Source organism: Talpa europaea, assembly GCF_964194135.1.
Source record: "Talpa europaea genome assembly, chromosome: 5".
NCBI classification, from domain to species: domain Eukaryota; kingdom Metazoa; phylum Chordata; class Mammalia; order Eulipotyphla; family Talpidae; genus Talpa; species Talpa europaea.
This window is the reverse complement of record NC_140071.1, coordinates 89,726,070-89,798,158: the sequence shown is the minus strand read 5'-3', so window position 1 is coordinate 89,798,158 and position 72,089 is coordinate 89,726,070. Positions and strand designations below refer to the sequence as shown.

The 72,089-nt window shown below is 38.9% G+C and overlaps 1 protein-coding gene across 1 annotated transcript; it reads left to right on the top strand.

Moving 5' to 3' along the window:
• Nucleotides 1–16,982: 16,982 nt before the first annotated feature.
• On the top strand, nt 16,983–53,110 carry DSPP (dentin sialophosphoprotein; the record flags this gene model as incomplete). Its single annotated transcript, XM_084232966.1, has 4 exons — nt 16,983–17,063; nt 48,257–48,391; nt 49,655–50,641; nt 51,122–53,110. 4 exons carry the CDS (start codon nt 16,983–16,985, stop codon nt 53,108–53,110), a joined length of 3,192 nt encoding a protein of 1,063 aa, XP_084089092.1.
• Nucleotides 53,111–72,089: the final 18,979 nt, after the last annotated feature.

Below are 72,089 nucleotides of genomic sequence, written 5' to 3'. Positions count from 1 at the left end.
ATAACCCTTTTCATCTTATAAAACTGAAACTTTATAAAACAGTAACACTTTTCATTCCCTTCCACCCCTTGAAGCCCTGATAACTACCATTTTACTTTCTGCCTCTTTGCTGCTGACTACTCTGAGCACCTCATGTGAATGACACAGTATTTGTCTTTTGTGATGGACTTGTTTCACTCAGCATAATATTCTCTAGGTTCATCCCTGCTGTAGTGTATGTCAGAGGTTCCACTTTTGTTAAAACAGAATAGTATTCTGTGAAATATATACCACATTTTGCTTACTATGCATTCACTAATGGACATTTGGGTTGCTTCCATGCTTTCTATTATTGTAACAATATTGCTGTAAACATGGACATGCCTACATTTCTTCGAAACCTTGTTTTTAATTCTTTTGGATATATATCCATAATTGAAGTTGTTGGATCATATGATAATTCTATTTTAAAAATTTGGGGGACTGGTCATAATGATTTCCATAGATGTTCTACTATTTTACGTCCCCAAACAGAGCCTGGAAAATTTCCAATGTTCCCACATCGTCACCAAAAGCAGCACACCAACCATATCCTTTCTCTTCCTATCTCAGACTTTATTCAATGTCATAGTAGAATAACATATTAACTTGTATTTTTCTTTGGCATTATTACTTTTCTTTTTTAATCTAGTTTTATACAAACATGTACTTTTCCCTCTACTAGGTAATATTTTAAAACAGGGACTATTTTTTTACACAATCTTGATATCCTATAGTGGCAAATACTCAACAAATACTTTTTGAATGACTTTGTGTCTATCTTGATTGTTTCATCCACCAGATCACCCCTCCCCCAGTCTCCAAAAGTTTCAAATCTACTGGTGTGCTACTTGAAGAGGATCAAGAGAGGAAGCAAATAGGAAGAGTGATATGCAAGGAATGACCAGGTCTCTCATGCATTTGCTTAAAACCCTCCAAAAACTTTAGCTCAAATTTGAGTTCTTAAAGTATTTCTAAACTTTGATCATTGAAGATTTAATACAATGTCTACTGACCCTTGTTTTATTTATTTATTTTAAAAAGATTTATTTATTTATGCATACAAGAACTGAGGTACAGGCCAAAGGTGTGGGGGGTGAGAAGATTCACCAGGGACAGGGTGGGGAACAGAACAGGCAGACTGACCAAAACACACTGCTGAGGGGAGCAGCAGGCGAGTCAGGAGAGGTCTGCTGCGCCATGTGGGTAGGTAGCTCCCTGCCCGGGGATCGAACTTGTGCTGCAGTGGCTGTGGAAAGCTTCAAAGGTTGCTTTTTAACCCCTTGCGCCATTAGGAAGGCCCTGACCCTTGTTTTATGATGCTGTTAAATATCATGCCAATTAAAAATAATTGGTCTGACATTTTGGAAGGACTAAACGAGTAATGCCACGGTTACCTGACAAAGAAAAAAAATTCGATGTCTCATTTGCCTGCTGTGGTCCTGTGCACAAGCTTGCAAGTGGCCACAAGGGGGGAGTATGGACCAATGTCATCTCGTGCAGATGCTCATAAACCATGAGTCATTTTTGCTCTAGCTGAATGCATTCTCAAAAAGTCAGCTGAAGAATCAAGCTGATTGTCAGAGAATGATTGTTGGTTTGCCTTTTATGTGTTCTGCGAGAATGTTACCTTCAGCTCTTGCTGTGGTGTGGCAATTATACTATAATCCTCCCTGGAAGAAATATTTATGGAGGAGGACCTGAGGATATGCAATCCTTCTGCCTTAATTATTTTGCATTTGCAATAAACCAGAATCCTGACAAAACTGTTTTTGGATCACCTTGTTTTGTCCCTTAGAGAATGGTTTGTATTGAATTTGTGATTTTGTATGATTTTATCAGCCAATATTGAAGGATACCTTAGGGAGCAGCTGCTTACAATCTATTATTATAGCAACATAAGGATGGTGTCCACAAATTCACACAATGTTCTGTTTTACGGACCCATGGGAAAAATCTTGCTCAAAGTTACAAAATGCAGGATAAGCTGTGTTTTTTCAGGAAAACTTGTTTTCTTTTACTTATTGACTTTGTACATATTTTAACTTCCCATGCTTCTTTCTTTTAATTGCTGGGAGGCTTCGGTTAGTTAACAAATACTTATGGAGTGCCTACTATATGTCAGGCACTGCTGCTGCTGGAGACATATCAGGGAGAATAAGAGCATTTTTGTCCTCATGAAGCTTCTAGTTGAATGAAAGAGACAGATACTCATTAATCACTGAGATGATTGTGCAAACTACAACCTGAAAACTGCTATGAAGGAAGGGAATTGTCATTGTGCAAGAATACATGAGAGGAAGGGCAGTCTGGAAAGTGGCAGCAGAGTGGCGATGCCAGGCCCCCCTCCTACACATATTCACAACTAAATTGCAACAGAGTAAGGTCAATTACCCCTGAAGATGAGTGAACAACTACCGCATATATCATGAGCAACTGTCCAAGAGAAAGGTGAAGGAAAAAATGCAATTAAACTGTGTTCACAGTGATATTGGGGCAGTACAACACCAGAGAGGGAGGGTGACTTCTGCACAGACCCCCCCTGCTACTTTTGACACAGGGGCACTCATCAGAGACCTTGGAGGCCCAGCACCATGCTGGAGAAGGGGGTGCACAGAGTTGTTGTGCAAGACAGTAGTGGGTGTACTGCTAGAGAACTAGAGGAGGGAAGAGCAGGATGATAAATACTGGCTTAAGCTTGAGGATCCCAAACCGATGGTAGAGCCAGATCCCAGCACCTGTGTCTCTTTATAAAAGAGGTGATTATTTGCTGTTTGTGGCAGTGATATTCCAAACATCTCTCTTGCTTCCACCCAGGGCCAAAACCAAGACAACAACTGAATGCTGTCACTAAAGCACAGCCTATCATCTCTTCTACAAATGGTGCTGGGAAAATTGGAAGGTCCAATGTAAAGGAATGAATTTGATCACTCTCCAACTCCATGAACAAGAATAAATTTAAAATGGATTAAAGCCATAGATGTAAAATCTGCAACAATAAAATATATACATGAAAACATTGGTGATATGTTTTATGACATCAAAAAGATGGCTTTGGAAAACAGACCTCTTTGGCAAGGGAAATAAAAGCAAAAAATAACAATTGGGATTACTTCAAATTGCAAGGATTTTACACAGCAGTGGAAAATATTAGTAGATTAAAAAGACATTGCACTAGACGGGAGAAGATATTTATACATTACACAACCAAAAAGAGGTTAATATCCAAGATACATAATTTTTTAAACAATTTAACAATAAACAGCCCAATTAATAAATCTTCAGCAGATCTGAACAGACAATTCACCAAAGGATATCCAGAAGGCCAACGGATAGTGAACAGATAGTGTGAAAAAATTCGTCATCACATAGAAAGGGAGATGCAGGTAAAGACCGCAATGAGATGCCATCTCACGGCCTTGAAAATGGAACATATTCAACCACTGTGGAAAGCTGTCTGGAGGTTCCTCAGTATACTAAAATGGAGCTACCATATGACCCGCAATTCCACTGCTAGGGATCTACCCAAAGGACACAACATCGATCCAAAGGAACACCTGTACACCCATGTTTATTGCAGCACTATTTACTATAGGCAAAACCTGGAAACAACCCAAATGCCCAAAAATAGATGACTGCATCAAGAGGATGTGGCACATATACACAATGGAATATTATTCAGCAACCAAAAAAGATAAACTCATGCCATTCCCAGCAATGTGGATGGAACTAGAAGGAATTATGCTCAGTGAAATAAGCCAGAAGGAAAAAGAAAAATATTGCATTGTTTCACTTATCGCAGGAATATAGGGGAACCAAATAAGACATCAGTGTAAAAAAAAATAATAACAGTACAAAGCACAACAAAGCAAAAACAGACAATTATAAATCAAAGGCATACTGCAGGGGAGGAGGAGGGAGAGGGATCTGAAGGAGGGAGGGAGGAGCACAGGGGACTGAGGTGATGGTGCACGGGTACATTAGTGAAGGAAACTCTATGGGGACTACACCTGAGGGGGTGGGGGAAGCAAATATTGTTTAAAAATGAACAAGGATGTAAAAAAATTTTAAAAAAAGACCAAAAAAAAAAAAAACCCACCAAAATCAACTTTTAGAAAGTTTGGAAATTCAAAGTCATAAAAAACACTGAAGTTTGTTCATTGAAAAATTGAAACAAAACAATAAAATGGTCAAATCTTGGTTAAAAAAAAGAAAATGGGACATATTAAAAAGACTCCAACAACAAGTGCTAGCAAGGATGCTATAAACCTGCTGATGGGAATATGAACTGGAGAAGTCATTTTAGAAAATGATCTGGATTTACCTTAAAAAACAAAAATGGAGGGCCTCCATGGTGGTCTCCATGGAGGGCCTCCATGGTGGCGCAGCTTCAAGCACAGCACCATGAAGGTCTCCGCAGCCTCTGCAGCACGAGTTCGATGCCTGGTGGGCCAGGGAGCTACCCACATGGCGCAGCAGACCTCTCCTGTCTCACCTGTTGCTCCCCTTAGCAGTGTATTTCAGTCAGTCTGCCTGTTCTGTTCCCCACTCTGTCTCTCTCACACCCCACATCTCTGGCCTGCATCCCAGCTCTTGTATGCATAAATAAATAACTCTTAAAAAAAAAATCCCAAAAACAAAAATGGAAATACCACATGATCCAGCAATCTTTCTCTTGGGTATCTGTCCAAAGAACATGACACCATCAACTCAAAAATTACATGCTCTATAATGTTTATTTCAGCATTATTTACTATAGCTCATATATTCACATAAAAGATTACCGATCAACCATAAAGGAAGACAAATGTTGCCACTTACAGTAAAATGGAAAGAGTTCGAGGGACTTCCATATAGTTAAGATAAGTCAGAACAACAAAGACAAATATCAGATATTTACACAGTGGACAATTTGACTAAGCAAAATATTTATAAAAACTAGTAGACAATAATAGTCAAATTGAGGTTTCTGAAGTTAAGAGGATGGGGGAGAGGGAGAAAGGACCAAAGGGGCATAAGGTATCCGGTAAGGAAAAAACCCATGAAATTATTTCCCTGATTTGCAGTGGTGTGAACCTATACCTCTGAAACATATACTGAGCTGTAAATAGTGTTACCTCAATTACATTAAAAAAAAATTATTCTCTTAAAAAAAAAATAAAGAAAGGAGGACTGGACTAAACTTTAAGATGTGTCTTTGTACTCAAGGATGAGTAGGAGTTTTCTAAGTGACAGGGAAAGGGACAGCATTGTACATTCTGGCAACTCCTTCCAACTCATTTGCTCTGATGGCATCTGGAAGTTTACCTTACCTTTCCTTAGCAACACTTCGGGATCTAAAGTTTCAGAATTTTTTTTTTTTTTGGAAGATAGGCTTACTAGCAATTTAGCCTTTCTTCTAGCTCTGTAAAATATTACAATCAGTTACCTCTAAAAAACACTTCATTAATAAATAGGCCAAGTGAATAAGAAGGCAGTATTTTATAGTTGCTTTTAAAAATTATAAACCTTCATTCTGTAGCTTTATTGAGGTTAAAATGTACTGATAAAAGAGTCCCAGAGGAAGCTCTGTGGTGAGACATTCTTGCCTTCATCTGTTGTTGTTTGCACTATTGAGCTGAACCAAGGCCTTTAATGGGAACAATAACAAAAACATCAATGCCTCTTCCTTTCCTTGGTCAGGAAAAGGTCTTTTTGGAGCCCTTACTCATTGTAGTAAAACATGTTTAATTTAGGGCCTCCCTGGTGGTGCAGGCAGTTGAGCGCTGCCCTGTGAAGCTGTCCACAGCCTCTGCAGCGTGGGTTCGATCCCCACCTGCAGGCGAGAATCAGACGTGGTGAAGCAGACCTCTCCTGTCTCACCCACTGTTCCCCTCAGCAGTGTATTTCGTAGTCTGCCTGTTCTGTTCCCCGCTCTGTCTCTGGTGAATCTTCTCACACTCCCATGCATCTGGCCTGTACCCTGGTTCTTGTATTAATAAATAAATCTTAAAAAAAACAAAAAAAAAGTTTCATTTAACAGACAGGAGGGAAAGGAAGGAAGAAAAAACATGAATTGGAGATAGTAGTTAAGAGTGCTTACACCTCATGTGACTTTTCCAGAAAGACCCTTCCTGAGCTTCAAAACATCCCCAAAACATTCCTGCCACAGGTCTCAGAGCTGGCCGCCTTTCTATCTGGAATCCCTTCCTCTGTGTAACCATCACTGTGACTTGCTTACCTCTTCTAGTTTGTAACTGACTGTTACCTCTTCAGTGAAGAGGTAAATAGATAAACAGATCTACCATCTTACATAAAGTTGGTGACACTGCCTGCCCTCCAACTCCTGGTTCCTTTCACCCTATCTGAGGGGTTGCAAACTATGACCACCAGTTCCTATAAATAAAGCTTTACTGGACTCAGTCATACTCAATTTTTTATGTCTTGATTATGCTGCATATAGTGCCAGACTTGAGAGACAGCATGGGCTACAAATTAGCCCTTCAGGAAAACTTGTCAACCCGACTCGATTCTATTTTTCCCTATTTCATTTATAATCTTCCAATCTAATTTATAACCATATAAACTGAATATAAATTATATCTCTATACTCACTTTAAATATATACTTTTGTTTTAAATACACAGTTACTTTTTTTAAATCTCAGAAGGCAACTGTTTTTCTTTGTTCAGAAATACATTGTAAGAGTTTAGGACAGTGATGACTAAGTCTTCAATAACAATTGAAAGAATGAATGAATACAAGTGTTCCACAAAGATTGGACAGTGAGTTAGGATCATTATCACATTTCCACAAATTTTCCAGCGGGGAGAATATTCACACCATCATAGATTCTCACCCTGACATGGAGAAAGTTGTGAATATCACAAGCTTCTCAATTACTGCAGGAGGCTATGCTTTTACAAGTTTGCTCTGAGCCCTACCTACCTTCTTACCTCCACAGAACACCTACACAATCCCAAAATATCCAATGGAGGAAAAGGCTTTTTTATAAAAGTAAATATCTTTTGCCACTCGAAGACATTTGGTTTTCTTGGGGCCGTGCTATTTTCATGTTCAGACAGAGGCAGGTCTATTTTTACACCACAGCCAGACAAGACTTAACTATTGAGCCAAATGGGCAGGTGCATTTTCAAACTATATCTTTATTTCACAAAGAAGGAGAGGAAGCTTACTTTTGACCAAGGAAATAAAAGATTCAGACTTCTGGTTTCTTTAGCAATTGATAAAAATGTTCATGTGTGTTACATGTCTTCATCACATCAACACATTCCAATTTCTATAAAAATGTATCTTGTCTTTGCACACTATCCACATAGCCATTGCAAAGCGTTAAGGTTGGATCACATCTAACCAGAATTCTGAAATTTCCTTTTTATTTCTGATGAACTTTTAAAACTTCTGTCAGAGTTTTCAAAAGTACTGATATATCAACCTCATTTGTTTATAGATAGTTTTTCTTTTTTTTAAAGATTTATTTATTTTTACACAAGAGCTAGGGTACAGGCCAGAGGCGCGCGAGGGTGAGAGGATTCACCAGAGACAGAGCGGGGAACAGAACAGGCTGAGGGGATCGAAATACACTGCTTAGGGGAGCTGCGGGTGACAGGAGAGATCTGCCGCGGCATGTGGGAATCTCCCTGGCCGGCTGGGAATCGAACCTGCACTGCGGAGACTGCGGACAGCTTCACAGCGCTGCGCTCAACCTGCTGTGCCACCGGGAAGGCCCTAAAGATAGTTTTTGAGGGTGAGCATCAGCTAGGTAAGGGTTGTAACTGGATTATCTCATGACAGACTCTTCTGTTGGTGATTTTGTTTTTAGCAAAGTCTGAGGACATTTTTTATTGTCAAGACTGGGAAACTGCTGCCATCATCTCAGTGCTACTTAGCTAGAGATGTTCTAAACATTCTGCAATGCCCAGCCCCCACAAACCTCTGAACAAAGACTTATTCTGTCCAAAATATCTGTAGTGACAGCACAAGAAACCCTGTCCTATAGCATAGTTAACATTTCCCCTTTTTCTTTCTAAGTTATTTACTGTTTCTTGTCTTGGTGATGTCATCCCATGTAGCCCAGGGTTAATAATGGTTGCCATTTCCTCCTTCACTAGGGGGGAAAATGTACCATCAGTCACCAGAAACTGTTCCAGCACTAAAGACGCCTAAGGAAGTGAGTTTCACTATTTAAGAGAAAATAGCTCCAGATTTCGTAGTCATATTGGTTCAGGGCAACTTTTTTTTTAAAAGTTTGATTGATTTTGGGCCTCCCCAGTGGCGCAGCGGTTGAGCGCTGGGTTGCGAAGCTGCCCGCAGCCTCTGTGGCGCCGGTTCGATCCCCGGCTGCTTCCCGGCCACCGGAGGAGGGTCCCACATGGCGCGCAGACCTCTCCTGCCGCCCGCTGCTCCCCTCAGCAGTGCACTTCGGTCCTTCTGCCTGTTCTGCTCCCCGCTCTGGCTCTGGTGAATTCTCTCACCCTCCCGCACTTCTGACTGTACCCAGTGCATGTATAAACAAAACAAACAAACAAACAAACAAATAAATAAAACATGCCTTTAAAAAAAAAAAAAAGTTTGATTGATTTTGTGAAATTTAAAATCCCTGTGTCAGTTGTCCCTTTTGGGGATAATATAGAGAAGGTGAAAAAGTCCATGTAAAAAATCCACAGCCAGGCCTACCTGGTGGCGCGAGGGGTTAAGATGCAACCTACGAAGCTATCTGCAGCCACTGCAGCACGAGTTCAATCCATGGCCAGGGAGCTACCCACAAGGCACAGCAGACCTCTCCTGACTCTCCCACTGCTCCCCTTAGCAGTGTATTTCAGTCCATCTGCCTGTTATGTTCCCCACTCTGTCTCTGGTGAATCCTCTCACACCTCCCCCCCACATCTCTGGCCTGTATCCCAGTTCTTGTATGCATAAATAAATAAATCTTTAAAAAAAACAGAAATAAATAAAAAATCCACAGCCGAACTTTTTGCTCTCTTGGTCTTCCTGGGCTGTGTCATTACGGCGTCTCCCCTCCCTGTCCTTGTCTCTGGCCTCTGGCTCCTTTTCCTGAAGGATATTTTTCTCCAACAACTTGTTCTGTCCCCCTAGATTTATTGTGTATTGCAACAAGTACATTTTGTTACTTGAGTATTCCCTTTGGGTCTCACCCTTTATCCAAGTAGCTATTGGCATATTCTCTAAACAAAATACAAAATGAGCTTAGATGAGTAAGATGTTCTTTGTCTTAATATATTTCCTCTTAAAGTTTAATAATTTTATTATTTTAGTGATTATATAATTATATACCACCCAAACCAGAAACCAGAAACCAGAGGAAAAAAATCACTTCACTTAAATATTAATTTGGGGTTAAAATAAAAAAAAAAATATGATTTAACCAGACGTCTAAAACACCTAAATCCCCAAAATGTTGTTGGGAGAAACTGTTTCTTTTTTCAATTTATAGAACTCTGAACTTCCTGAGGATAGGGCTGAGATGATGGTAGAGTCTGCAACATAAATGAAGGACCCCTCTGGCAAGCGTGATGGCTTGGGCCATCCTATCTTTAACATACAGAATGTCTTCTCTCAAGTTCGTGCAAACTAAAATATGTGTTAAAATGGCATTCTGTCCATTTTTTACAAAAGTCTAATAGATTTTTTAAGGAGAAGTTAATGATCAGGGTCTAGCATAAAACTCTTCCATTCAGAAAGCTGGAAATATTTTGGATGGAGAAGATTGAGTTGGATCCGTCTTTGGTCATTCCCCTTATGTCACTTCTTAGGTTTTTATATATTTTTCTAAAAGAGGAGAAACATTCTGTTTACATTAATTAAATGCAAAATAAAAAGCAATTTACCTCCATTTGCACCTAATTTAACATTGAAAGCCCTTGCAGTTTTTTTTTTTTTTTTTTTTAAAACCGGGTAAAGACAGCAGTGGCTGCCACCTTTTCTTACCTCTTCCCTTCTCCATTCTTCTCTCTCCCTCACTCTTTATGCTCCTTGCTGGCCTCCTTGCTGCTCCTCAAACTCTTCACACACTCTAGGCTGGAGCCTTTGTATTTGCTCTTTCTTGAGCCTGGAATGTTTTTTTGAAGTTTATCCACTTGGCTCACTCTCCTGACCTCAAGACTTTGCCCCAGTTTCTCCTCAGAGAGACCTCTTCTGACCATACTATTTAATATGCAAACCACACCTTTGCCTTCTCCCCTTGGCTTCCCTGATCCTTTATTTCCCCTGCCTTTCAATGTCTCTCCTTCTGTCTAACACAATACTAATGCTCTTCTGACGAACTAAATAATTTACTCACTTATAATACATTGTATTTATTTTTTTTCAACCTCTGCCAAGTATAATCTTCTTGAGGGAAAGAATTGTTATGTGTTTTTATTTATTTATTTATGCATACAAGAACTGGGGTACAGGCCAGAGGTGTGGGGGCGGGGAGAGAGAGGATTCACCAGAGACAGAGTGGGGAGTAGAACAGGAGGATTTATTGAAACACACTGCTGAGGGTGTAACAGGGTGGTCCCCAGGAAAGGGGGAGGTTCCCTGCCCCACCCAAGGGAGGGTGGAGCTGAGCAGGAAGAGGAGAAGCTGCAGAAAAGACTGAGGAAGGAAGGAAGCAGGACGGAGCCAGGAGACCTGGAGGAGGCGCATGGAGCCTAGAGACACGTGAAGAAACTGCGCTTGTCTTTTGGTCGTGGACTGGGTGACACAGATGTGGGTGAGACCCGTGGGGAGGTGACAATGGCAGCTTTTATCTTGATTTTGATTTTGCTCTTTTCCTTCCGGGCTTGTCTGGTTGTTTCTGACCCTTTTCTGTGGGTCCCCACTGGAAGATGCTTTAGACTTGTGGCAGGCTTTGGGGCCTTGTTCTGGGCCGATCCCATATGGATGGAGTTTTACCCACGAGGGGATGGGTAACTTTGGGTGCTTCATTTAGAAACTAGACTCTGCCTTACCTGTATTGTTTCCTAGTTTTATTAAAGTTCCTTCCCATTAAAGTGTCATATGTTTTGTGTTGATGCGGCAGATGGCAGAACCCATTTAGAATAGGCAGGTTTGCGGGGTTTGGGCTGCCCCTCTCCCTGTCCTATAACAGATTTGGTGCCCCACGTTGGGCGCCAAGCTGTTATAGAGCAACCCCGATATTAAAACGGGTTCCTGGCTGTGGGTCCTCACCCGCGCGCTTTAAAGGGACTTATGAATACTGTACTACACACCCACACAAAAGGTTAATAAAAGGTTTATTTACAAGAGAAAAGGAAATAAGGAAAATGTACAACTCAGGGAAAAAATAGGGAAATAAAGTCTTTAATGCGTCCTACCCGATCCGATGACCTGGAAACCCAAAGTCTCTCTCAGAGCTGGCTGGACGCTGCGAGCTGGCGGAGAGCCAAAATGGGGGATCCCCAAAGCACACGTGTCTGCATTTTGTATCCACCTGGCTGCTTAACCCCACCCTCAGGTCCCAGCCACCTTCCCTTTGGTGATGATGGGATTTGGAGTTCCCAGTGTCTTTGACTTTGACCTAGGTTGGGGGTGGAGTCCACAAAGCCTATATGGAATAAGCTTTGGGACATCCTTTTTCCCCTAACAAGGGGAACAGCAGGCAAGACAGGAGAGGTCTTGTGGAGAGTGCCACATGGGTTAGCTCCTTGGCTGGGGACCGAACTTATGCCAGAGTAGCTGGAATAACTTGATAGCACTGAGACCTTAATCCCTGCACCACCAGGGAGCACCTGGAATTGTTACGTGTTTTATTTTTTAATGTATCTCTCAAGTGCCTGGTTCATAGTCGTCACTCCATGCATAGTTGATGAATATGTGAGTGGATTGGTTAAGTGTAGGCAAGGATAGAAAACTGTAGTTAGGGTAGGAACGTTAGATGAGAAATTTGTGACAGTCAAGATGGTGGCTTGAAGACACCACAAAACAAGGACAGAAGGACGGCAAAATAGAAATGGGGAGAGACAGTGACTTGTATTATAATTTACAGTTGTTTGTAGGGTTGTCCTTGCTGAGGTGTGGGAAAAATGCTTGGATAGAGCTGCTTATTGGTGACTATTTCCAATGAGTTTAGTAGTGTGTGTGAGACAAAGGAGAAATGAGAGCAGATTTTGCAATGATACAGTTAAGAAACTCCTGTTCACTAACTAACTTCTTATCCTTTTCATCTCCATACACTCAATCTTCATGCTCATACCTGGTTTTGTTTTTGTAGTCAGGCAAAGACGACAAACTCAAGATATCTCTGGGTATAGTTTTAAATATCATTCAGGGCCACAGTAAGACAAAACAACTTCATTTTTACCAGACAGAAGATGAAGATGACTCATCAGACAAAACAAATGTAGTTCCATAAACCCACCTGCTCACTCTTGGGAAACTGTTTTAACTTGATATTCCAGTGTGCTCTGACTGAATTAGAAGGAAGGATGGAAAAGTTATGAAAAGATGATAAAGTCATGTTAGCTTAAGCTTTTCCCCCTCATATACAGATGCTATTAGTGAATGCAATACTGAACATGAGTTCTGTGTTCGTTTGGAGGATAAGAATCAGGCTGCCAGGCTTTAAATTTTGGCTTCATTACTTAATTGCCATGTGCTAGAGGAAAGTCATCTGATCTTTTTAATTTTCAGTTTTCCCATCTGTAAATAGTACCATTGTTGGGGGGGGGGTGGAGTCCACAAAGCCTGTATGGAATTAAGGGGGAAAAGGATGTCCTAAAGCTAATTCCATATAGGCTTTGTGGACTCCACCTCCTCTAACACCAAGAGATTATTATGAGGATAAAATGAGATAATATACATATGAAATAGCTACCACAATGCCTTAATAAAGGGTATTTCTTAGGCATGTTCTCCAAAGTAGGCAGTTAGACTGCTATGTATTGCAAGTCTGACTTTACCATGACTTGCTATTCAGCCTGGAGCAAGACGCTTCACATTGATTCAGCTTCTTCATTTAAAAAGTGGCATTTTTTTTTTTTTTTTTTACTGCAATGGATTGTTATTATGATCCAATAAAATAGTTTAGGCAAATGACTTAGGAAAGGCCTGACCTATAGTGAGTGTGCAATAAAAGGCCATGTCTATTTCTCTCATCTACTATAACAATTACTTCTACTGCTATTCTATAACTGCTGCTGCTATATCACTTGGCAATGTGAGAAGATAAAAAAAAACACAAAGTCTACTTTCAAAGAGACTTCAGTGTTTGATAGCACTTAAAAAAAAAAAAACATTTAAAGAAAAGAGTCCCCCTATCCCTCTATACTGATTTGTTTATCACTGAAGTGAAATTGCTTATTAATAGAAATTGGTGAATGCTGTGAAGATACTAAAGTAAGGTGAAGACTGGGTGGGGGAGAATACATATCAGATTCCCAAATTAGAAGCAGTCATGGAGCTCCTTGGGCTGTTTAAATAACATCTTTGAGTGCCAAAGTTCCCATTCATTCCAATTGTGCTTGGTCTTATGACATTGAAAATAATGGAAGGGGTAAGGCGCTGGTTATGATTGAGGAGAGACTGACAATTGTCCATCAATACCCACTCTATCTTTTTCTCTTAATATTAAACTCCTGGGTATCAGCAGGCACTGCTGGAGATGTTTCCCCACAACCACTTGCAGCTAAACGTGCCTTGTGACAAAGTTATTGACAATAGAACAGCAACCCAAGTGATGTACACCACTTCCAGGTCACATGCTTATAAGAAATGGGTAATACACACTTTATCTCCTTTTTTCCTTCTTACAACTTGGGACATATTTATGAATGGAGGGTGCTGGAACAGCTATTTAGACCCAGAGATGGAAGGTTTATAACTAGGATGGCAGAGCTATCTTTCCATCCTTGGATGGTCTATCTCTGGACTTTTACATATGAGATAACAAAACACTTTTCTTGTATAAGAAACCAGACTTTGGGATCCTTAAGCCAAAACAAATACAGCCTAATTAACTCAATAAATATGGTACTTTATTCAACCACAATCACAAAGGAAGATAATTTCAAACAGTTTGTATGTAATGAAGACATATCAGAAAAAAAATTCATTAGTTTTGAAGTAGGTCAATTAATTAATTTATTTTTAAAGATTTATTTATGATTACAAGAACTGGAGTAGAGGCCAGAGGTGTGGGAGGTGAGAGGATCCACCAGAGACAGAGCAGGGAACAGAATGCGCAGATAGACCGAGTACACTGCTGAGGGGAGCAGCAGGGGAGTCAGGAGAGGTCTGCTGAACCATGTGGGTAGCTCTCTGGCCAGGGATTGAACTCGTGCTGGAGAAGCTGCGGACAACTTCAAGCGCTGTGCTCAACCCCTTGTGCCAACAGGAATGCCCCGAAGTAGGTCAATTTAAAGTCAAGAGACAACATTGATTTGAACTTTAAAGCATTTTCCAAATGATCTTTTTTCTCATACTTCCTTGAGCCATAATGGAGTCACTGCTCTGGTGATCAGAAGTCATTCACAGGTGTATTTCCAATGTTATTACTTACGAGAGTTCTTTTGCGTTTGTGGATAGATATTATTTTGTATGATTAAGATTCAAACTGATACCACTGCGATTACCCACAATGCCTACATTATGAGGGTAATGCAAGGAGGGGAGAGAATGCCAAGCTATTTTAATCAGAATAAATCAACTTTTATCTGTTTATCCCTCAGGGAAAATTTCTTGTGAAGTATGAGTCCCTGGGATAAAGATTGAAAACCACCTCTAATAGGTTATAGAAATTTCTTGAGACAATAAAATCAAATCATGAACAATAATTGGGGTTTTAATCAAGAAAAGTAGATATACTTTGGAAAATAATTTGATTACTATTTATTGTAACAAAGAGTTATAGTTTTCAAGGGAAGTAATTACAAATAGTCACATATTTTAGACATGGTATCAGAATAGGTCTGTTTGTCATTAAATTACATGTGCTGATGTTAATCACAGCTAATACACACATTGCATTGCAGGGAAATAAAATTGTTGGTGGATTCTTCCTAGCAGTCATTTAAAACTAGCAGTTAGCTGGTAGAGCAGTGATTTTTTTCAACCAGAGATCCAGTTAGGCAAGACAAGAAGTTATAAAATTTAGTTAAGCCTAAGACAGGTGTTTGTGTTTGTCTCAGATACTGATATTGTTAGGGGGAAGTGATGTCCTGAGTTAATCCCATACAGGCTTTGTGGACTCCACCCCCACTCCAGACTAAAGCCATCAAGACTCTGGGAAAGACAAATCCCATCACCACCAAGAGAGGGTGGCTGGGACCTGAGGGTGGAGTTGGGCAGCCAGGTTGGATATAAAAAACCAAACACGTGGGCCTTGGGCTCGCTCTCTGGCTCGCGATCCCTCGCCTCCTGGCTTCACCGCTCCTGGCTGGTGGCCAGCTCTCAGAGCGCCATTTTGGGATTCCTAATCGGCGGATCGGGTAGGACTCATTTAAAACTTTGTCTCCCACTTTTCTCCCAGAGCTGTACATTTCCTCATTTCCCCTTCCCTTGTAAATAAACCTTTTATTAACCTTTCACGTGTGCCTGCAGTAAAGCATTGATAAGTCCTTTTAAGCACGCGGGTGAGGACCCACAGTCAGGCACCCCGTTTTGTATCGGGGTTGCTCTACAACAATATTACAACTGGATTAACCCTTAGGGTCTTGCTTGCAATCATAAGGATAGATCAACAATAACCATCAAGAAACTTGAAAAAAAAAACATATATTACTATAAGACCTGGAAATTACACAGCACACCTGGGTCACAATGATGCCGGCGTGTGTAACAACTGCTGCCGCTTTACCACGAGTTCTTGTCTCGCGAAACTGTAGAAAGGAATTCACAGACTTTTTGGAGTAAGTAAGCAGAGAGAGACAAATTTCGTCTTTGAAAGAAGAGTTTTATTTAGGAAGAAAAGAGACAAAGAAGAAAGACTCCCAGGTATAAGGTACCTGGGAGGGGCCGAGATGAGCCGGTATTGGATATTACTTTTGGAATATATACTTTCTCTCTCTCATTATGTTAATATTTCAGTCTCTCTTCCTGATTGGCTAGCTCCCAGAGGGTATTAAGTGGGGGAAGTTCACATTCCTTATTTAACAGTTTTTTTTCCCCCATTTGTTATGCTTATCACTTTATTTTATCACCTGAAGAAAACCAGGATCATCCTTAACAATATTGTCCTAGTCCTAGAATGTTTGTTTTTCCCAGTGGAATTGGTTACATTCCCTTGATTGTCCTTATCTCTGAAGCCTTCCTAAATTCTTCAGAGGTCACCTCCTGCACTGTCCCTAAAACTGCCTAATAACCCTAGCTTGCCCTGTTTCAACAATGAAGTCACAGGTAGAGAGAGAAGGGGTTTGAAGTCCTTTTATTGGGGGCAGAGGGTGGAATTTTTAGGATTTCTTGGGCTTACTTTTTACTGGTGCATTTCAAATTCTAAGGCTAGGAATTCAAAGCACAGGAAGAAAGACAAAAGAAGGAAAATGGAAAGAGACAAATCAATCCCAACTCACCCGTTACCAACATCAACCAGAATTTGTAAAACAAATGAGTCTCAATAGCAGGAGGAGGCCTGGCTCTTTGCTAGTTCTGGGTCTGGCCACATGTTTGGATTAGCTATCTCAGAGGGGGGTGATCCTTTGATATGGAAGCTTCAGCCTCAACCTTTGTTCAGGCACTTGCATTACAAAAAGGAAAGTTTACAGTACAACAGCATTTGTTGTCAATATAAACTGCATCTCTAAATAATCAAGAAATTTTGATTTACTTCCAAGAGATTTTGCCCCCATTCAGCTATTTTGAATGGCAGAACAGTTTGAAAGGGTCATAAGCCCTCTTGTGCAGAATGTTTCTTGCAGCAATGTTAAACGGAAAGCTTTCCTGGTAGGACATCAACATATGACCCTTCTTTCTCCATGCCCAGTGTATCTACCCAGGAGCTCAATAAGTCTCTTCTTCCGGTTACCATGACCGATAACTGCTGCAGTACTCAGACAGGGCCTCTGAGTAATTACAGAGTCGGCCTTGTGGTTGTCTTCCAGGAAATGGCAAGTACCACTTGTCCTAGTGTATCCCAGAAAACTTTACTCGGGGACAACAGGAAACAAATACCATGTAAGGACATCCTGCGGCACCACTGCCTTACTATGGACAACTGGAGGGGAGACAGGTTGGCTTTAATCACCTCTATTTCTTCTTCCTAAATCAATTTGAGGTCTATTATTGAAAAATGTCGTGCACATACAGTGAACTCCAAAAGGACCTATATGAAATTTCACATTGGAATTTTGTGCACTTGCTTTGACCTTCTATTTGCTGTTGCTCTGAGAATGCTCTTGCAGCTAGCACTTTTAGCACTCTTATCTTACTGCCAAGTCTCCTGGAAAGTTGTTCAAAGGATTTCTGTTTCATCATTTATTTGAAAGAAAAGTAGCATTATTAGCCTGTGACTAAAAATAGGTTTTAAAAATAAATTTAATCCTCAGTTCCCAGGATTAAACTTATCACTTACAGAAATTTAATTCCTCTCTGAACTGTTGAAGTTGGATGTACAATGTGAAATTGGAGCAGAAGGAGAGGAAGTGTGTTGTTTGGGGGGAATCTAGTTAGACGGGAGCTTCTCAGGTGTCCCCATGATCTATTGTTCTTGGCTACTTGACCCATATTCCCACGGCACAAGAAATTTTATAGGATTATATAATATGAAAGGAGACCATGGCAGGAAAAGTTTGGAATGCCATGGAATATTATGTGATCATTAAAAATAATGAATTTGGTCTAATCCACATGATTTTCAGGAGTGTCCACAAATTACTGCTGAATAAGGAAAGCAAGATGCAGTGAGTGTGATGTTAGATGGTGCACTCAGCATTGGTCTCTCTTGCTTGCAGGTTGTACATTTGGCAGGAGTAATTCCTAAATCATGTAGTTGATGAGGAGCCTATGTTGGGCACATGCATAGCTCCTCTCTATGGCAAAGCCACTTCATCTACTTGTCCATTGTGCTAGTGTTATAGGGCAACCCCAATGTGATATGGGTTGGCCTGACTGTGGGTCCTCACTCACATGCTTAAAAGGGACTTAAGCGACTGAACTGTAGGTACACACAAATAGGGTAATAAAGGGTTTATTTCTAAAAAGGGGAAATGAATAAATGAATAACTCAGGGAGAAAGAGAGGGAGATAAATTAGTGAATGTGTCCTACCAGTTCCACTGAGCTGGAACCCCAATAGCATGCTGAAAGCTGGTGAAAAACCAAGAATTCCAAGGCCCATATGTCTGGTTATATACCAAACCTGGCTGCTTAACTCCACCCTCAGTTCCCAGTATCCTCCCTTTGGTGGTGATGACATTATGGGATTTGTAGTCCTTGGTGTCTTGGATCTCTTTGGTCTGGGGTGGGGGTGGGGCCCATAAAACTTATTTGTGGATTTTGTTCAGGACATCCTTTCCCCCAACACTAGCAGAGGGTGACTGATGGCATAGAATGACTACTATCAACTGGCTGAGTAATTTTTATCTAGCTGGTCCTTTGGTGCCCCTTCCATGTTGGCACTCTTGGGTGGGTGTTGTGTGTTACGAAACCCTTCATACTTCATGCTTATTTTCTAATGTCAATTACATGCCTGTTTCCAAGACTTCATTTCCCCCTTCTATTCCAATCTTTCTCTCAGGCCCGTATAGTAATAGAACAAAGTTACCCTAATTTATATCTACCTGGAATCTCAGAATATGACTTTATTTGGAAAGTGTCTTTATAGATTATAATTAGTTAAAAATCTTTTTTTTAAAGATTCATTTATTTATGCATATAAGAACTGGGGTACAGGCCAGAGGTGTGGGGGGATGAGAGGATTCACCAGAGGCAGAGGGGGGAACAGAACAGGCAGATCGACTGAAAACACTGCTGAGGGGAGCAGCGGGTGAGACAGGAGAGGCCTGCTTTGCCATGCGGGTCACTTCCCTAGCCAGGATCGAACTCGTACTGCCGTGGCTGTGGATAGCTTCATAGGTTACGTCTTAACCCCTTGCGCCACCGGGGAGACCCCTAATTAAAAATCTTAAAATGAAATCATCCTGGATTTAGTGTGGACCCTAAATTCAATGGCTGGTGTTCTTGTAAGAATAAGGGAGGATATTGGAGACACACAGAGAAGGCAGTGTGATGATAGAGGCAGAGATTAGAGTGAAAAATCTAGAGATTTAAAGGATGCTAAGGATTGCTAGCAGCTGTCAGAAGCTAGGAGAAAGGTTTGGGATGACTTTTTCAGAACTTCCAACAAAACAAACCCTGCCAAAATCTTGGTTTCTGCCTTCCTTGAGCTATGAGAGAATAAATTTAAAACGTCTAATTTGTGGCAATTTGTATGGAAACTCTAGGAAACCAATACTGTCCCTGACCAACTGGTTAAACATTTGCCACTGTCCATGAGTCCAAATGTGCTGAGGTCTTGGGCTACTTCTCTCTGCTCACACAGCAGATGATCAGGTACACAGCCTGGAACGACTCATTGGAAAGATTTTCCTTTTCACTGTTTTTCAAGCCTCCCTTCCCCCGAAAACCCATGATAGCAGATTTCTCTCATACAGTAAATTTGAAATGTTTGCATACCGAGAACTATCTTTAAACAAGTGAGAAAATGATAAACTGAGACAAAATATTTGCAACATCTTGGCAAAAATATGGTAGCAAAAACATATAAAAGATATTTTTAGGCTATTAAGAAGAGCACAATAAGATATCATTTAAAGCCTAATAAATGAGGAAATTGAAGAAGTTCAATACCATCACATACTGGAGAGGGTGTGGGTCAATGGACTAGTTTATTTTTTACTGAAGAAAGTACAAATTGGTTCCAACTATGTTGGGAAACAAATTGGCATTATCTTTTAGGTTAGAAATTCATATCCCCTATGATGGAATGGAATTCTACTCCTAAATATAGATGCAAAAAAAAAAATTCTTGCTCCTATACATTAGGAAACATGCAAACGAGAGTGTTCATATAGTCATTTCTGTTTAAGTAGGGAAAATCCATATGCCCAATGACACTGTGATGGAGGATAAGAATAGAAAAACTGGAAAGAAGGCTCCGCAAGACCAGAAACCTGGCTCCACAAGACCAGAAACCTCACACAATGCCAAGAGCTGGAGGTGGGGTAGAAGGGATTAGCATAGCCATTGACCCAGTTATAGAAACCAAGATCCTTAAGACCAACACCTAGATTACAAAGCATAAGATCCAAGCAGATATCAGACTGCTGTAGGGAGTGTCTAGCACACAGATCCAAGGGTAAAGATATGGAGATTGAGCCCATTGTAGAATCTCTAATCCCTTTCAAATTCTACAGAGTTGTCCCAAATCAACAACCAGCTGACAACTCACAAAGATGAGCCCCTCCCTACCAAATGAAGATTATAAAACCTAAGGCTACCCCCACAAAGGGGCACCTCTTCCTGCCCGCTTGTGTCTTTTACTCTTCTCTCCCTTTCCCTAATAAACCTGCCCTTTAAATATGACTAACGTCTTTGTCTCATGAAGAAACTAGCCGCGTGTTGCTGAAAGGGGCGCTCTGGTGAAACCTTTCCTGGAGTGAACCCAAGGATCCCGCTCTCCAAACCCACAGACTCCAAAAAACGACATCAACTAGAAAAGACAAACTGTGGTGCATTTACCTAGTGAAATATTTTAGTGCAAAAAAAGTGAATGTAAATGTATTCTAGAAATAAAATTTGAGCATAAAGTGAGTCTCCCAAGAATGGATCTATCATACTTCTCTTAAGAACAAAAATATTGAAAGCTACTAAAACTTCCCACCATGCTTTTTAAAAAATATTTATATTATGGTAAAACTATTGTTCTAAATGGCAAAGGGAAAACAGAAGTTGCAAGATAGTTGCTTCTGTAACAGGGTGGTCCCCTTCCCATTAAAGTCTCATGTGTTTTGTGTTGATGCGGCGAATGGCAGAACCCATGTAGAATAGGCAGGTTTGCGGGGTTTGGGCTGCCCCTCTCCCTGTCCTATAACAGATTTGGCGTCCAACGTGATTTAGGAGAGAGCCATCGTGGTTAGTCAGCCCCATGGGGAAATTGGGCTTCCCTATGGCACTGGCTACCATAAGCGCAAATGTGATTTTTGGTTTCTCCGGTGTGTTTGTTTCATATGTCAATTTGCTGTTGAAAAACTGGCTCCAGAAGCATAGTACAGGGTAGGGGAGAACATGGTAGACGTGAGAAATACAATCTCTTTTTCATGCCGGATGGTGCATACTGTCATTTATCTAACAAATAAATATGTAAGTAAACTAATAAAATTTATGCCTGGACCAAGGATGAGAGTGTGTCACAGACCAAGGATTACTAGTAATCAAATTTTAAGCATATTAGAAACTCACAACTAGATTTTTGATTGTGCAGGGAAGTTCATGGTTGATCAGTATTGAGAACAAGAAGAGTCCAGACTCTGGGACAGGAAAGGAGACAGGATGGAGTCTGAAACAGAAGGGGAAAGACACCCCAAGAAAGTCAAGAACAAGGCATAAAAAGAAAGGTTTGGGAGAAATCCCCTGTCCTGTGTTACAGGGCAACCCCAATGTGAAATGTGTTGGCCTGACTGTAGATCCTCACATGGTGCTTAAAAGGAACTTATAATGAGACTCATCCACAGGTACACATACAAAGGTTAATAGAGGGTTTATTTATAAAAGGTGGAAATGAAGAAAGGAATAAGTCAGGGAGGAAAAAAAGAGAGAGAGAAATTGGTGAATGCATCCTACCAGTTCTGCTGAGCTGGAACACTAATAGCACGCTGAAATCTGGTGAAAAACCAAGGGCTCCCCCAAGACACACATGTCTGGTTATATATCAAGCCTGGCTGCTTAACTCCACCCTCAGTTCCCAGTATCCTCCCTTCAGTGGTGATGACATTATGGGATGTGTAGTCCTTGGTGTCTTGGATCTCTTTTGTCTGGGGTGGGGGTAGGGCCTATAAAACCTGCTTGTGGAGTTGGTTCAGGACATCATTTCCCCCCAGCACCTGGGGGGCATGATCCAAGAGGAAAACAGAGATAGAAAAATGAGGTGATTAGGAGTCCATTTTAAGTTGTCTCCTGTTCTGAGTTCTTGTGTAAGTAACCTTCATTATATAAAATCCGCAGTAAAAATCTGCCACAGATATCAATCAATCAATAATAACGAAAGTCTTTATTCAATCACCCATTTATTACACATGGATTTACTGACCTCCTACTGTTTAGGGTATAGAACTAGGGATATATTTTGAATGATCTAGAAAAATAATGAAGTAGTTCTATAAATGTATAGAGCATTTGACTATTTAAAATGGAAAATATATTCTAAATTTTACAATAGCTATGTGAAATTTATCTCTTAAATAGGTTGATAAAAAGTAAGTCAAGCCTATCCGCTAAAGAAATACAGTTCTGAACTATGCAGTACTTTTTCATCTACTCCTTCAAAAAATGGCACTTAGTCAAAGCCATAAGCTAATTATAAAGAATTCTGATGTCCAAATAAATAAAATATTATGCACATTTATTTATTATATATTTACCATTTGTAAAACTGCCAATAAATAAAGCCAAAGTCTTGCACACTACTAAACAAACAAACAAAACAAAACTAACTAGGATTATAGCTGCAAACAAAACAGACCAAGTATCTATCCTCAGAATTGATATATAATTTTCCAGATGATGATAGATTTTAGGGAAAAAAATGAAGCAGAATAAAGGAGAGAGAAAACCAGGAGTTGAAGTGATGGATGTTAGTGGTATTTGGGTTTAAATTAGAGATATCAAGTGCAGGGATGGCTACTGATATTCAGAGGGAAAACCTGGGGGAGGGAGAGAGTGAGTGGGGATTCAGAATTCTATAGAAGACAAAAATCTAGGAGAAAGCAAGCCCCTTTTACAGCAAATCACAGAAACATTGGCATGGGCTCTGAACTTTCTATCATGTGCAGAATGTGACTTGCATTATTTAGTTTATAAATTAATGAAATAGTTAATTCAACTCCAAAGTTGGAGAACTTGGGGCTACTGCCATTCTACTTACAACATTTCATCTATTAGGCTGTTTCTCTGCCTTCCATTATATCAGTGGCTCTTAACCTAGAAAAGCAGTAGAAAGGAGTGTGGACATTTGGACTTAAAAAAAAATTTCCAATTTTGCTTTAACATCTACCCTTCCCTCAGTTCCACTGTTTCCATACAACAGTGATTCCTAGTTTGGTTATACTTAGGTAGCTCAAATAATCTCAGGTTATAAAATTTAAACAGTGTAATAAACAAAGTTCTCAGTAAAATTTAATTTAAAAAACTAGGAGGTTTTTAGAAAAATAATGGTAGAAGTTTTAAATGAAATGTCAGAATCTTCAATGCTTCAACTTGGACTCAATCAGAGTCTATTCTAAAAATCACTTTTTGATCTTCCTTAATAATAGCTCTATTTTCCTGACGTTGTTTCCAATATGTTGGAAACTGGACAAAAACGTTGGATGAATGGGCTGAAGTCTTTACCATTTCTATGTATGTTTAAAATGAACATATTGAATACTTAATATATGCCAGGAATTATTTTAACATTTTGTATGTGTCATGTAATTTAATGTTCACAATATGTCCGTGAGTCATAGTCATTAGTATCTGCACTTACAAATGGGGATTTGCAAATGAAGGCACAGGTTCATGCAGCTAATAAGTGGAGAGCTGCATTGTCAGACACAGTCTGATCCTAGTACTCAAGGCTTTTGCTTATTTCCAATATTTCAGTATGTGCCAATGCAATTAATAAAACAAGGCCTAATATCACTCACAGTAATGAAACTAGAAAACAGAAAACACTTTTTTTTTCCTCAGAGAAAAGTGTAGAACCTCTTACTGATCTGTCATTTGAAAAATTTCTTATTAAAATGCTTTGAAAAAATGGCTACCTTGAATTTTCCAGGGCTTCCAAGTTCATGGTTATCAGTTCACCAAGGCTAGCAGAAAACATGATTCATTGTTGCCCAAATTACAGTGCAACAGGTTCTTAGTGAAAATAGTTCAGGGTTAGTTGATGACTAAATCTAAATGTCACATAGTCTATGTTCTTTTATTTTTAGGGGCTCCAGGAAATAAAGATATCCAGGTACAAACACATTACAAACTCCCAGTGGACTTTGCCAGACAACATAACCTAAGCATTTTATTTTGAGTAGAAAGAACACAGTCTTTGTGCCTTACAGATGTCACATAGTTTGCTTTCGTACCATATTCTTTCGACTGCGGTTATTACTTCCTTCTGAAGTACACGGATAGAAACTTGCTTGCATGGAAGGAAATTTTTCCAAACTCCTATTTCCTTTCCCTACCACATTCCACAATATAACATTTTTTTTAAAATCTCAGGTTGCCTTTCCTCCTCTTTCTACGCTATTTTAGTATTTCCAGCATTTGAACACACACACACGCACACACACAAACCCCAATTGCTTAAAAAAAAAGTTTCATGAGCTTCTCCAAGAAGGCTGAGGAAGATTTTTCTTGAAGTCATGAAATAAAACTATCATTAAGGGCATAATCAAGATAGGCTGTTTATAATTAAACTGCAGGCCATTCTTTTTCTTTTTCTTTTTCTTTTCTTTTCTTTTTTTTTTTTTTGACTTAAATGGTTTCAGGTTATTTGTAGTCCTGCAATTGATGCTGCGAAACTTCATGGTTGATTTCACACCCCATGAAAAGTGACAGCCCGCCCTTTGTAAAGCAAGTGGCCTAAAATATGAGAATTACTTGTGGAATTTTTCAAAAGTACAATCACTTGTATCTCAAGCAGAACTTATTAAATCAGAATACCCAGGGAGTTATGAGGAAAGTTTAGGAAACTTTTTTGCTTGACAAATTTGGGAATATAGTTTTACTGGAGAATGAAAAGAAGAGATATATTTGTTATTGAGAAGGAAGACAAGTGAGTTCTTTAAAAAAATAATGTAAAATTAGATAAGAAAATAGGTTTGTAGAATGAGAAAACAAAGCACAACAAATTATAAATTTAAAAGAGCTGACAAATCTCATGAATAAAAAGTCCAGAAAAATATTTCTATTAATTAACTCCCTAACTTGAAGTTTTAATGTGTTCTACTCCACATTTATCAGGTTCGTATTCTCTGATTTATGTTTAGAGTGAATAGAATCACTCATTGAGCTGTTTTTTTGTATAGTTGATTGAAGTATAGTTTTTATTGATGAAAGTTGCAAAAAGTTCCTTCTGGCTTCACAACTTGGTTCTGCAAAATGTTAGATAAAAATTTTGGATTGTGTCTGTTTCAGTTTGCCAGGGCTGCCATAACTACACACACACACTGGATGACTTAGACGACAGAAATCCGTTTTCTCCCAGTTCTAGAGGTTGGGAGTCTGAGATCAAGGGCCTGGCAGCTCTGCTTTCTTCTAAGGCCTGTCTTCTTGGCTCACAGATGACCACTTTCTTGTTGTGTCTCATGGGGTTGCCTCTCCATGGGTGGTGTGTGTGTCCAAATGGCCTCTTTTTTTTTTTAGGACACCAATCATAGCGGATTAGGGCCCATCCCAATAAACCCTATTTTTTTCCCTATTTTAATTAAAAATTTTTTATATTGTTACTAATTTTTGGACAGTATTTGATTTCTCTCCTCAGGTGTACTTCCTGTGGTTGTCCCACCACCATGGCACCCATTGATCCATCACCAGAGCCCCTCGTGCTCTTCCCTCCCTTATTTTGAGTCCTCTCCTTCCCCCTCCTCTGCTGGATGCCTCCGATTTAATGTTAGCTTGCAAGTTTTGACTTTTCCTGACCCTTTGTTAGGATTCCCTAGTCTACCTGTAAGTGAATCCATTGGATACTTTTCTTTTTCCTATGCCTTATTTTGCTTAGCATAATCTCTTTAAGCTTCACCCATTTTGCTGGAAAGGATGTGAGTCTATCTTTTTTGATCAGAGTCGTATTCCACTGTGTGTATATACCACATCTTCTTAATCCATTCCAATAACCCCTAGTTTAACTTAATTATATCTTTACAAGCCCTGTCTCCAAATACAGTGACATTCTGAGGTACTGGACATTAGGGTTGTAACATGAATTAAATAAAAACAACAAAGTGGTTTACAACACTTCATATGATTCAGAAATATCAGATCCCACCTCTGCAGGGGAATGCTACCACACCATGCTCACCATCAAGGCCCCACAGTCCTCCAACATAGCCCACTGGGCCTCTACCTACCTTTCTTTTCTTCTCTTTTTTTTTTTTTAGTGAGACTATTTTGTTTTTTAAGGGAGACTTTTTTTTTTTTTTCAAGATTTATGTATTTATTTATACAAGCGCTGGGTACAGTCAGAAGCGCCAAAGGGTGAAAGAATTCAACAGAGCCAGAGCAGGGAACAGAACAGGCAGACTGACGAAGAGGTACACTGCTGAGGGGAGCGGCAGGCAGCAGGAGAGGTCTGCGCGCCACGTGGGACCCTCGCCTGGCCACCACGGATCAAACTGGGGCTGTAGAGGCTGCAGGCAGCTTCGCAGGCCAGCTCTCAACTGCTGCGCCACCAGGGAGGCCCTACCTACCTTTCTTTTCTACCCACTCTTCCTTTCTGGCAGCCTTAGCTTTAAAGTCAGATTTTCTAGAGTTTGTTTTTGTTTTGATTGTCCCATTGCTTTGTTTCTTTATATTCCAGATATAAGTAACCATGATATTTCTTTCTCCTTCTGACATATTTTGCTTAACATTATCTCCTTCAGTTCAACCCAATTATAAATGAATTTAGAGGGGGCACAATTCAATTAATAATATTAGTTCAATTAATAACGTTGAATTTGGAAAAATGCATTTCAAATTCTCTCATTTATGAGGGTAAAGATTTCAGTACATTAACAATTTCCTCATGTAGAGATCATCATAAATACTCTGAATTGGTGACACATTAACTACTTTGGTGTCTATTTCCTCATTATATTGATTTATTGCTATGTATTTATAGATGTCAAATCAGCAAAAAGAAAATTGAAAACATTTTCTGATGATTCAGTATTCCTCATTATTTAGATTTTCATACAATGTAAGTGTCTATTAGTTACTTCTATTTGAAATCTATCACTTTTAATTAATGATAGTTTTTAGTATGCTTTTAAAAACATTTTATAGTTTCATCCTCAATATTATTTAATTTCAATTTATTTTGTTTTCTTCATTATTGTTTCTGTTATATATAGCCAATTAATTTTAATTTTTGTTTAATTATTAAATAAATTTAAATTATAAAAGAAGCTATGCTTTATATAAAACCAAATCAGGAGTTGTGATTTCTCTCTGCTTTTATAAAAAACTAAACTAAATTTTGTCCAATTGAGCTTTAACAATAATGCCATTTTCATTAAGAAAGACAAAATAATGTATTGTGTTTTTATTATTGCATATGCTGCGTCATTGAACTTCTGTTTGACAAGATATAGATGAGAATGGAATCTTCCACTACCATTTTGCATGCCTGATGTTGAAAGACTTTTACAAACTAGCTTCTGTTTCCACACATTTCAAACTTTGTCTTTCATTGATGTTTCCTCTGTCACTTTCAATATGAGAGGTTCATTTCTTGAAACTGCTCTGTCCCTGAAACTTCCTGATGCCAGGTAAGTTGATTCAGTGGGTGGAAAGGGTATTCCTGGAAGCTGGTTCTACACCGGGACAGCTAGCAATAACTTCACTGTACACGGAAATGACTGTGAACCACATAAATACATCCCACTCAACTCAAACTGAATGTATCCCTGTTTCACCTTTCACTTTAATGAGATTCCGAAAGTGCCTGTGGCCACTCCAGTATCAGGGAATGTAAGGACACAGGCCTTCACTTATTGTGCTTACAAGTTTTTACTTTTTGAAGATTTCACAAACTCTTATGGCCATTTAAAATAAATCATTAGGGACCTTACCAAGATTCCGGAAGGGGCTGAACAAGTGATTGTCTTTCCATCGTAAGTTTCAAAGTCTTCATGGAAATATGTTCCTGGTGAAATGTACAGGAACACTATTCGCTTACCATTTCATTAGTCATTTGAGATTTCCACTTAGTACAATGGTTCTTATTTCTTGTTTTCATATTAGCACCAGTCCATGAGAAAGGCCTCAATAATACAGGTGGAATGAAAAAGGATAAGGGGTTGCCAGCTGTTCTGTCTTAAGGGCTGCTGTTTTATAATGAGAGTGTATCTTTCCTATTGATTTGGTGCTAAATATTGATGACAGCAGAAAATAAAATATAGTGTTTTATCTTACGTCAATTTTACTACCTTCTGACTTTGCTACCGTAGATTCCTTTACTGTCAGCAGGTATGAAAAAGAGGAGAGAGGTATGAAAAAGAGCAGGTATGAAAAAGAGGAGAGAGAGAAACTGAAAGGTTTCATGGGACAATTTACCACTAGGCTTACAAGTACATTCATCTCTTTTGCCCACATCTTTTAGGCTAGAACTTAGTTCATTGGTTCTACCCTAGATGCAGACTAGCTGGGAATGTGAGCCCATGAAGGAAAGCATTAGTGCTATTTTTTTCTGATAAAGTTTTAGATTGAATTAGTAACATATGATCTTGTTCTTAGGACTAATTATTTCATTATCTCTTACGACATAAGATGACAACATCAGTATTTAGTATATTTGATTTATATTATTATGCAACAAATTTTATGAGCTTAATTTTTAAAAAAAATACCCAATTATTGGGACTCCCCTGGTGGCACAGTGGTTGAGCGCTGGGCTGCAAAGCTTCCCGCAGCCTCTGCAGCACTGCTTCGATCCCAGGCTGGCCAGCGAGGGTCCCACATGGCGCGCAGACCTCTCTGATGTGCCCACTGCTCCCCTCAGCAGTTTATTTTGTCAGTCTGCCTGTTCTGCTCCCTTCTCTGACTCTGGTGAATTCTCCCACCCTCCCATGCTTCTGACTGTACCCAGTGCTTGTATAAATAAATAAATACATCGTAAAAAAAAATACCCAATTATCATGTTGCAGTTGCTTAGGCATGGCTGGATTTCTGTTACAGATGCATCTCTGTGAAAGGGGGAGGAGAATCACAGCACAGTGAAAGGAGTCCTTTCGTCCTGCCCTCACTTATGTGAGGTTGCGTTGGACTACAACTCCCAGCGGGCCATGAACCAGACTTCCTGAATGAGGGCAGCTGGGAGGAAGCAAGGTGGATATATAAATTGAGGTGAATAAAGGAGGAGGGGAGACACTTGAAGGAGGCACTTGGGAAAATACACTTGGAGGAGAGACACTTGGAAGAGACTCTTGGGTGAGAGATATGCTGGAAGGCTACATCTAGTCCTTGGCAGAAACATTGGCAGCCATTATCTTGACCTTATGGTGAATTATCTGGTACATTTTAATCTTTCCTTCTGTCCCAGCTCTCTGGGACCTGCCTAACTCCTTTCTCAGGATTTTCTATCAGAAGATACCTTAGACTTGTGACAAGATTTCAGTTGCCTCGCTTTAGGTTGAGTGATCCACAGGGGATGGGTAATTTTTAGAGTTTTATTGGGAATAGCTTGATTTATCTTCTCTTTCTCCTCCCTCTCCTCTCTTCCTGCTCCTCCTCCTCCTCTTCTTCTTCTTTTCCTCTCTCTCTCTCTTTCCCCTCCCCCCCATTCTGTTAAATATCATTCATACAGAGCCTGTTTGCTTTGCATTTCTGTGTATGGATGCTCAGACCCTATTATAGAACATTCACCCTTTAAAAGTTTGGGGGCCTTGTGTTCTCTTCAGCTGTGCACTTATATTTTCATTCATGACCTTTGAAGTAAAAATCAAGGTGTCCACAGGAGGTCTACTTTCCTAGCAGCTCTGGAGGTATATTCAATTTCAAGCTCATGCAGGTGGCTAGCAGAATTTAGTTCCCTACAGTATCAGACTTTGTTCCTATTTTCTTCTCTTGTTTTCCTTCATCTTCAAGACATGATAAGTGCATTCAGTGTTTCTCTTCCTTTGATTTTCTTTGCTTCCCTTGTATGATTTCAGGGGCTCAGATGGTTGTCTTGGACCCATCCTAGTAATCCAATATAATCTCCCTAGTTTAAAAGGTCAACTGATTCATTGCCTTAATTACATCAACGAAGTCCTTTGTGCCATGCAAGGAAACATATTTATAAGTGTAACACCAGTAGGTAAAGATCAGGGGCCAAAATTTTACCTGCCACTAGGAGCAGCCCCTGCGATAGTCTTGTTTTTACTCATTTTCCAGAATACACTAGATCCCAAGAGATCACCAGCACTTTGCCAAACTTGCAGACTGATGTACCAGCTGTCATCAGGTTTTCTCCTCTACCCAACTACAGTTGTATGCAGAGATGTGAGCTGATGTGTCTCACCATGGGCTAGGTGGGTATGGAGGGAGTTGGAGGGCTGGGAGAGGTCTGACACTATAAATGGTCAGATTCCTCCTTATTTTTATTTTTTTAAAAAGATTTATTTATTTTTTATATAAGAGCTGGGGTCCAGGTTGGAGATGCGGGAGGGTGAGAGGATTCACCAGAGACAGGGCGGGGAGCAGAACAGGCAGACGACCAAAACACACTGCTGAGGGGAGCAGCGGGTGAGATAGGATAAGTCAGCTTCACCATGTGGGAATCTCCCTGGCTGGCTGGGAATCAAACCGGTGCTGCAAAGGCTGCAGACAGCTTCACATAGCGGCGTTCAACCTGCTGCCCCACCGATGAGGCCCTCCTTCTTATTTTTAAAAAAATTTTTAAAATTAGAGTAAACTTGGTTTACAATACTTGTGTATGGTTCAGAACTATATAATTCCATCTCTTCAGATTTTGTTACCACACTTCGCAGGCACCCACAGTCCTCTACCATAGTCCCTCTCTTTCCTCTCCTCCTCCCCTTCCTCTTCTAGTAGTCTCAGTTTTACAGTCAGATTTATTTATTTATTTTTATTTATTTTTTTAAAGATTTATTTATACAAGAACCAGGGTACAGGCCAGATGCGTGGGAGGGTAGGAGGATTCACCAGAGCCAGAGCGGGAAACAGAATGGGCAAACTGACGAAATACACTGCTGAGGGGAGCAGCGGGCGAGACAGGAGAGGTCTGCTGCGCCATGTGGGACCCTTGCTGAGTGGCCAGGATCAAACTGGCACTGCAGAGGCTGCAGGCAGCTTCACAGCGCAGCGCTCAACCGCCTGTGCTACCAGGGGAGGCCCTACAGCAAACATATTGTGCGATGGATCTGATATATTTCCAAGTTGCTGTGGACTTATTAGTGATTCACTAAGTGAAAGGGTGAATGGATAAATAAATGCATGAGTAAAATTCTAGGAAGGGTAGTCAAAACATTATAAGGAAATAAAATAGGAGAAAACAGATCATAAAATGAGTGTAAGCAAAGCTATCCTGTCAGAAAAAACAACAGGTTCACATCATGTATTTGGACAGTGGTTTCACTTGTTATGTCTAAACTCTGCAAAATCACTTGTTGTAAAAGGGTCTTTTTGTGTTCTATGCCATGAGTTTATATGTTTTAAGATGGCACCACATAAACCAATAAAAACAGTATTTTCATAGAGAAAAGTGTTTTTATAGATGGATAATTACAATTTTTGCATTGTCTTTCAACATCAAACACATCATTTGACTCAAAGTTAGAGATTTATGTCAAAAAGTAAACACAGAAAAACAAATATAACTTGATATTACTTTCCATGGTAGGAAGTGTCCATGAGCTACTGACTACTTATGTAGAAAAACAATTGTGGCAATGTGGTTGGCAGAGCGTTTGTTTTCACCAAATTCTCTTGTTTCTAACAATGTAATGAAAACACTTTTAAAACAATCTATTCTAAAATAATTTCCAGTTTATAGGAAAGTGGGTGTACTCATTACTACAGAATATCAGTGCTTCTAGGCTTTGCTGGTGGACAGAGCGAGGATACATATGTATGTGTATAGACATCTATAATTATTCTCTTTGTATATATTTATTGTAAAGTCATGAGTTCACCTTGTTATTCTGATTCTAATGCACCATATCAAGGTTCTTTCTAAGCCTAATCATTTTCCATAGTTTAAATGTCTTTTCTAGCAGTATGAAACTCCGATCTCATTTCTCCCCCATTTATTTGCTCATTTGGTCAATGTAGCCAATCCTGAACCACACTAGTCATTTCCTTCTCTTGCCATCTTGTCTCATACTCCTTTTTTCTGAGTCTTTGACCAGTAGATCTGCTGACCTGTGACTTCTCATGGTGACCCAAACCTTTTGCTGCCTTCACAACTTCAGTCACCTTGCTGGAAAAAGAAAAGACAAGTGGGCCTTCACAGTGGTGCAGCTGGTAGAGCGCGGTGCTGTGAAGATGTCCACAGCCTCTGCAGTGCGCTGGTTTGATTCCCACTGACCAGGGAGCTGCTCACATGGCGCAGCAGACCTCTCCTGTCTCACCTGCTGCTCCCCTCAGCAGTGCTTTTGGTCCATCTGCCTGTTCTGCTCCCCACTCTGTCTCTGGTGAATCTTTCTCTCACTCTCCTGCGCCTCTGGCCTGTACCCCAGCTCTTGTATAAATAAATAAATCTTAAAAAAAAATAGATTCAAAATTTCATCAATTTAAAAAAAAAAAAGAAAAGACAAGACATTGACTTTTAATTTTAATTTATGACATAACTTTTAGCTTTATCTGGTACCAAATTGGCCAAATTCCATTCAATTTCATTTCATACTTCATTCAAAGTTGACTAAATTTTGATACTTTCAGCTACAATGTAAATTATTATGAACAAATATACATATTATTGATGATGATTACAGTTAAACATAATATTTTAGGAAAGGTCATAATTGACATTTTGTTTATTTATGAACTGGACTGATTAAGAAGAAACTGCTGGGACATCATTTAAAAACACTTATAATCAAAATATTGGAATTAGTGCATAGAAGAAAGGAAAAACAAGTTAGGAACATAAAATAGAACCAAAAAATGAAAGCAACACAAGTATATTTTGTAGATTTCTCTAGACTAAGCCAGACATGGTTTTTTTCTCACCCATTTTGCCTGGATTTGGATCTTGAGTACACCACCCACAAGATCAGCTGTTGGGCATGGCACTTAATCTCTCTGTGGCTCAGTTTCCTCATTGCTGAAATGGGAATAAAAATAATGATTTCTCATAGGGCTTTTGTGAGAATTAGATAAATTTAATACATTTTTAAAAGCTCTTAGTGCCAAGCAAATATTAATTTCTCAGTGAAGTTTGATATTATTAGTTGGAGTAGACTTTGTCTCTCCAAATTCCATAAGGATAAAACAAGTTTCCAGAGGCCCAGAAACTTAATGTGCTCCTTAGATCTTCAAAGTCATTTCTTCAATTGAACATTTAGCAGGTATCTTATCACAGTTATCTCTAAATCAAGACTTCTGTGCAGGGTCTAAACTGTAGTTGTTATAATTGATTAAAGAGCTATATGCTTTATTTATCCATAAGTAAGGGGCAAAAGTAAAAGCAAATCTTAAGGAAATTAAGTATCTGGACAATTCTCTTGTCTATGTCAGTAGACATAGCAGAAAGACTTTCCTTATGGTAAAGATGGAGCTTCCATATGATCCAGCAATTCCACTCCTAGGGATTACCCAAAGGACACAAAAACATTAATTCAAAAGGGCACCTGCACCCCTATGTTTATTGCAGCACTATTTACAATAGCTAAGCTATGGAAACAACACAAATGCCCAAAAGTAGATGACTGGATCAAGAAGATGTGGTACATATACACCACAGAATATTACTCAGCATTCAAAAAAGATAAACACATGCAATTTGCAGCAACATGGATGGAGCTGGAAGGGATCATGCTCAGCGAAATAAGCCAGAAAGAAAAAGAAAAATACCAGATGGTCTCACTCATAGCAGGAATTCAGAAAACCTAAATAAGGGACCAGGAAAAGACTAATCATAATAAAGTAAAGATCAAAATCAACAAGCAACTATTAACCAGAGACACACTATGGTGGGGGTGACAGGGAGAGAAGGGAGTAGGATCAAAACAAGGCGGGTGGGAATTGTATGGGGACTATAATCAAGATGAAAATGCATACATTGTGAAAAAATGAAAAATGATGTAAAAAATACATAAAATTACAAAAAAAAGACTTTCCTTAGAGGAAAGCCCAAGGGTTTGCATAAGCTTCAGGTTTTTTTTTTTTTTAAGATTTATTTATTTATGCATACAAGAACTGGGGTGTAAGTCAGAGTTGCGGAGGCTGATAGGATTCACGTAGAGACAGAGTGGGGAACAGAACAGGCAGACTGACTGAAAATACACTGCTGAGGGGAGCAGTGTGTGACACAGGAGAGGTCTGCTGCACCATGTGGGTAGCTCCCTGACCGGGGATCACTGGGGAGCTCGTGCTGCAGTACCTGCTGATAACTTCATAGTGCTGTCTTTAACCCCTTGCATCACCAGGGAGGCCCTGCATAAGCTTCAGTACAAGAACTTGATGGAGAACCCAATGTTACAAATCCACAAGAGAGGATCTGAAGAATAATTGCATCAATTGTCACCCTCATTCATGAAAGAAGCTCAGAGAATCTAAATGAAGACTTGTATTTTCTGCAAAATATATCCCACATAAATTAATGAAGTGACTTATTAGGTAGGGTCCCATGCTATCATTCACTTGCACATTGAATGATGTTTCTTAAAATCTATTTTAACATTTTCATCTTTACAGGGACTAATCAGAAATCTGGTTAAACTTTAAAACTGCTCTACCTGTAATACAAAAAAGTTTGTTTTCTTATTTTCTGAGACTTTTTTCATCATTCAAATTTGTAATTCAGATTTAATATTAAAATTATTGATAATGTTCTCTTGATATTTTATAGCATGCCTATTAAAAATCCTCCTTTAGACACAGAAACATCAATTCCAAAGAGCACCTGCACCCCTATGTTTATAGCAGCACTGTTTACAATAGCTAAGCTTTGGAAACAACCCAAATGCCCAAAAATAGATGACTGGATCAAGAAGATGTGGTACATATACTCCATGGAATATTACTCAGCATTCAAAAAAGATAAACATATGCAATTTACAGCAACATGGATGGCGCTGGAAGGGATCATGCTCAGCGAAATAAGCCAGAAAGAAAAAGAAAAATACCGGATGGTCTCACTCATAGCAGGAATCTAGAAAACTTAAATAAGGGACCAGGAAAAAGAATAACTATTAAGAAAGAAAAAATCAAAATCAACAAACAACTATGAACCAGAGACACTGTATGGGGGGTGGGTGGCAGGGAGGGGAGGGATTGGGGTCAAAATAAGGGGGTCGCAATTGTATTGGGAATATAAAAATCAAATTTATATTAAAAAAAATCTTAAAAAAAAACTTAAAAAAAAAAAAGACATTCAGGGGCCTCCTTGGTGGTGCAGGGGTTCAAGTCTCAGGGTAATAAAAAAAAAAATCCTCCTTTATTTATCTGCCAGCATTACTGCAAATTGATCATTTTAGAATTGTGATTTTATATTATGCTGATTAAGTAAAAGCTTGCACTATGATCTCATGTCTGCTTGCTATTTTTATCCTCTGACATGATTTAGATACTGAGGAAAGATAGTTTTGCTGAAAATAGCACTAACATTTCTGAATAATGCATCAATCCTTTCCTGATTTGCACTTGGGCATGTTGATGACATTAATTACCATATATCTTCAAACTTGGAAGATGACTGTGGTATAGCTTCCTGGCTCTCAAACATAGCAGCCACCGATTTAGACAAAATATAGACATAATTATGGCTCTGCAAGCCATAGATTTCCCTTATGACTGAGCACTTTGGCAGTACTCCAGGTGAAGACCCAGGCCTACCAACTCTAACCCACTTTCTCTTGGAGGGACTGATCTTCACCTCACTTTACCTCCTGACAGAGAACACATCCTTTGGCATCAGTGAGAGAATAACATATGGGAAAGAATTTTAAGATTTAGCCTAGCTTTTGTGAAACAACATCTTCTGAATACATGCATTGCTGAAGTATTGATTTATGTTTTCTAACTTTGACAGTTCAAAGTTTAGATAGAGGGCCTCCCTGGTGGCACAAGGGGTTAAGCATGGCATGGTGAAGCTGTCCACAGCCTCTGCAGCACAAGTTCAATCCCCGGCCAGCCTGGGAGCTACCCACATGGCACAGAAGACCTCTCCTGTCTCACCCTCTGTTCCCCTCAATAGTGTATTTCAGTCAATCCACCTGTTCTGCACCCCACTCTGTCTCTGGTGAATCCTATCACCCCCAAAATCTCTGGCCTGTACCCCAGTTCATTTTTTTTTAAAGATTTATTTATTTATGCATACAAGAACTGGGTTGTAAGCCAGAGGTGTGGGGGGGAAGGGTGAGAGAGAGAGGATTCACGAGAGACAGAGTGGGGAGCAGAACAGGCAGATTTACTGAAATACACTGCTGAGGGGAGCAGCAGTCTGGACAAGAGAGGTCTCTGTGCTATGTGGGTAGCTCCCTGGCTGGGGATCAAACGTGCTGCAGAGGCTGCGGATAACTTTGCACTGCTGTGCTTAACTCCTTGCGCCACAAAGGAGCCCCCCCCCAGTTCTTTTATGCATAAATAAATAAATCTTTTTAAAAAATAAAGTTTAGATGGAAATAATTGACTTTGTATGCATGGTGCAATCTCTTCTACTTGTTTTGCCTATGTGCGTGTCAATTTGTTGTAATTTTTTCTTTTTTTTTTTTTTTAAATAGAGGCATGTTTTATTTATTTATTTGTTTGTTTGTTTGTTTTGTTTATACATGCACTGGGTACAGTCAGAAGCGCGGGATGGTGAGAGAATTCACCACAGCCAGAGCAGGGAGCAGAACAGGCAGAAGGACCGAAGTACACTGCTGAGGGGAGCAGCGGGCGGCAGGAAGAGGTCTGCGCGCCATGCGGGACCCTCCTCTGGTGGCCGGGGAGCAGCCAGGGATCGAACCGGCGCCGCAGAGGCCGCGAGCAGCTTCGCAACCCAGCGCTCAACCGCTGCGCCACCGGGGAGGCCCAATTTGTTGTAATTTTTTCTGATAATTGATTTGGTGATGCATCTACTCTCTCTTCAGACTTCTCCTATGATGACCCCCACACTGGAACAGAGGGGGACTGCAGTCCCAGCACAGCAAGGCAACTCACTAATGCTCTGGAGGTGGCAGAAGAAGCAGTAGCTGCAGCAGAATGCTGGGCTCCTAGGAAGCAGCATAAAGCCAGCAGACTGGAAAATATTTGTGAACCATATTAGAACTAGACTCTAGAACATTTATTTATGTCTAAGTACTTTTTCTGAAGAGAAAACAAGTATCAATAATAATAACTAAAACATCTACAGTTCCTTTCTGCTTGCAAAATATTTTCACAAACATAATTATGTTTGATTATTACAATCACCTTGTGAACTAGGCATCACCCATCTTTTATAAATGAGATGACTGAGGTCCAGAAAGATTAAATGGTTTACTAATATCTAAAATGCTAGGAATCACCCTCATCATCATCTCAGGTAAGGTTATTTTCACACTTCCTATGTGCTAGATGCTATATTAAGTGTTTTACATGGATAATTTTTAAATTTTAAAACAACAGATTGCAGATTTAAAAGACATAACTGAAGTATTGATCTGTTTCCACTCTATCAAACTGCTTTCTTCAGCAATAAATTGCAACATACCAAAAAAAAAAGAGAAAATATTCAAGTCCGTTTGATGAGAGAAAGCACAACATAAGATTTACATTTTTTGAAAGCAACAGTTCCTATAACCTGTCACCTGAGTTAAGCCTACTTAAAAAATACTTTTGAGAAATTCATTTAAATTGATTATTCTATTTAAAATATTTCTTTCATCTTTCAGCGGGTGAGACAAGAGAGGTCTGTTGCTCCATGTGGTTCAGCTCCCTGACCAGCCAGGGAATCAAACTCCTGCTGCAGCAGCTGATAAAGACAGCATGATAGTGCTATCTTTAACCCTTGCACCACCAGGGGTTGAACTGCCTGAGTTTGAATTCTGCCTCCACCACTTACTAAGGGCAAAATCCCAGAAGTATTAGTTTTTCTGGGTCTCAATTTCCTCATTTGTAAATAAAAGTACTTGCTGTATAGAATCTCAGTGAAGATGAAATGGAGGTAAACCATGTAAAACTCTTCATACTATACCTGGCCAACACACAGTCAGCACTAATACAGTTTGCTAAATTCATAGCTAATACTGTATTTTATCAGTATTAATTGATGCCATCAATTAATTATTATTTTATAATATAAATGAAAGAGAATCATTTCTAATTAAACTCTGATCTAATGCTTTTCTGTAACTTAGAATTTTCTACACAATCCCATCCTCCATGCCATCAAAAATGTTGGTGCAGAGCCTTCCTGGTGGCGCAGGGGTTAAAGTCTCAGCATTATCAAGCTATCTTGAACCACTGCAGCACGAGTTTGATCCCTGGCCAGGGACATATATGGCTCAGCAGACCTCTCCTCTCTCGCCTGCTGCTCCCCTCAGCAGTGTATTTCAGTAGATCCACCTGTTCTGCTCCCCACTCTGTTTCTGGTGAATCTTCTCACTCCCCATCCCTCTGAACTACACCCCAGTTCTTATATTCATAAATAAAAAAAATAAATCTTAAAAAAAAATCTGTCATTGAGATTTACAATACGTTTTCAATGAGAATCTTTTCTGATGCATTTATACAATGACCATTTTAATTCAAAAAGGTAGTTGTAGAACAGATAAAGCAGCAGTCCATCTAGTTCAAACTTTTAATTTCAGAATGGGAAAACTGAGGTCAAGGAAGTTTAAATAATTGTTGCTGTTGTACCTGAGTCTATTGATATTTATATACATAATACCTTAAGCGGAGAGGAGAAGGAAGTTGACATCTATTAGGTAACTATTTTTGTGGCAGACACTCTGTTGAGGGGCTTTGTATACATGATCCCATTTTACTCCTCAACAATTGTGGTATTAAGTCCATTTTATAGCCAAGGAAATTGAAGCTTGTCAGAAGTCATAAAATTTGCAAGTGATAGAGCTTAGATTGAAACTCTCTATTCCACATCAGTTAGTTTTCTGGTACACATGTTCAAACTTTTCCACTAAAATCCACTATAAAAAGAAAAATATTATGTTGTAACCCAAATACACATACAAACAGAAAGAAACCTTTTAAATTATTTCAAATAATTTTGTGTGTTGGCAGTTTCACAGCAAATGAGGTTTGTCCTAGGTGAGATTATTGCTAATTAAAATATTGCAGATATTTTCAGCATTAGCAATAATCTTCTTTTTAACTTTGCTCAGATCTAACATACCAAAATTTAAAGGAATGCTGATTCAGTTAGACATTCTCATTTAAATTCACAGTAGCTCATGCAAAATATCTCAGTGAGATTCTTCCTGTGGTTGCAGGCATTTTAGATGTCCCACTTCCTTCTCCTCTTTTTCTCTTTCTCCATGACCACATCCCTGTGAGGGGGCAGATAGGTCTGTTACATTGAACCCTGTCATTTTCTGAACTGATGGGTAAGGTTTGTTGTTTGAGAAGCCTCCAAGACCATGCCTATAAAAGGCAATGTAGGTTACTTATTGATTTACATTTGATTTAAATCCTTCTCTGAGAAGGTGTGTTGGGTGGTAGTGGTGGAGTTGGGCTACGTATCTATTACCCTGGCAATACTCCATGAGAGAGGGTGTTTTTGGGTGGCCTGCCATTCCTAGCTCATTTCCTGTTGGGGGCTATGTTATACCCATTGGGGTGACTTATATGATCCATCCATTCACAACTGTTCTTGTTTATGGACACCTCAGGGTCTTCAACTTCTTGGTCCACTGGAGGTTTAATTTTAGAGCCCAGAAACCCCATGTGTTTGTCAGTGTTTATGTTTGATTTTGAGTACTACTAGCATTGATTTAGCCTGCCCCATGTCAGGAATGAGTTAAACATTTCACATGCATTATCCTACTGAATTTTCTAAAGGATGTGGTGAGCATGTTACTATGTCATTTTACACTAGCAAGAAGTCTAGGTTGGCAAGTGGCTTTTCTTCAATAGACACTCAGGGCAAGGGAGCATTGAGTTAGAAAATGTGATAAGAAAGGGAATGGTAAAGATGAGGTTTATACACACACACGTACTTATACACACAAAAAAATTTCGGAGTTTTGGTGTCCAGGTTTTTAACTTGTCTCACTATCTCTTTCTTCTGGCCTTGATTATCTGGGTCATGACATCATCTCTTCCAGCTAACACTGTGACAATTTAAATCCTACATTTTTTTTCTTTTTGGCTTTTCTCATTTAGAAAAGAAAAGTGAAATTGGTTTTCATATCTGAGATTATAATCATAGGTAGACTGAACTTTCAAGAGGAAGATATTTCAGTTATTCTTGGAAGGTAGTGGTTCTAAGTACTAGTGCATAAAAGAGTAATTTAGGAAGCTTCTTAAGATGCAGAATCCTGAATTCCATCAAGATAGATTCTGATTTAACAGGTCAGAGGTGGTTCCCTGAAATGTACCTTTTTGGCACATTTAGATTTAACAATTTGAATTAAGATGATTCAGGTTCAAATTACCTATAAGCCATGTTATGAAAAAAGTTAATGCAAGATTTTATAAGATGTATGCCCCAGTAATGCACACTGTGGGTCTGCCTCCCTCTCAGTCTTGGGTGTTTTTAAGATGGTCTTAGGGGGGTCTCCCTGGTGGCACAAGGGGTTAAGACACAACCAATGAAGCTATCCACAGCCACTGCAGCATGAGTTCGATCCCTGGCCAGGGAGCAACACACATGGTGCAGCAGACCTCTCCTGACTCACCCACTGCTCCCCTCAGCAATGTATTTCAGTCAATCTGCCTGTTTTGTTCCCCACTCTGTCTCTGGTGAATCCTCTCACCCCCCACACCTCTGGCCTATACCTCAGTTCATGTATGCATAAATAAATAAATCTTTTTAAAAAATGGTCTTAGAGAGAACCTATGTGTGTGTGTGTGTGCTTGCACACACACATATTAAAGACAGCAACAGTTCTATTTCTTAATAGCAACAATGGATGAAAAGAGTTAAAGAGTGTTTCAAAGCTATCAGCAAGTGTCCTCAGTCACATCTGATCAACCAAGATACAGGTCTCCAGCACAAATGCAAAAACTAACATAGAGGCAGGTGTTCGGCAGAGACTATAAGTGCCCTTCTACATCTGAGTGCTTGTCTGAATTTTCCAACTGCCCACGGAGTTTGGTGACTGTGTGACTGGGTCAATGATTCTTAGACAAAAATAAAGAACCACTTCCAGACTTGATTCCTAGAATTCATAATAGTGTCTTACACTCTTTGTCTTTTCTTCCCCAACTTCACATAGGTAATGCCAGAGTGACCTTGCAGATGCAAGATGTTGGAACACCGAGGAGGGAACAGCCTGGATTCCTGAGATAACTGTCTGTGGGAGTGCTACCTGGCCTGATTGTGACATGAGCAATAATAAACCTCTATTATAAGAAACTTCTGAAAACTTGGGACTACTTATTCTGTCAGCACAGCCTGTCTTATCCTGACAAATATACTTCTATGTTATTAACAACTAGTTAAAGGTCATAATGGAAAGACTTTACTATAACAGAACAGATCATTTTGAATTTAGTCTCTCATTGGGTCAATAAGCTATCAGAATAAAGTCTGGTTTGCTTTTTGAGACCATAGCTCACACAGAATTATTCTAACCAAATATTTGCATGAATCTATAAAAATCAGTAGAATTTAGCATACATATTTTTTCTTCTTTGAAAAACTTCTGGTCCTACATCTCAAACTTGATCACAAACCAACCTTTACAACTTCATCTATAGAAGATGATGAACTCCCTCAAATGTCAGAAAGAGAATGGTGTTCATGCAGTAATTGATTCTTACATCCACCAGCTGCTGCATGTGAATGGGAAAATAGAAATTAACATGGCATCTAAAAGAATGAAAAATAATGAAAATTTAAGAAGTTAGTGTCAGCACTCTTCTAATTTCTTTTTTTTTAAGATTTATCTATTTATGCATACAAGAACTGGGGTACAGGCCAGAGGTGTGTGTGGGTGGTGGTGGTGACAGGATTCACCAGAGACAGAGTGGGGAACAGAACAGGCAGAACGACTGAAACACACTGCTGAGAGGAGCAGCGGGTGAGTCAGGAGAGGTCTGCTGCACCATGTGGGTTGCTTGCTGGCCGGCCAGGGATTGAACTCGTGCTGCAGAGGCTGCGATAGCTTCACAGTGCTGTGCTTTACCCCTTGCACCACCAGGGAGGCCCTCTCTTCTAATTTCTTAAGAATGGAATCATGTAACTTGGTCTATTATCTTTCCCATAAACCTCTGGGTTTTCCAGAGATCTTTCTATTATTGATTCTAATTAAATTTTATTGTGGTCAGTAAAACATTTTGTGTGATTCAAATCCTTTTAAATTACTGGGATTTGTTTTGGGGTCTAGAATATGTTTTATCTCAGTAAATGTTCCACCTGCACTTGAAAAGAATATTTATTCTACTACAGTTGAATGAAGTGCTCAGTAAATGCCAGTTAGGCCAAGTTGGTTCATAATTCTTTTAAAATCTTCCTATCTGTATTGATTTTCTGCCCATAAGTTTAATCAATTATTGAAATCTCTTCCATAACTCATGTTAATTCAAATGAAAGGAAAAGGGAGGTCATTTGAGTTTATTAACTTCCACTGGTATTTGTGTGTGAGTGAGGGTATTGCTCCCAGGAGTGACTTGAGACTCATTAAAATTTGATTAAGTTCTTTAAGCCACTCACATGAAAGTACTGTCTAAATGAAAACAATGTGCTTGCTATGAAAACACAGCTTCAAGGCAACACTTCTTTCCATGTCCTGCACTCATTTTCAACCCACTGCTTTCCCCCTATAGTTCTTCTATATATAAATCCTGGAGTTACCATTGCTGGGTAGTAGAAAGTGTATTAGTGGCTTATGTGGGTCACACCCTTTGCTTTTGTAACATTAAGAAAAAGATTGGGACATTCCTGAAAATTCCAAACAAAAATTTGGAGACACATAAATTGTCAAGTTTTTGATCTCACAAACTCGAAAAATAGCGTAGGGATGAATTGCTTTAGAGCAGATATTCAGGATGTGAAAGAATGGTAAGCTCAGGTACTTAAACTTTCTGCTAGAAACACAGTTTGGTTTTCTATTTTGTCCTCTACTGCTGCCACAAATAACTGGATAACTGAGACGTAAATCTATTGTTCATACCTACCTTTGCACATCTAGCTACTTTAAAATCAATTTTAATATTTTGAATATCCAATTTAAAAATTTTACTTCATAATAAATACTGAATTGATCCATTTTTAAATTTCACATCACTAAGTCAGAGAGATTTCAAGGGAGTTACTATTTACAGATTGTTAAGGCAATGTCAAGGCTACTGCATGTGGACAGTTTCTTGAATTATAGCACAGACACTTTAATACCTACTTTAAGAATGATAGGGGTCTTAAATAGGCAGTCATATTTACTAAAGAAACCTAGAGTTTTCTTAGATTGCCAACCTTAGTAAGTCAAGAAATGTCAGGGTGACAGAGTTTAAGTGGCTCTTTTCAGATACATTACACTGATTCTCTATACTTAAGATGCAAAACAGCCTCCCAGGAGGTATTTAATTAAGTGAAAGTAAGTCTCATCCCTTTGGAACTGGATGGTTCAGTGAGCAAATGCATATCAGCAAGCAAAGGAAGTGAGGGAAGTTATTATGTGCTTCATAGTGACACTTTATAACCCCATATCAGGGATCCGAAACAGTGATTGGCTGAGAAAATTATCAAACTGAGTTTAAATTTCAGCAGGTACAAAATTGTCATGCATAAGTCCAGGACAGTGTACCACTCTGTCTTCAAAAAGAAAAACAAGAAATCCTGGATTTTCAAAGTCCCTTTGAAGTCTTCTAAGGTAAGATAGAACATCCTCAGTACTCAGAACCAAGTGATTCATTTATAAAGCAATTTGAATTTCAGAGAAGTCGACTAGACTTTAAAAAGTGAATTAACTCTTGATAACTGAGTTTTTTTCCCATTTGACTTGTCAAATCACGTATAAAAAGATAATGGGAAATTATGTAGTAAGAAATGCTCATTCCATCTAGCAAAATATTGCATCAGTGAAGAAATAAATTTTATAACATAGGCAATATATTTTTTTAAAATTTTTAAAAAAGATTTATTTATTTATGCATGCAAGAGCTGGGGTACAGGCCAGAGGTGTGGGGGGTGAGAGGATTCACCAGAGACAGAGTGGGGAACAGAACAGGCAGATTGACAGAGTATACTGCTGAGGGGAGCAGCAGGCCAGCCAGGAGAGGTCTGATGCGCCATGTGGTTGCTCCCTGGCCAGCCCCAGGATCAAACTTGTGCAGTATAGGCTGCGGATAGCTTCATAGGTTGTGTCTTAACCCCTTGTGCCACCAGGGAGGCCCCAACACAGGCAATATGTTAAAATATCGGTTGCCAATGGTCAGAAAAAGTATATGTAAGATAAAGCCAATATTTTATTTCTTGTTTTAGAATTGTAACAACAGAATGAATCTCTTGACTATTTTATAAATAATTCATTAAAGTGCCTTCACTATTTTTTTTTCCAGAAAAAACATTTAAGACTCTAGAATCTATTTAAAGTCATTTTTTTTAAGATTTATTTTTATTTATTTATACATACAAGAATGGGGTTGTAGGCCAGAGATGTAGAGGTTGAGTGGATTCACCAGAGGCAGAGTGGGGGGCAGAACAGGCATATCTACTGAAATAGCTGCTGAGGGGAGAAGCCTGTGAGACAAGAGAGGTCTGCTGTGCCACGTGGCTAGCTCCCTGGCTGGGGATTGAACTCATGATGCAGTGGCTCAAGATAGCTTGATAGTGCTGAGACTTAACCCCTTGCACCAACAGGGAGGCCCTATTTAAAGCCATTTTTTAGCTTTACCATTGCAAAATAAAATGGGATAAAAATGAAATGATTTAATGAAAAAGGAAAGAAACAATCTTACCTTCTCTCAAATATAGCAATAATTACCTTTAAGCACTGAATTTATTAAGAAATATACATGGGTTGTCGCTCTGTCTCTGGTGAATTCTCTCACCCTCTCACACACTTGTCTGTACCCCGGATCTTGTACAAATAAATAAATAAATATTAAAAAAAAAGAAATATACATGGGTTGAATATTTGATATAACACTATTACTTTTACTTCAAATTCTGACTTATCTACTCAGTGATAGTCTCCATGGGGATAAAGCTCATTTCTGTTCCCTAGGCTCAGGGTCTGGCTTATCTTAAGCCTTCAAATGTTCATTGAATGAATGAATAAGTGAATGAATCCCAGTTGCATTAATTTCTTGGTCTTGAAAAATCAACCTTTGGCTTAAAAAATAATATTTTTGCCAATTGACATTAAGGTTTTGAAAGTTAGATTAAAACCTTCTACTTAAGATATCCAGAGATTCTTTCACTGTCCCTTCCTATTTTACAATACCATGGTAGGTGCAGGAAAAGAGAGACTTGCTACGAAAAAATTGGCAAGCTGAGATGGAAATTTGATAATTATCTGATTACTTTGTTTAGTTTTGATTAAAAAATTAGAAAACTCCGATTTTTAAAGGATTCAGCATGGGCTTTCAAAGAGAGCTTTGATTGGCTTTGTTTTTTCAATTTTATTCTTCACTTGTCCAAATTAACTAGGCAATTGCTAAATCTCATTTCCTTTGTGATAAGAAATAATCTGAAGGGAGTTCACATAGTTCTGAAGCCTCCATTTCTGGGCTGAAAAAATTGAAGCCATCTCTGTAGCAGTCTGTTGAGCTCTGAATCTCCCTTTGCAAATGGTAGCAAGTTTCCTCAGGTGTTGTGCAGTGGGGGTCAGGAGTGGGCCAGGAAGAGAGTTAAAGTGGTCAAACTGCAGGACTGCAGTCTAAAAATGGGACGCATATAAACTTGGCTTTTTAAAAAAGATTTATTTATTTTTATACAAGAGCTGGGGTGCAGGCTGGAGGCGCGGGAGGGTGAGAGGATTCACCAGAGACAGAGCGGGGAACAGAACAGGCAGACAACTGAAATACACTGCTGAGAGGAGCCGTGGGCGCGACAGGAGAGGTCTGCCACGCCATGTGGGAATCTCCCTGGCCGGTCAGGAATTGATTGAACCAGCGCTGCAGAGGGTGTAGATAGCTTCGCAGCTCAACGCTCAACCTGCTGCGCCACCAGGGAGGCCCATAACCTTGGCTTTTAACATAGGTTCTTTTCTAGGACACCATGGCTCCTACAAATCACAGAGTAGACCACATTCTGCTGAGTCTCTGAAATGGTTAGGTTTGAGGCTGCAAAGTATAATACAAACTCTGCTTATCAAACAGCTGCCCTTCAACTTTTGCACCCCATAGTCCTGCCTTACATTTGTGCAGAGGTCACTTCAGCCTCGTTTTAATTGATGGTTCTTTTGAAGGCAGTCTAGCCATTCTTGGCATTCTGCTGAATGGCTAAAAGAGTACCTTCTGCCTTCTCAGTAGCTCTAGAACTATGGCATCTCTTCTGTGAGGAAATGTCATTATCTTATGGTAGTTAATATTTACTGGGGTTTAATTGTGCTTCCTCTACCAACATTAAATTCAATCAAGGCTATTTTGCAGTATTATAGTCTATCAACCCCTTGGGAATTCATGAACCAGGAGTAAAACTCTTCCTTTTTCTAGCGATAATATCATAACATGATGAAATCAATAAATAGGAATTAATATTTTTCACATGGACTCTATTAATTATTTTTCTTAGCTTTATTTTATTTTTAGATTTATTTTCTGACATTGTTGTTAAATTTTGGATAGTATCTGATTTCTCCCCTCATGTATAATCCCTGTGGTTCTCCCACCATCACATCATCCATGCTCTATCACCATAGTCCCTTGTGCTCTTCCCTTCCCTGCTGTATGCTTCATATCTAGGGTCAGCTTGCCAATTTTGTCTTTTTCTTTATCCTTTGTTTGTTTTCTGTATGTCGTGCATATAAGTGAGATCATCTGATATTTATCTTTTCCTTCTGACTTAATTCGCTTAGCACAATCCCTTCCAGTTCCATGTTGCTGCAAATGGCCTGAATTTATCTTTTTTGATCAGTGAGTAGTATCCCATTGTGTATATATACCACATATATTATTTCTGAATGTGAATGGCAACAGGAATGATGATTTTAGAAGTCCTACATAATAAATTTTAACATTTATTAAGAGATTGAAAAATAAATGTAAAAGTGCTAGGTTTTGTTTGTACGTAAGTATTTATTAATTAACAGCATTCTCAAATGTCTTTTTTGTGCTATGTTTTGGAATACAGTGGTTATCAAGACACCCTCCTGGCTTTCAGGAACTGTTAGTAGCACAGAGGAATAAGCTATTTTAAGACAGTACAATGTGGTATTAGTTAGGTGTGTAGAAGTTGCTGGGTATATAAGATGAGAGACACCAAATGTCCTTTGAGAACATCAGAGAAGGCGTCTTAGAGAAGATTTTTCTGCTAAGATATTGGGATAATCTGAACTAGGTTTGTTTGTTTAATCCCAGCTGGAGGAAAGAAAGGCTTAATAATATATCTACTTAAATTTTTCAAAATCACACTTACGTACGAAAGATAGAATTTGAGCCTAGATCTCTAAATCCAAACTCCAGGACCTTTCCACTAACCTAGGCTCCCTCCTGTCGGTAATTTACTTCCTGTACAACCTGGAATAGTCCAAAGATAGAGATTTTGTTGGAGGCGATACATGCTCCATCTTTTAAGCACAATCTTAGCAGAACTAATAGTTGATTGAAACTGTTCAGAAGACACATTTTTACCATCAAGAGCAATAATAGGATAAAGTAATTGCAATATCCTTTATAATCATGGATGTGTCCCTTCATCGGCATAGGCAGAAAAGTCCCAGGTAGTTATATCATTGCTGAGCCTGATAATGCCTTTGTATGTATCATTATCATTTCTGGAATGTTCTAGATCATTGAGTCTTGATAGATTTCTTCTCATTTTTATGCATACTTGTCATCCAGGAAAATGGCAAATGCTTGTAGACCAAAATAATACACTGCTGAAGTTATTTTTGTTATGTAAGTAATTTTTACTTTTTTTTTTTTTTAAACAGCCATTGGTACCAAAAGAAAATGAAGATTATAATATATTTTTGCATTTGGGCGGCAGCATGGGCCATTCCAGTGAGTATGCCTTCCTCAGAAAACCTGCCTACTTTGCTGGCTCTTTTAAACTGCCATTAAAGAATGTATGTTTCCTTAGACTATGCAGATAATCTGAGTCTGAACTTTTGCACTTGCATGAAAGACTTCACAAGATACCTCAACAAAACCAAATATGCAATTCAAATTTGTGCTTCCCCTTCTTCAAATAAAAACTCACATCTCATCAGAGAGATTATTATTTTAAAAATTCATTCAGATTAATTTATGTTCAATGCCTGGAAGTCAAGGAGAACTTGTCCATCTTTGCTTCATGCCCTGTGAATTTTATCCTAAAAAGAAAAATTCCCCAAACCTTGTATAGTTCAAGGAGTTTTCAGTAAAGAAAAATAGGAAAAATGGGATTTTTTCCAATTTGGAAGAAAACTAATATTTTACTCAGAGAGTTATTTTTTATATGTGTACTGTAAAAAATTTGGAATATACAGATAAATACAAAAGAAAATTAAACCATTTGTAATTTTATTTTATTTATTTTTCATTTGTAGTTTTATAAACTAGGTACTATGGTTAACATCTTGATACATTTTTTATAATAGCAAAAAACTTGGTATTTATATAGTCCAGAATTTTCTCAGCTATTTCAAATGTGTTCCTGAAGGGTGCACAAGTAGCATCTTACTTGAGTTTGCTTCTGCACTAGTTCTGATTATACCTACTATTCTCTTAAGGGTTTTGGTCAGAATTACATTTAAGGTGGGTATTGTGCTATGGCAAGAGAGTCTTGTTGTATAGAAACATTAAAGATCTCTCTCTCTGTTTATCTAATATATGGTTCCCCTTATATATTTAAGAGGTCTGATTAATGCTTCATAATATTGGTACAGTATTGTGAAAAATATTTGCATGTCTCATTTAATTCACAAGCCCTGTAATAAACCTCTTCTCTTTTCTACCTACTTACACCATACTTTATTTAGCCTTTGTGTTTTATCTCTTCTTCTTCTTCATCACTTAAGGACAAGTGTGTGAGTGTGTGTGTGTGTGTGTGTGTGTGTGTGTGTGGTGGGGGCACAGGCACGTGTGTGTAAGTATACAAAATAAGAATGTAATTTACAGTATTTTACTTTGCTAGGTTCCTCAAATCAAGACATTGGAGAGACATCCTGTTGACAAATCTATGAATTTAAATCTTCTAGCAAAATCAAATGTGCCACAGGTATAGGATATAAAATGTCTATAAACTGTTTTTAGAGTTTATTAATTAAAAAAAATGATGCTCATGTTCTCATCTTGCTTTACTTCAAGCCGATATTTACCATTTATTTTGATTTATTTCTTTTTTTCAGGATGAGGTAAATGTCAACGGCACTACAAAAGAAAGTGTCCCTATACTTGACAGTGATAGAGAAAAGCAACAGTATATTAAAAATGGCTACAGACAAGGGAGAAATGGCTCGGAGTGGGTAGAAGTAGGAGAGAAAGGTTCTTCCACAAATTCTATGTTAGCAAATGAAGTGGGGAATACTGAGCATCAAAATGGGGGCACAGAAAATCCAGAAACATATGGCCATGATGGGATACAGAGACAAGAAGAAAGTACCGCAGCAAATAGCATCAGGGGACAAAAAAGAGTCACCAACACTGATAGAGCAGCAAATGGGAACAATATTAATGGAAATACAGACAAGAATTCAAAAAATGGGGATGCTGGAGACATAAGTAAGAGCGAGGATGCCACTGTTGTCCCAGAAGTTCCTCAAGTAGCTGGAAGCAGTAACAGTACAGAGCCTGAGGATGAAGTAAATGAGAATTTCTGTAGAAACGAGGGTAATACGAGTGCAGTAACACCTCAGAGAGAAGGTGAGGGAAATGGGAATGAGGAGACAGGGGTAACACCAGGGGGAAGTGGAGCTGGCAATAGAGAAGATGCTGGACTGGATAATTCTGATGGAAGTCCTAGTGGGGATGGAGCCGGTGAGGATGAAGACAAGGGCTCTGGTGATAATGAAGGTGAGGAAACAGGGAATGGAAAAGAAGGCTCTGATAATGGCAGGGGCCAGGATGGGCAGGGGCATGAAGAAAACAATGACAACAGTTTAGGTCAAAATTCAATTAGTAGTGAAGATGACGACCTTCAGGACAAAGAAGAACCTCATGACACAGAGGGAGACCAAGCCTCCAGAAGTGAGGAGGATTCTGCCAGTATTCCAGAGGACAATGGTGGTCAAAGAACAGCAGACACTCCCCAGCCCAGTCACAGAGAAAACCCAGCTTTGGATAACGGACTCACCCAAGAATTAGAGCCAAGTGCTATTGGGAAGAGCCAAGATAAGGTCAGTCTGTGAAGCTGATTTCTTTCTTGGCCATTTAAAGTCTCTGCTCTTTCTCAGTCCCCACATGATGGTAGTGCAAAACAAATTATGACAAACATCTGTGTATTTTTGCCTCTAAATTATTTGAATATTTAATAAGAAACATGGAGTCCTTACTGGACTTTGATATGGAACAATTTTGAAAAGCAGACCTTTCAGAAAATTTGGTTACAATTCTAGAAAAATTTTATGTTAAATAACTGATATGACATATGACTGTTTACAAAAATTCCTATTGGTTAAAAATGTGAATGTATTGTTATACAATCTAAACCTTAGAGTCCTTTTAAGTACTGAAGAAATCACACTTTCACAGATATTTCTGAGGGACTGAAACTGATTTATTTCTTGGTTACTTTCCCAGTCAGTCTTCTGAAGACCAGTGCAATTTTGCCGCATTACAATTACTGACTAATCATTCTTTTTTCTATTCCTCCCTAGGGAATAGAAATCAAAGATCCCAGCAGTGGCAACAGAAACAATATTACCAAAGAAGCTGGGAAAGTCAACGTAGATGAGGAGAGTAAAGGACAGCTTGGACTGACTGCTGGCAAAGGAAATGTTAAGATGCAAGGAGAGGCTGACAACATGCAAGGACCTGGTCAGAAAATAGAACCTGGAAACATGGCAGGACACAGCAAAGCAGGTAGTGCCAGTAGTAGTAATGGATATGACAGTTATGAATTTGATGATGAATCCATGCAAGGAGATGATCCCAATAGCAGTGATGAGTCTAATGGCCATGATGATGTCCCTTCTGAAAGTGACAGTGACAGCAGTAGCAGAGGAGATGCTTCTTATAACTCTGATGAATCAAAAGATAATGGCAATGATAGTGACTCAAAAGGAGGAGATGATGATGACAATGAAAGCACATCAGATGCTAGTGATAGTGACAGTAATATCAATGATAACAATGGGAGCCATGACAATGACAAATCAGATAGCAGCAAAGATAAATCAGACAGTGACAGCAGTGACAGCAGTGACAGCAGTGACAGCAGTGACAGCAGTGATAGCAGTGACAGCAGTGATAGCAGTGACAGTAGTGACAGTAGTGATAGCAGTGATAGTAGTGACAGCAGTGACAGCAAATCAGACAGCAGTGACAGCAAATCAGACAGCAGTGATAGCAGTGACAGCAGTGACAGTAGTGACAGCAGTGATAGCAGTGATAGTAGTGATAGCAGTGACAGCAAATCAGGCAGCAGTGACAGCAAATCAGACAGCAGTGATAGCAGTGACAGCAGTGACAGTAGTGACAGCAGTGATAGCAGTGATAGTAGTGACAGCAGTGACAGTAGTGACAGCAGTGATAGCAGTGATAGTAGTGACAGCAGTGACAGCAAATCAGACAGCAGTGATAGCAGTGACAGCAGTGATAGCAGTGATAGCAGTGATAGCAGTGACAGCAGTGATAGCAGTGATAGTAGTGATAGTAGTGACAGCAGTGACAGCAGTGACAGCAGTGATAGCAGTGACAGCAGTGACAGCAGTGATAGCAGTGACAGCAGTGACAGTAAATCAGACAGCAGTGACAGCAGTGATAGTAGTGACAGCAAATCAGACAGTAGTGATAGCAGTGATAGCAGTGACAGCAAGTCAGACAGCAGTGATAGCAGTGACAGCAGTGACAGTAGTGACAGCAAGTCAGACAGCAGTGATAGTAGTGACAACAGTAACAGCAAATCAGATAGCAGTGATAGTAGTGACAGCAGTGACAGCAAATCAGACAGCAGTGATAGCAGTGACAGTAATGACAGCAGTGACAGCAAATCAGACAGCAGTGACAGCAGTGACAGCAGTGATAGCAGTAACAGCAGTGATAGTAGTGACAGCAGTGATAGCAGTAACAGCAGTGATAGCAGTGACAGTAGTGACAGCAAATCAGACAGTAGTGACAGCAGTGATAGTAGTGACAGTAGTGATAGCAGTGACAGTAGTGATAGCAGTGATAGCAGTGACAGCAGTGACAGCAGTGACAGTAGTGACAGCAGTGACAGCAGTGATAGCAGTGACAGTAGTGACAGCAGTGATAGTAGTGACAGTAGTGACAGCAGTGATAGCAGTGACAGCAGTGATAGCAGTGACAGTAGTGACAGCAGTGATAGTAGTGACAGTAGTGATAGCAGTGATAGCAGTGACAGCAGTGACAGTAGTGACAGCAGTGATAGTAGTGACAGCAGTGATAGCAGTGACAGTAGTGACAGCAGTGACAGCAGTGACAGCAGTGACAGTAGTGACAGCAGTGACAGCAGTGATAGCAGTGACAGTAGTGACAGCAGCGACAGTAATGAAAGCAGTGACAATGCATCTGACAGCAGTGATGGCAGTGCCAATAAGAGCAAGTCTGGCAATGGAAAGAGCAATGGAAGTGACAGCAGTGATAGTGAAGGCAGTGATAGTCATCACTCAACCAGTGATGATTAGACCAATGAAAGCCTGCAGATTTCCTTTGTGAAATTTTGGTGAGTAATTGGTAGGAAATAAAGATTTCCGTGAAAGCAGAGGAGAGAAATAAGCAAAAGATATATGCAAACATCCACAGAAGCAATTTGGGGAATTCAAACAGTGAGATTTCGAACAAAGTCCTAACTCCATCAGAGAGAGCATCTGAGTGCATGGACTTTGGCACATACATAATAAAATATATTCTGAAATATTTTGTTAAAAGTGTAAATCTAAGCATAAAAGAACAATGAAAATATTCTTTAATACTCTACACAGAAACCTCAGGTCATCTTGTACCACATGACAACTTCAATTTAAATGCAGAGTGCTTTAGAGAATATAGCAAGTAAACACATCTCATAAACTGCCATGGTGTCTCCCCAATCCCTCAGTGATAGATGTTTTTGCCATAGATGGTGTGCTTGCTTGCTCAGTAAAAGATGCTGTTAGCATGATATCTAGCTTGGCTACTGATTCATTTGCTTGTTTTAAGGAAGAAACAAATGAAATGAATAATATGCAACAAATCACAGCAACTATTTAACCTACCTGAACCTAGGCAATCATCTATGTAATTATTGAATAGAACAATTACAAATTATGGAAATTTTAAGGCGTGCTAGCCAGGAAAGACCTCAGAGGATGGTTTAAATAAAAACATCTGATGTTACATTTCCGCAAACTACTGGAAATAAAAACAATAAAAATGAAGTCCATAAAACTAATGACAAAACTGATTCAGTGCTTAGAACAGTCTTGCCTCCAGTCACCACTCTTGAGATATTAATAAATACATGTGTGATGAATGAATGACTCTTAGGGAGTGGTTCACTTTTTAAACTCTAAGGGAAGAACTTTGTTAAGTGGCCTCACTTATTTTTCTTCTACATTAGTCTCACCAAGTCAAACTTGGTTCACATTTCCCTTTTTAAGCCCCACATGCCAAAACTTTCAAGAGATTCCAACCCCACAATGAATCTTTTTTAAAAAGCCAAAAGTTGCTGGTAAATAATGCTTTGGAAAACTTCTTATGGACAGCAGAAGTCTTTCGCATACATAACATAGATCATCCAGTTTTTGCTTCATCTCAAGATGAAGCACAAACCCTAGAACATGAAGATATTAAAGATGTTTGAGACAAGAGGGTTATTTAATGGGGTGGATATTTAATATCCACATAAGAGTTATTATCCAAACTAGGATACTTTTGTGAGTGAAAGAGGTGCTATGGATAATATGACAGGACAGGAGGTGTAACCTGGGATTTTCCAGTGAAACCAGGAGGTACCATAATCATAAAACTTTAGGGTATTTTTCTAGATTTAGTAGTGATGATTGGCAATTTCCATCTTTCTCAATTCAGGCCATTATTTAATTTTTTTTCTAATTCAAGGGTAAAAATCTATAGTGATTATGAATGCAAAATCTTTAATTTTCAAACAGTAACTAGTTGACAATTTATATTCTAATTATTAGGCATATTTTACACAAAGAGTTTCAGTAGGTTTTTTTTTCCTGCCTCTTTCCTCTTTTATGCAAGCTTTTTAGTTATCAACACTAAAAGTGGCATTGCTGAAAGTTTTAAAAACACTGTATTCATGAACTGCTTGGCAAGTCATAATTCTATAACAATTTTAAGTTCTTACTGTATCAAAATCATGCAAAGGACTCTAAACTTCCTTCCTTAAAATATGGTCTAGATTTTTAACTCCATTAGGCTTTGAATTTTTTTGTGTGTGTTTTTTTAATTTGTAACTAGAACTTTCTCTCCTATTTTAAAAGGTTATTGTGAGTTCTCAGGCAACGGATGTAAAACTATAAAATGTATAAGATATGTAAATGAAAGATAATGATTGATGTTATAATAAATATTTATATGACTCTTCACAAGGAAAAATACCATTCATTCTAAGTTTTGCAAGTACTTATTCTCTCCCTCACATTTTTTTTTAAAGATTTATTTATTTATGCATAAAGAGCAGGGGTTCAGGCCAGAGATGTGGGGGGTGAGAGGATTCACCAGACACAGAGTGGGGAACAGAATAGGCAGATTGACTGAAATACACTGCTGAGGGGAGCAGCAGGTGAGTCAGGAGAGGTTTGCTGCGCTATGTGGGTTGCTCCCTGGCTGGACAGGGATGGAACTTGTGCTGCAGAGGCTGCGGATAGCTTCATAGTGCTGTGCTTAACCCCTTGCGCCACTAGGGAGGCCCTTATCTTATTCTTTTCAGCTAAAGAATAGACCTCAGATACTGGTTCCCAGCACACAGATTGTCATCATTCTTTTTTTCACCATTGTGTTGTAGCTCATTTTATGAACTGTCATAAGGAACTGTTTTCCCATCACTGTGAGCCTTTTCCAGCCCAGACATCACTGCAGACATTACTCAAGTGGTAACCAAGCTGGATACATTGCCATCCATTTCTTACAGAGATTTTAACTTAAGAAATGTGTCAGGGGGCGGAGAAGAAGCTCAGAATCTTGGGCTGATGTTAGAAACAATGAAGGAAGGGCTGTGATTCAATTTTAATATACAGTGATATCTGCAGTGACTTCTGGACCATGGGGCAAAAATGGAGAAGACACCCCAAAGAACATCCCAAGAGTAGATCCTTTGAATATGAAATCTGGTGTTAAAAAATAAAAATTAATAAAATTAATTTTGGGTTATTTACTGGAATAAATATTTATAAACTATAGGCTAATATTGCCCATAAAGCAGTGTTTTTAAAGTGTAGGTTGATCAGTTTAGTGAGTCATGACCAACAATTTATAAAAGGAAGACCAAACAAAAGAAAAATCTTGATGCATCATCTAGTGTTCTGTAAAACTTAATAATATTTATCTTATATCCATACTTACACAGCTATATCTCAGCATGCAGATGCTAGGGCATGGTGTATAATGTTCTTACTGTTCATTTCAGTAAAAAAGAAGGTCACTGGCTTAGAAAAGAGCATTACAAGGCATTGTAACAATCATTTTATATTTATATATATAATACATATAATATATATATAATCATTTTATATATATAATAATTTTATATTTACTATCCACATTCACTTTTCTCCTTATGAACCTCTACATTTCTGTTTTACTTTTAAAGTGGTAGTTGAAGGAGCTAGAAGGAATTATGCTCAGTGAAATAAATCAGAAGGAAAAAGAAAAATATCGGATGGTTTCACATATAGGAGGAATATAGGGGAAATGAATAAGACATCAGTGTAAAAAAATAATAACAGTACAAAACACAAGAAAGCAAAAACAGACAATTATAAATCAGAGACATACTGCAGGGGAGGAGGCTGGAGAGAGATCAGAGGGAGGGAGGGAGGAGCACAGGGGACTGAGGTGAAGGTGCACGGGTGCATTGGGGAAGGAAACTCTATGGGGACTACACCTGAGGGGGTGGGGGGAAGCAAATATTGTTTAAAAATGAACAATGATGTAAAAAATAAATAATTTAAAATAAATAAATAAAGCAAAAAGTAAAAAAAAAGAAAAGAAAAAATAGTGGCATGTGTGGGGAAGAGTGGCACTGAGGAATGGGTTTCTGGATTTACTTGTTTCAGTAATAGAATAGTGGGAACATACTTGTTTGAACCAGAAGCTCTCATTGACAGCTGTCATTGACTGTGGGCTTGTTGGGAATTCAAGGTTTATTTTTGCTACATGGGTTACTCTGCATATGACTAGAAGTGGAAGATCTTAACTGGCTCTCAGAGGTTTTCTTGCTCTTCTTGCTGACCCAGGAATTCCTCTGCACCTGCTGCTGCCACAAATCTGGAAATGCGATAAGGGTTTCGTTGTAATAAAATCTATTTCTTACATAAGAATGTAACCTTTAGAGAGACATACCTTACCATAAAATAGATTTGGAATTATTAACTGGAATGGCGTTTCCCAGAAATCCAATTTGCTTTATGGTTTATGATGTCTGTAAAACTTTAGACCAAAATAACTAGGAACAATTTCCTTTCCCTAAAAGGAGTAGGAGCAGAGTGGAGTACTTCAGTCATAAATGAAAAGATCATGTTCTCACAGTGAGACTTTCAATCCTCTAGAGAATGAAGCAAGTCAACAACAGTGTTTCCAACCAAACAGAGAACTTGGGTTCATATGCAAAAAGGGGGGGTGGAGGGAGAGTGGAAAGAGAGGGAAAGGTGGAAGGAGGAACAGAAAGAAAAACCGAAAGAAACCAGGCGGAAAGTTCAGAAAAATGATCTGAACTGTAAAGATCAGCAATACATGTGACTCCTGTGTTTTCCATTACTTTGCACTCCCCACCCTGCAAGGAAACAGTACAGTTACAGAGAACGTGACCATCAGGTGCTTCCTTTACCCTCAAGTTCATTATTTTGGGCTTTGCTTCTGGCTATAGCCTCCCTCCTTTACTCTTGCTTTCTTCTTAGCCTCCCTCCTTTACTCTTCTTTCTTCTTCTTGCCTTTTCCTTCAAAGAGAGAAAGAAATACCTGTAGGGAGTAAATGCTCCCTCCTTTGCATCTGCCTGGGTGAAATCCACCAGAATTGGTCAAGTTTTGGTACTAAACAATTCCCATCACTAAGCTAAAGTGGAATTCTCGCCTGAAATTCAGGTTGTAGTGCATTCACTTTCTATATGTTTTCTTGGGGATCTCTCTGGCCCTGGATTACTGAAATTTGACTTTTAATTTTGACATACTCCTCCTCACACTTTGGATTATCAGAAGGATGGTGAAGAGCCTAGGGCATTGACTGCTAATAATCATGGTGTTCCTAGCAGCAAAGCAGATGGGGGACTAAATTCTTTGTTTATATAAGCAGAAAGGTTTGAGGTCAGGTGAACAAAAGTCTAACTAAAACAACAAAACAGAGTTACAGCCCCTCAATAAATTCTCAGACTGAGACAGTTTATAGACCCAAACCCCAGGAATGAAGGGGAGGCCGTGTCCCCTTGAGGAAGGATCCCTGATATATTATCAAAAATTTATTCTGTCAAACTTTCTCCCAGTCTTGCCCGATGGGATCTATGATTCTTTGCCAGGGTAACTGTACATCACCAGGATCAGGGAAATAATCAGGTCTCATGGGGACTACTTGACACTGATACTGAACTCACGTTAATTCCAGGGGAAACCCCAAATGGAGAGGTTTATGGAGGTCAGACACTCAATGGAGTTTTAGCTCTGTCTCCACGAGGAGACAGACCTCAAACCCATTCTGTGTTTACTTCCCCAGTTTCGGGATACATATGAAGCAGATATGCTTTTCAGCTCACAGAGTCCCCTGACGTGTGGAGTGGGGGATTATTATTATGGGAAAAGCAAATGGAAGCCTTCAGAACCACCTCTATCTAGGAAAACAGTAAATCAAAAATGTAACACTGCATTCCTAGGGAGATTACAGAGATTAGTGACAACATCAGGGACTCAGAGGATGCAAGGATGGTGATTCTCATCACATTCCCATTCAGCTCTCCTATTTGGTCTGTACTGAAGAGAGATGGGTCTTGGAAAAAGACAACAGATCCTTGTCAACTTATCCAGGTGGTGACTCCAACTGCAGCTGCTGTATCAGATACGGTTTTGCTGCTTGGGCAAGTTAACATATTCTCTGATACCTGATATGCACCATTAATCTGGCAAGTGTTATTTTCTCTATTCCTGTCTATAAAGAACACCAGTTTTTCAGCTGGCAAGGCAGCGATACACCTAACTGCCTCCCTTCACTACTATCTACTGCCTGCTCTAGCCTGACATCATAATTTAGTTTGCAGGGATCCCGACTGCCTTTGCCTTCCAGAAGGTACCACACTGGCACGTTACATTGATGTTATGTTAAATGAACCCAACGAGCAAGAAATAGCAGCTAATTAGATTTACTGGTAAGAGATTTATTGGTAAGTCAGAGGGTGAGAAATAAATCTCTACTGAAATTCAGAGGACAGACTTCTGTGGAATTTCTACGAGTTCCGTGGTGTGACACTTACTAAGATACTCCCTTCTGAGATGAAAGATGAGTTGTTGTAGCTGGTCCTTCCTACAACCAAGAAAGATTAATTAATGCCCAGTAGACTTCTTTGGATTTTGAAGGCAATATATTTATTCCTCATTTAGATTTATTCAACCCATTCGTTGAGTAACCCTAAAAACTGTTAGTTTTGAGTCAGGCTTAGAGGAAGAGAAGGTTTTGCAATTGGTCCAGGCTGCTCTTTCACCTGGGTCATATGATCCAGCACACCTACTGATACTTGTAGTGTCAGTGGAAGATAGAGATGATATTTGAAACTACCACCTACAAATGACTTATAGCACAGGCCTTTGGGCCTTTGGAGTAAGGCCCCTGCCATCATCTGCAGATAACTGCCCTCCTTTTGAGAGATGGCTTTGGGCCTGTTATGGGTTTTTGTAGAGACTGAACCCTTGACCGTGGGTCCCTAAGTTACCATGTGAACTGAGCTTCCCATCATGAAACGAATGTTGTCTTACTCCCAAAGCCATAATGTTAGGCATATGCAGAAATACTGCGCATCATCAAATGGAAGTGGTGTATGTGTGATTGGGCCCAAGCAGGCCCTGAAGGCTCGTGTGACTTATGGGAAGAAGTTCAATGGTTACCACACCTACCACACTGCCTTCTCACTCCCAGCCTGTACTAGAACCTTACGGGGAGTTCTCTAGAATCAGCTGACAGATGAAGAGAAGACTCAGGTCAGTTTGCAGATGGTTCTGTATAACATGCAGTCACCATCTGAAAGTGGTTAGCCACATCACTGCAGCCCCTTAGGGGATATCTCTTAAGCACTGTGGTGAAGGTAAATTCTCCCTGTGGGCAGGACTTTGAGCATTGCACCTTGGTCTGAAGGAGAAATGACAAGACTTGAGATTCATACTTTGTGCAAAATGGTTTGATGGAATGGTTAGGAATTTGGGAGGAACATGACTGGAAAATTGGTGACAAAAAAATTTGAGCAAGATGCAGGTGGATAGTACTCTTTTAGGCCAAAAATGTGAAGATATTTTTTGTTCTAGGTTAGTGCTTACCAAAGGATGGACTCAATAGCAAAGAATTTTAATTATCTAGTAGATAAGATGACATATTTTTCTGGATACAAGCCAGTCTCTTTTCTCACTGCCCTATAGTTTCATGAACAAAGTGACCATGGGGGCAGGGATGGAGGTTAGGCATCGACTCAGCAACATAAATTCCCTCTGGCCAAGCTCTACCTGGCTATGACCACCACTGAATGGCCATTCTGCCAGCAACAGAGATTAATTCTGAGTCCCCACAATGCACTATTCCCTGGAGTGATCAGTTAGTTATCTGGTGACAGGTTGATTATATTGGGTTGCTTCTATTACAGAATCAGAGATTTTTTATTCTGCTGGAATAGAATAGACACTCTGGATATGGATTTACCTTGGATATGCATTCTGTTTCATGCAACATTATCATGTCCTCAGTTCTTGGTTTGACCTATATATTTTTAGAATCCACATGCGGAATTTAAACTCATTTAACTGGGTTAGCAAATACCAAAAAGGAATGTTGCATATGGACTACATAAAACTGTTCATATCACAGTGTTTTTTTTGTAGAATAAGCAGTAATATATGTTCCCATAGATAGAAATCTACAAAGAAAATAAGATAGGATATTTTCTGAAATTAGAATATTTATCAAAAAGAATTGAATTTTCTTATGTGCTCACTGAATTTAAAGTTAATGAAATTCTCCCTTGCCAATTAAATGCATAAGGTAAATATTAGATAAGAACCATATCAAGAATAAAAAGTGATTGAATCACTGGTTTTACACTTTATAATCTGTAACAGAGATGTAGATCAATGGAGAAGACACTTTAGACAAAGTGACATTTCATTCAAAGAAATCAGTTTTGTGCATATCTGGGGAAAAAGTGATTTATTTTCATCCCAAATGCCAACTGAAATGTAAACAGTGACATTTTGAGTAAAGGAATGTAGGAATAAAAGTGGGTAAAAACAAATCCACATGAATTACATCAGAGATGTCTGATTAAATTCAAATGCAAAAATTGCTAAGCTTCTCAAAACTTTTCAATAGTCCCATTACTTGCAGACCAACCAAAATAAAATATCCTTCTTTGTTGCCCATAGAACATCCATATGTCTACTAGGTTCCTTTCTTGAACACACAAAGCTGAACACATAAGTATCAATTGTGATCTATGTGCTCATTTTAGTATAGTTTCAATAATCAAATGTAATGCTCCTTCTCCCCTAAATCTTTTAACTTTTGAACATTTTGCATTGTGTCCTTCTACTTGTCATCTTCTTCCTTTCTTCTTTCTCTAAGTGCCCCTAATATATTAATAACTTCACATTCTATTTTCTGTTAATATCATCAAGGTCAGAGAGGTCCCCTGTTAGGCAGTAAAGATAAGATTTCTTTCTTTATATAATTTAAAGGAATTAATAGGCCGTCCAACATCATTTTTAGTTGGGTGAATCATTTGAATTTTCTGTTTGTTAAGCTGGAACTAAACAAAATTGACATGAAGCAATCAGTTGTGCCCTACATTACTTTCTTCTTATCTCCTGATCTCATTTTGTTTTTTGAAATTTCTCTATGAATCTTATACTCCAGGCACACTCATCTATTCATTCTACCCCTTAATAATTCTACTTCTAATCAGTGGTTCATCTTACTCAGAATAATAATATATGTATACAGACACACAAATGTATTCATAGCAAAACAAGGAGAAAATTCTCATGACAATTACAGTCATGTAATATAATTGCCTGTACAGTTACAGTTTCTGTAAGTGCTCGTGTGGTCATACGTCATATTTAAAACTATTGTCCTCTACTACCCATTCTCTGTCCACTTTGCCTCCAGCAAACTTATGAGCTAACTAACCATGGTTCTTTCCTTGGTGGGATCACATAAACCTTCGTTCCTAAGTGTCTGTGTCATTAACATTCCTGACTCAATTGGGTTGTAGTTTTCCATTGATCTCATTATTAAGGCAAGATATAATTAGGAGATACCCTAAAGGATGTGCTGTATTCCAAATGTACTCTTTTTTTTTTTTTTAACCTCCATTATGAAGTAATAGTTCTATTTCCCCTGGTAGGTATGAACACTCATGCCAGACAGCACCATAATTCTCTTCTTTGCTTCCTGCTTCAGATACCTGAGGCAGGTGGCACCCTTAACTTCCAGTTCAGTAGAGTAATTGTGCTCCCCTTAGAACTAAAAAATCTAGTTCAGCAAAGAATAAAGTCACAGGAACAGGAATAAAAAATTTCACTAGTGGGTCACTCCCATTTCCTCCCCTTCACTCCTAGACTCATAAATCCTGACTGTCACAGAAATTGCACCATACACTAGATGCCAATTCAGAGCACATGCAACTTTCTGTAGAAACTTGCCCCTACCCCCAGTCCCTTGAAGTATTGTCTAACATGTACTGAAACTGAGTCTTCAAAAAAACATTCCACTATGCCAGTTGCTTCAGGACCATAGGGAACTTGGTAAAACCAGTGAGTTCTCTGAGCATGGATCCATTGTAACACTTCTTTTGCTATGATTTGCATTCCTTTATCAGAAACAATGTTGTGTGGATGAATGTAGAGGAAGCATTCTGTAAATCAACAGATGGTAGTTTGGATAGAAACACTGAGTGCAGGAAAGGAATGTAGTACATTGGATATTCTATTGATCAGAAGGAAGGATTTTTTTTTTAAATCTACCATTAATGGGACTATTGGAAATCTTTGAGAAGGTTAGCAGTTTATACATTTGAATTTAATGAAACATCTCTAATTTGGTTCATGTGGATTCTGAAGTATAGAGATCAAACCAAGAAGTGAGGACATGATATTATCACATGAATCTGAATGCATATTTAAGCAAAATATTTACTTATCTATGCAATAATTACTGTTGTCAAGGATGTCATGATAATTATGCTTCTGCTCGTAAATTTAAATATTCTAGAGAGACCAAACAGAGAGTTGATATGACTGCTAGGCAAGTCTAAATCCACTTCATCACCACAGTTCTTATTATCATTTGCCTGTTGATGCTGCATTTTGATGAATATTTTTGTATATAAAAAATTAGATTTAAGGACATATAATGGATGCATAATCTAGTTTGTCAAAACTACATACTTTATTAGCAAAGTGAAATAGCCACAAGTAAAATAAGAATAAAAAGTTTGCTTCACCAGGTTTGTTTGTATCAAATATCAAAACTATATGCCTGGCATTACCTGGAATGAGATGTTTTGATGCCAACACTTGCATGATTTTATTAGATGGGGTCAATAGAAGGTGTTCACACATCTCTATGGTGATTGCCACTGGTCAGTAACTAAGGGTAAGATGTATTTTATCTTCAGATTGAGCTACTCTTTTCCAGGCTGATCTTTTTCTTTCTTTCTTTTTTTTTTTTTTAAGATTTATTTATTTTTATGCAAGAGCTGGGGTACAGGGCAGAGCTGAGGGAGGGTGAGAGGATTCATCAGAGACAGAGCGGGAAGCAGAACAAGCAGGCGGACCGAGGGGAGCAGTGGGCGCGACAGGAGATGTCTGCCTCACCATGTGGGAATCTTCCTGGCCGGCCGGGAATCGAACCGCTCTGCAGAGGCTGCGGACAGCTTCACAGCGCTGAGCTCAACCAGCTGTGCCACCGGGGAGGCCCTGATCTTTTTCTTTTTTGCAAATTAGGAGTTGACTGTTTTGAAAGTCTTTGACCTTCCACTTTGGAAGAGTGTATGGAAGGAAGTCCTAAGTAGGAAAACTCGGAGAACTGAGGCTGTAATCCATTCTAAGCACTATTTAAGTTTGGCAAGAAAAATGAATGACATGATGTACTCTCTGTTATCCTTTTTTATTCTACTAGTAATTTTCTCCAAATTAAGAACATCCTGTGGTCTCCAGATTGGAAAAGAGTTCATTTTTGTGGCAGACTGAAATCAAACTTTCTCAATAACAAGTTGTGGTATGGTAAATCCAACAAAAAATTCCCTAGTCAGGTGCAATTTTAATATGTTGTCACAAACATGAAAATTTTAAAAATTTACTGCAAGCCTCCAAAGAATTAATTTCACTACCACCATAGAGACAACAGAAACATTTTAAAACTCAAAAAATTATAATTTAAAAAATTACAAAAGCTTGTTTAAGAATAAAATATTACAGGGGGCCTCCCTGGTGGCGCAGGCGTTTGAGCACAGGGCTGTGAAGCTGTCCGCAGCCTCTGCAGTGCCTGTTCGATCCCTGCCAGCCTTGAAGCAACCCACATGGTGAGCAAACCTTTCCTGTCATGCGCTGCTCCCCTCAGCAGTGTATTTTGTCAGTCTGCCTGTTTTGTCCCCTGCTCTGTCTCTGGAGAATCCTCTCACTCTCCAGCGCATCTGGCCTGTACCCCAGTTCTTGTATAAATAAAATAAATCTTAAATAAATAAAATATTACATCCTGAGTTCCAGATGTTCTTAATGATATTCTTAACAATCCTATTGAGTATTAATTTTCTAACAATAGAATGTCCATCTTAAAGACTTTTTACTATTTTATATGGTACACTTAGTCAAAGGCATAAAACATATATACAACTTTAACAAATCTTTTACAACAAATGCTGTGTAGCCACTTCCTTACTTTTCTTTGTGTTTTTGCCACTTAGATACTCATTTAAAAATACTACAATTTTAGTTTTGCTGAATTTTAAACTTTATATAATTATCATACAGTATGGTTTCTTCTGTTTTTGTATTTTTAAACTTAACATTATGCTTTGAGATACATACATAATGCCAAATATTTTGGTGGTTATTTTCATTTTCACTGATGTACACTTTCTATCATACAACATAGGACAATTTGTTATCTATTGCACTGTTGATGGACTTATTTCTTATTTCTAATTTTGGGCTATTATGAAAAATACTGCCATGAACATTTTTTACAGGTGAAAACATATTGCAAAATTTTCTGGGGACCCTGCTCCTGGTTTAGCAGGCAAGAGAGCAATACTAGCTTCATAAATTCCACCCTATATGCAGGAATCTGTTGGGGAAGGTAAAGCTAGGCTATTCTAGCCCACTCACTGATGACCAAAGAGCCAGATAAATAGAGCAGAATGTTAAATGAGATCCTAAAGGCTGAGAACTCTGTAACAGGGACCAATGTAATTGTTTCCTAATATCCTAAATAGATGAAGGAGAGCTCACCCAGGCAAGGCAGAACTAGGGACTATGCAACAAACGCCACTCACTTCCAGCTTATAAAAGAGTGGAGGTGGGGAGAGGGTGGAGAGGAGAAGAAAGGAAATTTCCCTGAAGAGAGGTGCATTTCTTTTGCATTATTACTTCCTATTTTATGGTATAAAAGGGAAATGAGGAAAGAGAGGGTTGTATTCTTTTCAATATCAGTCACGTGAAAAAGGTATTAAGGAGATCATTCAAAGAGCTTGCGTATCCCCTAGATGGGGGGAACCTAAAAACTTGAAAGCACACTGTCATTTGGTGGTTGTGTGACACTGTGCAAGTTATATTACCTCTTGAACTTTTAGTTTCCTTATTTCTTTTTTATATAAATTCATTTATTTTAATTATTTTATATATTTTTACATCATTTTTCATTTTGTACAATGTATACATTTTCATCTTGGTTATAATCCCTGTAAAATTCCCACCGCTCATTCACCCGTGAACTATCACATGGTCCCTGTGCTTTTCCCTCCCTTGTTTTGATCCTACTCCCTCCTCCCCCTACTGTAGTATGTCTCTGATTTATAGTTGCCTGTTGATTTTGATTTTGATTTTATTATATTAGTTTTTTTTTTTTCCTGATCCCTTATTTGGATCCTCTACATTCCTCCTATAAGTGAGACCATCTGGTATTTTTCTTGTTCTTTCTGGCTTATTTCGCTAAGCATGATCCCTTCCAGCTCCATCCATGTTGCTGCAAACGGCTAATTTTAAATAATGATAGTATCTATTGATATTTCATAGGAATTAAATGAAATTGAGTTGAAGGAGATTTTGCTGAGTGAAATAAGAAAGAAAAAGGCACATTATGGATGATTTCACACATATGTGGAATATAAAAACAAAACAAAATAAAGGAACAGACAAAACTCAACCAACCAAATCCTAGAAATCTGATTGCAGAACTGAGACTGTTACAGGGCAACCCCAATGTATTGTGGAGTTTGTTCAGGACATCCTTGTCCCCAAACAAGACTACCAGTGGGGGAAAGTGAGGGTGTAGGAGTGGGAGCAAAATGTGAATGGGACTCAATGGACTATGGTGGAGCATTATGTGTGCCTTGGTGGTAGGTGGGGTATAGTAACATACACCTGGAGAGACGTGAGCCTGTATCCCTAATCATAAACAGTGTTGTAAGCCAATGTTATTGATGACGTAATGTCAGGTTTTCAGGCCTAGTCTCCCAGCAAGGAATGGATCCCAGGCTGCAGGGGCAGCGCTGAGTCCCAGCCACTAGGCCACCACGGGTTGGTATCTCAAGAAGCTGCTGCAGGAACTTCGCAGACACTCAGATAAGCAAGTGAGAAGAGGAAGGTTTGTTTAGACAAAGAAAAAGTTTATTGAGGCGAAAAGGAACAGAAATAAAGTGGGAATCCCAGGCTATGGAACCAGGCCAGGGAGGGGCAAGGGAGCCAAAGTAGAGTCATGCCTCAGGGAATATATGTACCTTCTTTTCCTGATTATTCTGAAGCCCCACCAGTCTCTTTGTGATTCATTTTCTGTGGTTTTACTCACTTTGTCTTAATGTGTTTGTACCCAGAATTACACCTTGCATCTCAGACATTACCTTGGAGTCCTTTTTCTTTATCATCCTTGTCTGGGAATGTCCTGTTGCCCTTAGTCTGGGGGGTGTTTGATTAGTCCCCTTTGGAATTTTTTGCCCTTATCTCTGGAGCCTTCTTTATTCCTCTGCAGCTTTTCCTATTCTATGCTAACCCTAGGAGTCTCTGCTTGCCCTATGACTCATGATCTCAGTCAAAAAATATTTATTTATTTATTATCTTTGTTAATATATTGATAATATAGGATTTCTCCCTTAGATATGGTTATTGTAGCTCTTCTACCAGCAAAGCTCCCCATAGTCCTCTGCCACAGTCCATTGTGCTCTCCCTAACCCCCCATCCTCAATTAGGGTATTTTTCTGGTATTGCTTTATTTTTGATATCATTGTGACTGCATAAACTCATGGATTAAAACATATTTGATATGTAGCATTAGTTTTTTTTTTTTTAAATTTGAAACTTTTATTGTAAAAATAACTGCAGAGGCAGAAAATTCCACAGAATGAATTTATAGCTTGATGAATTTTTAATAAAGTGAATATTCTTGTAACCACCACAGGCTGAGAAATAGAACATTACTAGTAACTCCAGAGGCTCCTCATGTGATCCATCCTAGCTAAACACTCTTCACCTCCCAAAAAGTAATCCTATGTTTACAGAAATCACTTATCTGATTTTTTCTATAGTTTTATCAACCAAGTGTGAAAACTTGAAATTATAATCTAGTCTTGCCCTTTTAAAAAGATTGCTATGTATTTTACATCTCACAATCATTTAAATAGCACTCCCATTTTTTCTCTTTATTTATTGATTTAATCTGTCAAAAATCCTGAAGTATTTGAATTGGAGAGATTTCCACTGTCTAAATTTTATTAATACTCTTCCATTATCTGTATTTCTGTAAGAGGGCGGTCCCCAGGAAAAGGAGAGTTTGCAGTTTCTCTGCCACACTCAAGAAAGGGTGGAGCCAAGCAGGGAAGAGAAGAAGAAGCTGAAGAACAGACTGGGAAAGGAAGGATATAGGATAGGGAGCCAGAAGGAGACCTGGAGGAGGCACATGGAGCAGACAGACATGTGAAGAAGCTGCACTTGCTTTTTGGTTGACCGGTTGAAACAGCTGTGGGTGAGAGATCTGTGGGGAGGTTAACAATGGCAGCTTTTATCTTGATCTTGATGTTGCTCTTTCCTTCCAGACTTGTCTGAATGTTTCTGACCCATTTCTTTGGGTACCCAACAGAAGGTACCATGACTGTGGCAGGCTTTCAGGCCTCAGAGGTCCTGCTTTGGGCCAACCCTGTCTGGCTGGGCATTTACCCATGAGGGGGTGCTTGATTTGGAGACAATATTATTCCCCATCTTTCCCCTTTTCTGTATTGCACACTAATTGTGTGCAAGTTCCTTTCCATTGAAGGTCTTATGCACTAGAGTATGTTTTGTCTTGCTGTGGCAGATATCAGAACCTATTTAGAGTGGGCAGATTTGCTGATTCTGGGGTGCCCCTCTCCCTGCCCTGTAACATTTCCAACAACTTGACACCTGGTTCCAGAGGTCTGATTGCCTTGGGCTGTTCATTCATCAGGAAGCACGCAGTTTTGTTGTCACATTTTTGAGAGCTATTGATATACACTGCTTGGACTGACTAATATATCAGTGGTTGCAAAGTGGTGAATTCTGTCTTTTCCTTTTATTAGAATATTTTCATAAAGAGATGCTTCTCCTCTTCTATGATTTGATTCAGGTCCTATAGAGCTGGACAAAGGCCTCATTCTTTTCATTTATTTATAACTTTTCCATACTGTGAATTGCTTTTCTGTTATACTAAGTGACGAATGAGTGTTTTACATTTGTAATATCATTATAGATTTGTGGATTTAAATTTTTCAACAGGTTTCAGTCTGTTGCAGTTACCTATTTTAAAGATTATGTTCTTCCTGTTTTGGCTAACAGAAGCCTGTTCAGGTTGGTTCATGAGTCTTTTTGACAGCATCCTTGTAATCTCTGATAGTTTTTCTGTAATCTGGTATGACAACAAGATGTTCCAAACTCATCTAGGGGCACCCTAGAGACCCCAAACCTGCCTGCTCTAAATAGGTTCTGCCTTCTGCCGCATCAAGACAAAACATATGAGACTTTAATGGAAAGGAACTTTACTACAATTAGTAAATAATACAGATAAGACAAAGAATATAGTCTCTAAATCAAGCACCCAAAGTTACCCGACCCCTTGTGGGGAAAAGTCCACCCAAGCAGGATTGGCCCAGAGCAAAGCCTGAAAACCTGCCACAAGTCTAAAGCACCTTCCCGTGGGGACCCACAGAAAAGGATCAGAAACAACCAGACAAGGCTGGGAGGAAAAGAGCAAAATCTTGATCAAGATAAAAGCTGCCATTGTTAACCTCCCCATGGGTCTTTCACCCACAGCTGTTTCAACCAGTCCAGGACCAAGAAGCAAGTGCAGCTTCTTCACATGTCTCTCTACTCCATGTGCCTCCTACAGGTCTCCTTCTGGCTCTCCATCTTGCTTCCTCCCATCTTCCAGTCTCCTCTCCAGCTTCTCCTCCCTGCTCAGCTCCACCCTCCTTTGGGTGGGGCAAGGTACCTGGAACTTCCCTTTTTCCTGGGCTCCACCCTGTCACAATCTTGTACATTTCTTGCCACAGACCTTGAATCTTTAACTTTCTAAAGGTTTTGGGAGATAGATTGCAATCTGGGTACTACAGGCACTAACTACTGTGTCATTGCTAAAATAAAGATGTAGGGTGTGTGTGTGTGTGAATTATAGGATTTCTTAATTTTACTTGTTTGTATCAAATTTTATCTCTTTCACAATGAGAATCTGATTCTCAAGGACACAATGGCTGAAAGAAGTAGAATAATTTATAATTACCAATTTATCCCATATTACACAAACATTTTCATAATAATATTATATCATTAATATAATATTGAGAGAACTTGATTTTATTGCATATTTAAAAAGTTGTACAATATTCTATGTTAAGTACATCACTATTATATACTGGCTTTCCCGTCTATTCTCACTTAACTTTCTCTTTAAAATTAATTCTATGTTTAATGTTTACCACCCTCTCTTATGACAATGGCTAGTCATTTTGGTATCCAGAGTTCATTCTCTAATAGATTTTTCAAAGAGGGTTCAATGAAGCAATATTTTCTGATTTCTTGACTGTTGGTTACAGGTTATTTGGTTCCTCTATTCTTGAAAATAAGTTTTGCTGACTATAAAATCCTTGGTCACATTTTCTTGTCTTGAATCTCTTAAGTATGTTTATTTATTCATTTATTTCTGGCATAAAACATTGCTGTCCAAAGTCTTGTGATAACCTACTTTTCTTTTCCTGACAAGTTATTTGCTGCTTTTGCTTAAAAGTCCAAAGGATGTTTTTCTGCTTCATCTTTATTTTTTTTTAATTTTTAAAAAAGATTTATTTATTTATTTATACAAGCACTGGGTACAGTCAGAAGCATGGGAGGGTGAGAGAATTCACCAGAGACAGAGCGGGGAATAGAACAGGGAGACTGACATAATACACTGCTGAGGGGAGCAGCAGGCATAGCAGGAGTGGTCTGTCACGCCATGTGGGACCCTCACTGGCGGCTGGGGATTGAACCAGTGCTGCAGAGGTTGCGGGCAGCTTCGTAGCCCAGCAGTCAACTGCTGTGCTACCAGGGGAGGCCCTCTGCTTCATTTTTAAAGTCCAGCAATTTTAAGAGAATATATCTTGGTGTTGGCCATTCTGGGATGATAGTCTCAGGTATGTGAGGTTCTCTTTAAGTTTTAAATCAATTTTTTTTTCCTTTTTAACTGAGATAAATTTCCTTGGATTATAAAAGTTACACTTTATTCAGTATTTTGGCTGTTTCATCAATTTTGCTATTTCTTTTTAAATTTTGTTATCTTTCTAAAGTTCTTATTATCTGTACTTTTTGAAACCTTTTGCCCATTTTCAACTTATATTACCATCTACACAATATTTTTGTGTTTCTACACAATATTTTCTGGTTTATTTACTACCTCCTGTGTTCCTTCTATTTAGCCTTTCATTTACAAAATAATTTTTTTCTTTTATTTCAAAGCTTTTCTTGATTTCTGATTGAGAACTTTTTAAAAGTTATTTTAGTCTTTGCTTTTTTTTTAAATTGATGGTGTTATTTTAATATCTTTTTAAAACAGAGGGTATAGTTTTGATGTATTCTCAACGTACTTTCCTTGTCTATAAAGTTATTTTCTTTTGGTTTTATGGGATTTGAACTTCATAGATTTTTGTTCCTTTTCTATGAAATTAGTTTTCCTGGATTTTCGGGAGACTTGGCTCAGGGTAGCTTCTACAGAACTTCTCCAATGTTTTCATATTTGTTAAACAAAATATAGCAGCTTGCTTTCTAAGATTTCCAGGGTCTATACTCCATCCCCACAGTTATTTATGCTTTTTCAATTTCATCTATTTGGTACAATTTTTTCCCTTTCCCAGGAGTGTCTCTTCTATATGGGAAGACAGCTGTGGTGGTTGTTTTGAGAATTCATAGGGGCCAGCCTGCTTCAGATCCCTCAGATTTTATAAGCCATCGGCACCTGCCAGCAATAATAAAAGACTGTTTTGGAGTTCTCCTATTCTCATGTCCATTAGATGCCCCGTTGTTTCTTTTTGCTTATTTCTGCATAGATAATATAGGTCTCATGGCAGTGGGTGGATGTTCTCAGTCAGTTTGTAGGTATAATTTGCCATGTAGTGGGTAACCAGTATCCAAAGTGACCTCAATGTTTTTGCTGCTCCCTATACATTCGTTCTGTTCCTCACACGAAACAGTAGAGACTTTTTTTCTCCTGAATCTGGTATAGCCCTGTGGCTGAGTTGACCAACCTTGAGGGGTGCCAACCCCACTTCTAGCTCCTGCAGTTTTGGGCCACAGCCACCATATGAGAACGCCAACTACAAGGGCAGACCCCATAAAGTAGAAATGAAGTGACCTGGATCATAACTCCACCCTATGAGACAACCCTGAGAGAGAACTATCTTGGATGGTCTATTCCAACTGAGTCCCGGAGGACTGCAGCTCTAGGTATAGGGAATAAAATAGTCATTTAATGTATTGGAGTGGTTATCAGCACAGCAAAAGACATCT